A 70,991-nucleotide genomic window follows, 5' to 3' on the forward strand; every position below is an offset into this window, starting at 1 on the left:
GAGGAACGTGAGGAGTCGGAGACCCCAAGCATGAGTAAGGATCCAGTGCAGTGTCCTGAGAGCACCTCAGGCTTAGCCCTCTTTGCCTCACTTCTACATCTGCCCTTCTAAACACCAACCTCTTTTCAGACGCAGAGCTATAGCTCTAAACTTACTAAGAGTGATAGAGATCCCTGGAGCCAATTTCAAAAGGGTCCCAGCACCGACCCCAACGAGTCCTCATGCAGAGGATCCTCGGTACGATCCCGCGATAGGTGGCCTGTAAACCACCACCATCGCGGACTCCGCCGTTCCCTACTTTGTGAAGCCCTCCCCACCGGAACAGTCGAAACAATCACCGGAGTGCCTGGAACGACATCAGTACTCAATGCGTAAGGATTAAAGCAACGAACTGATGGATGGGTAAAAGGATGTCCGCATCCACTCATGTATTTGAAAAGATTGATCTAGCAGAGGAGTGTTGCAAAGGTTAGAATTTCCGCCCCTTTGGGCTGCAGGCGTAGCTGAGATGCTCTGAAGCAGCACAGATACAGGAACAATTATCTGGTTTGTTCAACTAGCATCCTTGAAGGAGGAAGAAACCATATGAGATTTGTCAAGGATGGCATTTATGTAACCCCTTAAAGCAGTTCATCTCTATCTAGACTCTACAAGGCCAGTGATTAAGAGAGTTACAGTTCATTACTTCATTCAGCAAGTGGAACCTTGAGCCAAAACGAATGACCTATGGGGGGGAAAAAAATCATAAGATTCAGAGCTCTCCATCCTTTACACAGATCAAGTCAAGCACAGAATGTATTTGATTTTTTTTCTCAAGGCTTTAATGCCCACGTTCCCCAAACTACCTCCCCTCCGAGGCCTCACCCCCTAGAGTACCTGCTCTACCTTTCTAAGACCCAGGGATTTCACTGGGGTGTCTGCCATCGGGCACACAGAGCTGGTGAAGTCAAGGCTGTCCGCTTGGCTCCCGCCCATCCAGCTCACAAAGCTGTCTTTCCTTTTTAAAGGCTTATAGCCCCGGACTGCCCGCAATCGATTCTGGGGGGGAAAATTCTGCGGGATGTGTTTACAGTTTACCTATTCGTCTCTCCGTTTATACTTTGCCAGGGTCTAGAAGGGAACCCGGGATTGGGCAGGAACCCTGCCTCTCAATGTAAGTGTTTCTCTTGCATTCGGGCTGCAGCACCAGCCTTTCCTCTGAGCGGCATCGTCCGTCAGTCACGCTACAGACGTCCTGGGCACCAAAGAAAGTCTCAGAGGCAGCATAGCTGGTGGACACCATGCACAGGTGAAGCGGGTCAGAGCATCGGGATTCAGGGGGGAGATACAGGGACGAAGACAAAACGGGCCAGGGAACAGGTCCTGCCACCTGAACATGGAGAGAGCAGAGGGAGGGAAGCATTACGAATGTAAACCAGCAAACTTTCTAAAACAGACTGAAACCAAGATGTAGGAGGAAACATCCTGGATGACAGGACAGATCTACACTTTAGCTGATGGAAAGCATCGGTGGCACCGTAAAGGTGGGAGAACAAGAGGCGGGAGGGGGTGGGGGGCAGGCTGCCTTACGGGGCCGCACAGTCAAGAACACGCTGGTCTGTCTCCTCAGCCACCGGTACGTAAGCACACAGCACAGAGGAGATGGCAAACACAGGACCCAGGTTAATGACAGGACAGAGCCCTGGATGGGGGAGTTCACGATGTGTGACACACAGCCTCATTTCTGCTGCGAAACCACCTAGATCTTTACATGGTGCCTCTACGGGCTTCAGCTTCCTGACATGTCACGTAAGGCAGGTGGATTAGATAGAGCAGACACTTCCTCAATATTCACTATGAGTCAGGGAATTGATTGTGACCATTTGGTGCTCACGTAACGGTTTCTGCCCTTATCACTGCCATTTCAGATGAAAGCCCGAGGCACGAAGACGTGATTTCCACGGAGTCACAAAGCCGGTCGGTGTCAGAGCCATGGTCTCAGCCTCACGGCCTAGCTCCTGCGTCTCTTTGCTTCTGTTCCAACCAATGGTCCCAGAACAACTGACAGAGAAGTAGACGTGCACGGTAATCAAAGCCTTCATAGCCACTCAGAGAAGCCTTTCAGGAGATAAATATGAAGCAGGGGGTGAGCGGCCGGGCTAAGTATTAACTGCGGGGGATAAAGGACGGTGGGAAAGGAAATGTGATGTTATTTGTAAAGACGGAGGGACAGAAGTTAGTGATGTGTGATGGCCGTGGACCAGCCAGCTTGTCTTACAGTTGAGGCCAGAAGTGTGATCTAATGCTCAGGACCAAAGCAGCTGAGATGACGATCCAGACAGAGAATTCCAGAAACGACGTCAGGAGAAATAATTGAGAGAACTAGGAGTGTTAGTCAAGAGAATAATAAGACCCGGAAGAGGATTATGATGGCTCTGCTGAAGTAACTAAAGGGCTATCCTTGATGAAAACTGATTAAGCCCCTTGCAAGTGTCTGCAGAGGACACATCCAGACCCACAGGTGGCTGAGTCAAGGAGGAATATCTGGTTCATCTATGAATCCGGAGGTTCTCGACAATTAAGGCGCCTAGCGAGAGAGCAGCCTGCACTGTGGCCGTGGGCTTCTTATAACTGGACCTTGACTGTAGTGACAGGACATGCTTCCCAGATTTCCACAAAACATTCACAGAATTGCGTGCAAATTGACCAAGGAGGTTCCTGAGCTTTTTTTTTTTTAATTTATTTTATATTTTTAGAGAGAGAGAGTGCACAAGTGGAGGAGAGGGGCAGTGGGAGAGAGAGAGAGAGAGAGAGAAATCTTAAGGAGGCTCCACGCTCAACACAGAGCCCAACTCAGGGCTCGATCTCACGACCCTGGGACCACGATCTGAGCCGAAATCAAGAGGCAGACAGACGCTCAACTGACTGAGCCCTCCCCCAGGTGCCCCCTGAGCTTTCTCTGACATAAAGATTGTCTGTCTGGTTGTCTCACGTTTCAGTACTATGTGCTCTTAGATCGAACGACAGGTCTATCCCCAAATAATGGTGAGAGTTGTTCTTAGAACATTCTGGAGGCAATAGAGACCAAGGCAGTGCTGGAGGAATGGAGGCTTCATCACCCTCTGTGCAGAGTATGAGCTGTATACTTAGGCTTTTAATCCCAAATTCCCATGCACTCATGACAAGGAAAACACCAGTATGTGGGATCATTCTAAGCCCATCCCAAAGGTTTCGCAGTTGATTATTTATCATCAATAAATCTCCACACTTCTAAATAAATAAGAAATATCGCATGTAAGCAAACAGTATTTGAGCTAAACATCTGAGGGACTGGACAGAACTGTTTTCATTGGTTTTTGGTTTTTTTCTGAATCAGGTTCTCATAAGATGATTCTTCAGGTAAGTGATTTTTTCAAAGGCTATTGCTCTCATGTGGGTTAAGTAAATGGCTTAATCTTTTCCAGCCTCGATTTCTTCTTCCATAAAATGACAGGATTAGGTGAGATGAGCTCTCAGTCATCACCTCTTGATTTAACACACTGTGTGTGAACCATCAGATGTCCTTGAAGTGGGACATCTTAGGTCACTTCTCCTCACACCTCCTGCTTTCCCCGACCCCATGATCAGTGTGATTAGGGTTTGTTACTCGTTTTTCCAAACTAGTGTTTTCAGCTTTGTGCAGAAACGCATCGTCTCTTTGGGGCATGTCTCTTTTGTTGGATTCTTTGTTTGCAATTTCAGGACGTCTGGATCAGATTCCCACTGACCAATGAAGAGACAGAACCAGAGCATGACCACCGAGTTCCTCCTCGTAGGCTTCTCAAATCAGGGGAATCTGCAGATCCTTCTCTTCTTCGTCTTCCTCCTGGTTTACCTGACCACTCTGATGGCCAATGCCACCATCATGATCGTCATTTGTCTGGACAGGACTCTGCACACCCCAATGTACTTCTTTCTCTTTGTCCTCTCCTGCTCTGAAACCTGCTACACCTTGGTCATTGTACCAAAAATGCTGACCAACCTGCTTTCCGCAAGCCAGACTATTTCTTTCTCCGGATGTGCTGCTCAGCTCTACTTCTTCGTGGGCTTTGCCTGTACCAACTGTTTTCTAATTGCTGTCATGGGCTATGATCGCTACGTTGCCATCTGCAACCCTCTCAACTACACACTCGTTGTCGGCCGAGCCACCTGCGTTCAGCTGGTCCTCGCCTCCGGCTTCTGTGGCTTCCTCATCTCTGCGGTGGTCAATGCCTTGGTGTTTAGCGTGACTTTCTGTGCCTCCCATCGGATCAACCACTTTTTCTGTGACATTTCCCCGGTCATAAAACTAGGCTGCACGGACACCAACCTAAAGGAGATGGTCATCTTCTTCCTCAGTATTCTGGTATTGCTGGTTCCCTCTGTGCTGATCTCCATCTCCTACGTCCTGATCGTCTCCACCATCCTCAAGATGGCCTCGGCTGAGGGCCGGAAGAAGACCTTTGCCACCTGCGCCTCCCACCTCACGGTGGTCGTCGTCCACTACGGCTGCGCCTCCTTTATCTACCTGAGGCCCACGTCCCTGTACTCCTCAGATAAGGACCGGCTCGTGGCAGTGACCTACACTGTGATCACCCCACTGCTCAATCCTCTTGTGTACACACTGAGAAATAAAGAAGTAAAGATGTCTCTGAGTAGAGTTCTCAGCAGGTACTCATTTCCCAAAACTGTATGAGTTGGTAAATCAGGAAAGTTATATCCGTGAAAGTGTCCTGGACAGAAATTTAACTTCATAAACAGATCCGTCACTCTCCTTGGTCAAACAAAACAAAACAGGAACAGATAAACCAAAAGACAAAAAAAGGAAGAAATGAAGACTTCAAGGTACTTTGATTCTTTATTGGAAAGTCCTTCTTCATGGTTAACCTCTATCCACTGTGGAGGTTATGCCAGTCGGTCCCCAGAAAGTTATGTGAATATGGAAACTCTTAAGCACTCAAGTCATGCAATTTTTGTGCACTGGAAATGTCGGTTTTCTTGGCTTTCACGACAAATGATACATTATCCTTCTGAGAATGCCCAGCCTTGTGATATTCTCCTCACACTGAAGGAACCAATGGCAAAGGTCTTTTAAGTTTCTGGATGCTTTTCTATATATTTTGGGGTTTACAAAGAAAAATTTATAGGTAAAAAGAAATGAATTCACTTATAGATAAATGAGAAAGGAATTCAAGTTCTAAAAGACCAATGGTAGAGTAGAAAACACAGCCTTTGGACTCACCAAATCCTGGATTTGAATCTTGATTTGGATAATTTTCCAGCTAAATGCCCTGAGGCAGGTTTAACCTTTCTTATGGTCGGTTATCCCCTGGGTAACATGAGACTCCTAGCACCTCTTCAGTGGGGCATTTTAAGAACTCAATAAATTAAAAATGCAAAGCAATCCCATGCTTGTCTGATAGAAGGCATGGGTATTCACATTTTTCCTTCCCTTTCACCTCTCCTTCCTTTTCCTTTCTTACTTCCATAAACTATGATAGTACTAAATGTCAGATACAGTGGGAATTTAAGTTGAACACTCAAAAGCTCTGTTGGGGCACCTGGGTGGCTCAGTCGGTTGAGTGTCCACTTCGGCTCAGGTCAGGTCACGGTCTTACGACTCGTGAGTTCAAGCCCCGCGTCGGGCTCTGTGCTGACAGCTCGGAGCCTGGAGCCTGCTTTGGGTTCTGTGTCTCCCTCTCTTTCTCTCTCTCTCTCTCTGCCCCTTCCCCACTCGCGCTCTGTCTCTTTGTCTCTCAAAAATGAAGAAACATTTAAAAAAATTTTTTTAAATGAAATGAAAGCTCTGTTGATGCACCTGCTACCATGTGCAAAGCAGTAAAGTGTTGTGGGCAAAGAGTGAGGTGCACCCTTCTTTCCTTCATGTCCTATTATAGGAAGTGACCAACTTTCAGTCACCTGTTTCGGTACCTCATACATATTCCACTGAATTTACTGTGGTTTTGGTTGAAGGCGAGTTTCAATAAAACAAGTGAATTTTAATAATTTCACAAATTTTCACTTCTCAGCCTTTCACTTGAGCACACACTAGGCTTTCAAAAATGTTTATTCAATTAATAAATGATAGTAAGAGGCAGGTTGTTGAGGTCTTCTAATTTACCTGTAAATATAAATAATCGCATCACTGAATGGATTTTTTTCTGGATCTTCAGTAGTACCTTTACTATTGATTTAATGAGATACTGAATAAAGATTTCATTATATACGATCGACCCAGAATGTGTTTTCTACTTTCATTCATTTATCAAACAATGAGTTATTTGGCATCTGCCACTCAATAGGCACAGTGAGGGTAATCAAGACAGAGAGGTGAGAAACATTGTAGACAAAAAAAAAGAGAATTACAGCGCAGTGCGATAATTACTTGGGATGCAGTGCCTGCATATGTGTGAAGATCTAACTCAATCTCGGAGAAATAAAAATACAAATAATAATAAGATCTAACTCAATCTTGGAGTAAGTACTATTGAAATTGAGGCCTGAAAAATAAGTAAAAACTAAGGAAATGAAGAGTAGCAGCGAGTGTTTTGGGCAGGTGCACAGACTCAGAGAAGGATTGTATAGCTTAGATGAGTACATTTATGTGTTCCGTGTGCCAGAAATAGACCTCCAAGGTGACAGACCGAGGTGACAAAAATAAGGCAGAAACGGAATCCTATTAGGAAGGACTTTGCAGATTAAATTAAGGCAGCCATATTGAACCCAATTATATGAACAAATGGGGTTTATCCAAAGGTTGCTTGACTTAACATAGTTTACATTTCAAAATGACGACATTCATACCAAAAAAGGACCTACAGAATGGTAGATTTATTGATTAAATTAGATAGGTATACAGAACAGATAGGAGTAGATACAGGATATAAATTGTATATATGTAATTTTTTGTGTTTGTCAAGGCAATTCTGTATATAATTTATTTTAAAATGTGATTTGCATATTTATGATATAATTGGATAGATGCAGAAAAATTCAATAACATTTAACACGTAATTATAAATAAAAATATATAAAACTAAAAACAGACTTTCTTGATCTGATAGAGTATGTTTAAAAATTGATAGCAAATTTCATTTTTAATGATGAAAGAGGAGGAAATGTGCCTTTGATTTCACAAATAAAACAACAATGTCCACTCTCTCTACTTCTATTCAATACTGTACTAGAGGTCTTTCCTAGTGTAAGGGAAACAAAATAATAGTAGTTTGAAATGAAGAAATTAAAGTGTGCGTCCAAAATATTCTTAGGAACATAGAAATTACATAAGAATATACAGATGAAAATGAGAATAAATGAACCTATTTACAAGGTTACCTGCTACCAAGTCAATCATACAAAAAAATAATAATTGTATTTCTCTGAATCAGCAGAAAAGAAAACCTCTATGTCTAGGAATATGAAATACAGAAATGCAAAAGAACAAAAAGTCGAAGCAATCGTTAAAAAGCACTGGTCTATGGGGCGCCTGGGTGGCGCAGTCGGTTAAGCGTCCAACTTCAGCCAGGTCACGATCTCGCGGTCTGTGAGTTCGAGCCCTGCGTCAGGCTCTGGGTTGATGGCTCCGAGCCTGGAGCCTGTTTCCGATTCTGTGTCTCCCTCTCTCTCTGCCCCTCCCCTGTTCATGCTCTGTCTCTCTCTGTCCCAAAAATAAATAAAAAACGTTGAAAAAAAAAAAAAAAAAAAAGCACTGGTCTAGAAGACTTACATTTCCAACGAACAAACCTATATAATAATGTTGCAGTGATAAAGATAGTCTAACGCTGGTGCAAAAACACATGCCTTGAACAATGGAAGAGAAAAGATCACTCAGAAATAAGCCAATATCTATATATTCATCCCATGATGGCAAGGGTGCTATGGCAAAAGTTCAAGTGCATCCTCTCATATCTGGAATGAAAGATGATCTTTGCGAAAATAGTGCAGGAGTGGTGGATAGCCGCAGAAAAAGAGAATCTAACAGTGTCGCGTATCGTACACAAAGTCAATTCCACATGCGTATTAGAAGTAAGTGTTTAAGGTTAAGAGGTACATTTTCTAGACTATTTAAAAATATATTTATATTTAAAAATATATTTATGATCTTGTGGGTGGGAGAGGGTGAACGGGATGAGCGAAAGGGGTGAAGCGGGGTGAGAGGTATGGCAGGGTCAAGAGAGGAAGCGGGCAGGGATGTTCCCTTTTGTCGTCCCTCACTCCCAGGCCCTGAATAGGTAGCTGAGTGTGAACTGCACAGGGCGAGGGTCTGGACAGTCTTAGTCCAGACTCGTGACCCAGGTGGGCTGAGGCGAAGAAAATACAGTTCCGCTTTTCATTTAGGCTCCAACTCTGAGGTTTTAGGTGTGATATGGTCGCATTGTTTTAAAGACCTTCTTCCATTCTGCTTAGATGTCCAGTAATTAATCATGGCTTTGTTAATATGATCAGTACCTCCATGTTGGAAACCACAGGGCTCATGTGTTTCATGTCTTGTGAATAACATGATGCTTAGTTATTTTCATCGTCTCTTGAGTGACCCAGTGTAAACTTTGGTGCTTAATTCTGAAACCAAACTTAGTACATATATGTGGCCTCAGTGTATACATTTCTGTGCCCTCCTTTCAAATGAGTCCTTAATGACTCCCTCTCGCCAATTCACTTTATTAATGTGTTATTATTTTACTCTTGCCCTAATTTCTTATATGTTAATATAGCTATGCCTGCCTGAATAGCACATACTTAAGTCATCTCAACTCCATCCGGGAATGTGACAAGGTCTTATAATTTAAGATCTTTGGGTTATAAATAAAAAGTAATCCAACTCAAACTAATATTAATGAAAAATGAACCTATTGGCTCAGGTAAGTTGAAAAGCCCGGTGTCGCAATGCTTTCGGGCACAGGCTGGCGCAGAGTTCCAGAAGGTCGTCCTCAAACTGTCTTCAAGATGTGTCTCAGAGCTCTGCTTCTTCAGACGTGGCTTCATTTTTAGCCTAAACTCAAGTCTCCCGACACTTCCAGCTCATAGTTCCCCACAGGAACTTTAAAATGAAGCAAATGAATGAAAGTGAGGCCAAAATTTGAAAAACTAAAGGTAGTAACAGTGGCCATTAAAATATCTTGTCTGGAGAAATGTCTATTCAGGTCCTTGACCCATTTTTTAATGAAGTTATTTGGCTTTTGGTTTTTTTTTGCTTTTGAGTTGTAGGAGTTCTTTATGCATTTTGATTAATCGCTTATCAGATACATTGTTTGCAAAAATTTTCTCCTACTCTGTAAATCGCCCTTTGGTGCTGTGGATTGTTTCTTTGCTGTGCAGAAGCTTTTTAGTTTGATATATCTGATTTTTGTTTTTGCTGCTTGTGCTTTTGGTGTCATACCCAAAAAATTATTGCCAAGATCAATACCAAGATAATATTCTCCCCGTTTTCTTTGAGAAGTTTAGAGTTTCAGGTTTTGTGTTTACGTTTTGAATCCATTTTGAGTTGGTCAACGTGTGTGGTGTTATATATGGGTTCAATTTCATTCTTTCATATATAGATAGCCAGTTTTTCTCAACACCATTTTTTTTAACGTTTATTTATTTTTGAGACAGAGAGAGACAGAGCATGAACAGGGGAGGGGCAGAGAGAGAGGGAGACACAGAATAGGAAGCAGGCTCCAGGCTCTGAGCCATCAGCCCAAAGCCCGACGCGGGGCTCGAACTCACAGACCGCTAGATCGTGACCTGAGCCGAAGTCGGACGCTCAACCGACTGAGCCACCCAGGCGCCCCTCAACACCATTTTTTAAAGTTTATTTATTTATTTGGAGGAGGGGGCAGAGAAAGGAGAGAAATAATCCCAAGCAGGCTAGGCACCATCAGTGTGGAGCCCAACATGAGGCTCAAACCCATGAACCGTGAAATCATGACCTGAGCCAAAGTTAAGAGTTAGATGCTTAACCGACTGAGCCACCCAGGGGCCCCTCCTAACACCATTTTTTGAAGAGACTATCCTTTTCCCATTTTGAAGATACACAAAAAAGTCAATAGGTGTATGAAAAATTGCTCAACATTACTAATCATCAGGGAAATGCAAATTAAAAGCATGATGAGATATCACCTCACACCTAAACTAAATGTCTAAAAGAATGAATTTTACCAAAAAGACAAAAGATAAGTATTGGCAAGGATGTGGAGAAAAAGGAACTCTGGTACACTGTTGGCAAGATGTTACTTGGTATAGCCATTGCAAAAAGCAGAATAGAGGTTCCTCAAAAAATTAAAAACAGAGCAATCCTATGGTCCAGCAATCCCGCTTCTGAGTATTTATCCAAAGGAATCAAACTCGGGATATCAAAGAGATACTGCCCTCCCATATGCATTGCAGCACTATTCATAAGAATCAAGATATGAAAACTAAAGGTCCACATGGAAGGAGGAATGGATAAAGCAAATATAGCATATATGTACAATGGAATATTATTCAGCCTTAAAAAGGAAGGAAATCCTGTCATTTGCAACAACCCAGATGGGCCTAGAGGACATTATGGTAAGCGAAATCAACCAGTCACGGAAGGACGAATGCCGTATAATTTCCTTATAAGGGAGCCTAAAGTAGTCAAACTCATAGAAGAGAGTAGAGAACGAACGGATGCTAGCCAGGGGCAAGGGGGAGGAGGAAAAGCGGAGATGTTGCCCAAAGGGTACAAAAGTTCAGTTATGCAAGATGAGTTCTGGATGTCTACCAAGCCACACAGTGCTACAACTCACAATACTATATTGATACTTAAAGCTGGCTCAGAGGCTAGACCTTACGTTAGCTGTTTTTACCACAAAATGATGATGACGACGACGACGACGATAATAATAGTGACGGGAGGAAATTCGGGAGCTGAAGGTCTACCGCCTTGGTGGTGGTGATGGTTTCACGGATGGGTACTTATCCCCAAAGTCATTGAGGTGTCCACATTAAATATATACAGCTTTTCACATGTCAATAATACGTTGATAAAGTAGTTTCTTCAAAGTCATGGAAATGTACAGTAAGGCATCGATAACCAAAAAAGTTCAGCATTCAAATTCAGAGATACTGAATTCCACTCTTCTTACTTCCTACTTCTTCCTGGGCATTATTTCTTGTTCCCAGCTATTTCTTGCCCTCCCTGTTGTCCTCCGTATCCTTATTTCCTCGTCTACCGGATACTCGATGGGTCCTGCTCTGTGCCGTGTCATTGTTTGGGGTTTCCAACATCCATCCACATGTGGTTGGAAAGTGAGGCTGAACTCACCCTCATTCCCAGCATGGCCACAAGGCTGCGGGAAACCAGAGATTTGGGAGATCAGAAAATACTTCTAGGTATGTTTGTGTAAACGGAGAAGTCGTTGTGTCATTGGGGTAGCACTTTCTGTGACCATCGGTTCACCCAACACTCAGCACATATTGCTTCAATATCCCCTACGTACAACAGTGCGCTATACCAGTTTCTGGGTCATGGAGGAGAGAGGCAGGAAATAGGAACGTGGTTGGAGGGGTGAGACGCATCTCCTCTCAGCTCACTCCCACCAGGGCCTTCACTATAAAAAGCAACATTGCTCAATCCACCCTCTCCGCCTGACAGGGAAAGACTTCCCTAATTTTAAGTACAAAAGCACATTTTAGGCAAAACAAACATGTTTTATAATGTACCTGTCATCATGGATTCTCTGCATAAATTTCCCCTTTGCCCTTTCAGTAATGTGTAAAATGGAGAAACCAACTTAAAATTAGTCAAATGTTCTAAAATGCTGCATGCTGCATCTGTGAGTGGCCGGGAGCCTCCTGTTCCCCAAGCCCTAATGCCTGGCCCCAATTTTGAGCAATTTGGCATTTAGTGACTTGCCTCTATTTTCCACAATCAGCTCATCCGTTAATTGAACCCAGTGCAACGTCGCCATGACAACGACTCTGGCGTCAGGAGACCCAGTGAAGAGCAACCCGCTGCCAATAAATACAATGAAAGAGCCAACTCTTCAGTGGCCACCGTTCGATGTGGGTGTGGACTTTGGTCAAGTGGCACAAATGGCGGGAGGAAACTGGTTACATTTGGTCGGGGTCTAAGTCGCCAGACCATCTTCCCATCCCTGCCCCTGAGTAGAGATCAGTAGCCTCGGCCCCATTTTGACCTTTCCTCTTTCTCCACTTCACTTGGGTTCTGTCGCTGGCAGGCTCTGTGCTTCTCTTCCTCTGAGGAAGAGGGAAGGCAGACGGGAGCCCATCAACAAATAACAGACATCCTCTTGGACAGAACACCCATCACGCTGAGAAACCGGGCAATGGACAGGAAGTGAGAGTAAGTGGGACCCATGGTTTTACATCTCAGGTAAGACACAGAGAAGGGCGATGGGCCCACGCTAGTGCAGTGCCAATAGAAACAGTCACTGTTGCAAGGAAGGATGTGAACTCCAAATAATGCTAACCAGGATGATTCAAGCCTTAAAATGAATTTCTGTAAAGCTATGCATGTACATTTTATAGATGTTCTAAATCGACTGACTCACTGGTGTTCCTAGATTTACACAGACACTGTCTTGGTGGTGATTTAATTCAGTAGGGCACTCAACAATATTTTAATCACACAATCTCTGTTCTTTACAGCAGGAACACTTAACAGGAGATCTACCCTCTTCATAAATGTTACAAAGTCAGAGCCAGTCAGAAACACGGACCACAGCACAAGCTCCTGGAGACCAGGCGGGTCAGGAACAGAACACGGAACTAACTCTTATACACACAGATACACAAAGAGCAAGTTAGTACCTACATAATAAGCATGTTGAGGAGGCTTCATAACACTGTGAGAATCACATTCTGAAAGGCAAAAGACCTCTCTTCTGCTGCTAACACAGCCACTCAGGTGCCTTCTGGTCTTGGGGACTTCGTAGCATTCTCTGAAGCTCAATTCCTTCATCTCTCAGATGAGACGGCTGGTAGGGAGCTTCAAGATCCCCAGGGACTATGACATTTATGACTCTGACTTTCTGCAGATGCTCCTGGGTAAGAGACAGGGTTAATGCAGCATGTCTTTCCCTCTCCCATGAAGGGAAACCATCTTTAGCTATTAAATCTTTTCTGATGCCGGCGGAGTGGTCCAGGCAGTTATCAAAGTCATGGTCTCAAAACCATCTGCCCCATTTTGATTCTAAACGATAATTACAGAATAAATATCTGCATAATACTTAGCCACTGCAACAGTATTTTCTCGCTCAGTTTGGAGAAACCTTGAAAGGTAAGTTGGCTGATTGTCAGAGTGAACCCCATACAAAGATGAGTAAATTGATTCAGACACATCAAAGTCTCAAACCTAATATATGGTGGGGTCAGGACTGGAGCCCACAGCAAAAGGGTAACAGAAATCCTGTCTTTAAGTACCTTCATATGGAAGGAGGGTGACACAATACTGGTCTCCTGTTCTCACCAGCCCATGTGCGGGTGCACACACACACACACACACACACACACACGTGTAATACCCCTACGCCAATCAGCAGATCTATAGCCTAGTGTTAGTTCTACTGGCTGTGTGAACTTGAGAGGTTTCCTCAAACTCTTTGCTTATCATTTATAACGGAGATGTTAAAAGTAATATCTACTCATGGGTTCCTTATGAATACCAAATAAGACTGCGTATATTTATATTATATATAAAACACTATTTGCACTCTAGAAGATGGGGAACATGTAAATGTTAGTTCATATTATATCGCTAAAAGATGGCTCTGAATTTTAGTTGATAAACTGTTACCCAAATTATGTTCTATTTTTTTCTGCCTGGAAATGTGAGAAGGAATACTGTTGACTAATGATTGGGATGACGGTCCGCCAAGGAACTAACTGAAGTAGACTTTGGGTGGGGTTCATTTGTGACCCCATGGTGAAATTTATGGTACAGAAACAGAAGAAAGGCAGTGTCTCTTGCTTCACAGACCTGTATACACATATGCATTTCCTTTGGAAACAGGAAGTCTGCATCTGTTTATACAACAGAATGGCACACGTTTGTTCAAAAATTCTAAAGGGCCAGTCAACATTAAGGGAAACATTCAGCTCAGTCACAGTGTTTACATGAGTAATGCCAGTAATGCCCATATTTTTATCAAAATGCTTACAGGTGATATTCAAATACAGTTTGTTCTTCAAAGCCTTCCAGAAACTGTTTTTTCCTCACTATTTTCAGGACATTTTGCTTGTACGTCTTTCATAATGTTTGTGATGATCTGTCTTGTAATATGCCTGCTGTGTGATTCTCTCTTCCCAGAGAAAGGAACAATGACTTCATTCATGTTTACATTAAAAAATATTTTTTTAAATGTTTATTTATTTTTGAGAGAGAGTGAGCAGGAGAGGGGCAGAGAGAGATGGAGACAGAGTCAGAAACAGGCCCCAGGCTCTGAGCTGTCAGCACAGAGCCCGGCGCTGGGCTCAAACTCGTGAACCGTGAGATCATGACCTGAGCCGAAGTCGGACGCTTAACTGACTGAGCCACCCAGGTGCGCCCCACATTCATATTTACATCTGCAGTGCTTAGGACATAATAGAAATCATGACATCATAAAACATGAGAATTATGGAACAATGTATTCCAGTCTTTAGGAGCTCAATAAATTGTTGACTTTAATACCTAGATACACAGTTATCTAAAAACGCGTATAAGATGTGCATTATTGATAATCATAAAACATCCATAAGGAGAAATTCCTGAGTTTATATTCATATGTGACAAAGATTAACTACAATTTATCTTCTAAGCTGGTCTCATACTGCCCCCCAACAAAATAGAAAATTTAGGAAACCTCCTTTGCTTTCTACTAGGCGTAAATAACCCGCATGGATGACTCTGGCTACAGAGCACCCAGACGCCGAAGGGCTGGCATCATCCTTCAAGGTCTAGCCCTGGCTTCCTCCAGCACAGGGCAGGACTGCGTAGAAAACCAAATTACCTTCAGTCAGGCTTGGGGAACCTCAGGGGAATGATAATCCCTCTTTAATCGTCCCTCCCTTGGAAAGTATAGAAAAAGCAATGTCACCAACTTGCCATGAGTTAAATGCTCACGATCTCACTGATGAAAATATTTCTGGTCCCAACCCCCATCAAACAACCCTAAAGTAATGAAAGGGAAGTATTTGTTGAGCATTCCTATCTACTAAATTAGACACTTTCATACACATAATTTCAATGAATGTTCACTGCAGCCCTGGGAGGCAGGAATCGCTTTTCTCACCGTACATGTGAGAAAATGAGACTTAGAGAATTTAAGATCTTGCCACTAGAATATGCCAGAGTCAGGATTAAAGTCCACAGCTGTTTAAGTTCCAAACACACTTTATTCCTACATTACTCAACTTTACATGTGCTTATAAGAGATCATACCCATGGAAATTCATTAGTAGCCCTGAGAATCGGGGATCCTGCAATTAGATAAGAGTATATTAGTAATAAATAAACCTTCTAATCAATAAGAACCCTTGTGTCAGGCATCGAACAAAGAACCAGGGGAATACGGTAGAGGAAGAGAAGGTCTGATGGGGGGGGGGGGGGGGAAGGGTTACTATGGAAACAGGAAACTTCAGGGCAGGTCGGAAAACTGTGCTTCCTCGAACTATTTGTACATCTGGACAAAAATGATAGAAACTCATGATACTTCTCCAAGAATGCTGTAGTTCAACATTTCTGTTACAGATATAAAGAAACCCAGAAATAAGCACAAAAAATATTCTTTTCCAAGGATGTACAAAAGATTTGTCCCCTCGGTGCTTTCAGTCACAGGGGCGTATCTGTCATTTCAATCACTACATCATTTTATAATAATCTCTTCTTCTGCAAACGTCTCACCCTGAACCATGAGGTCTTGGACTGGATCTCATTCATATGTGTGTCCCTGACACAGCATCTGGTCATAATCACATTGCTTAACACTTGTTGTATAGCACCTGAAATTCTTGATTTGGGAGTTCTTGGGTAAGGTAGGGTACACTGCCATTAATCTTTATCCTATTAGTATTAGCTAAGATAATAATTTTGAATGATATGCTTCTTTAAGTGGGATAAACACAAGTCTACCTTATAATTCCCCTCCCATTTATTTACATTCCAGTATGCTCTAGAGAGTAACAAATGTCCAAGGGATTGGGAATACATAGAATTCGAATGATGCTCTCTTCAGTACTATATTCCTATTGTAAACTGAGATTTCTCTTTTTGGCTTGAAAGATAAAACTTAGCTCCTGTAGCACAGAAATGCTTAGGCATTATTGGTCTTGTACAATCCTCATGCCCAGGGTGAAAGAATGGTGAGGATTCTTACTCTGCAAGTTCTAGGAAGGAAGGCTTTCTGACATCATGAGGTAAGTAACAACATGTCAAGTGAACTTTTTAATTTGTATGACTAGGAATTATTGAGAAGCTGTTAGGTACCTAATACAGTTCTAGATACTGAGGAGAATTCAGGTGAAAATACATACAATTTACATCATCCCCTCAAGGGTACAAAATCCAATGGAAAAGAGAGATGAGAAAAATGCAATACAATATTTCGAAAGTAAGTAAACAACAAATCAGATTGGCAATTAATGTCTTATATGAATTCTGAGACAGAAACATCTCCTTTATGGGGAGAGATCAAGAAAGTTCGTGATTTGGCTGGGGCTTCAGAGTAATGGTAAAACATTTCTAAATTTAAAAAATGGATAACAAGTTAATATCAGCAAGGAATAGAGGCAGAGAAGACGCAACACGTCTGTACGATAGTGAGGCATCACATACAGAACCATAGATGATCACAAAAACATTTTGGTTTCCAAAACAAGGGGTTGGAGTACAAAGCCATGAGTAAAATTTTGAGGAGGGGAGCAACATGATACCATTTATATTTCAGAAGTTGTACTGGGCATCAGGGGCAAGACGGACCGGAGAGATGTGGGGTGGGATGGGAAGGATGGGCTCAATGGGGTATCTGTAGGCATTAAGAGAAGTGATGGAAATGGACAAGAGTCCCGAGGAAGATGGCCGTTCTCTCTGCAGGAGGAAGGACTCTGAGGTGGGCGTTGGAGGATGCAGAGGTATATTCCATCCTGGAAAACTTGTTCCAGATTGGAGAACAGAATGAAGGCTTGGAAGCAAGAGTCCGAGTAATCAGAGTACAAGAAGGTGGAGGCAATGACCACACCAGAGAGTGTGGCCAACGGGGGGCGGGGAGAATGCAGGTGCAGGTCGTGGGGAGGTGGGAGCTAAATGTCAGAGTGTAAAGAGAATGCTAAGGGGAAGGTGCTGAGAGTCATAGACAGATTCACCTCTCCGCGTAGTGTGTTCAGATGATTCACTCTGCAACTGACGGTATGGGACAGGGTGGGGACAAGCAAGCCAATGGCAAGGTCTGTGGGATAAACAGAGCGCGGAGTTACGAATGTGCGTAACAGCCACAACCTGCAAGAGAAGACGGAGGGAGAGCTGGGTCTGAGAAATGTCAAGAATGGTTTGCCTATGCTGTTAGGATGACTCTGGACACTCACCTGGTTGCCCACGTGGCTGATTTTAGGCACCTTTTTGTCTTAAAATTAAACCGCATGGAGGGGGAATCATGAATTTAGAGCACGGATCTTAACACCTGCTCTGTCGTGGCCAATTTCTTGTGATTCTACTTGTTTTCAGAGGTCTCTCTTGACACTATCTCTGCCTCTCTTGGATTGTCTCTGAATGATGTACCTTCCATGGAGCAGGGCAACGGGACCGTGGTGACAGAGTTCGTCTTCCTCGGCTTCTCTTCTCTGGCCGGGCTGCAGCGGCTGCTCTTTGTTGCCTTCCTGCCCCTCTACCTGTTCACTCTGGGCACCAATGCCATCATCGTTTCCACCATCGTGCTAGACAGAGCCCTTCACGCCCCCATGTACTTCTTCCTCGCTGTCCTCTCCTGCTCTGAGACCTGCTACACCTTCGTCATCGTACCCAAGATGCTGGTTGACCTCCTGGCCCAGAAGAAGACCATCTCCTTCCTGGGCTGTGCCATCCAGATGTTCACCTTCCTCTTCCTCGGCTGCTCTCACTCCTTCCTGCTGGCGGCCATGGGGTATGACCGCTACGTGGCCATCTGTAACCCTCTGCGCTACACGGTGCTCATGGGACACGGGGTGTGTGTGGGACTCGTGGCTGCTGCCTGTGCCTGTGGCTTTACTATTGCACAGATTATCACCTCCGTGGTATTCCACCTGCCCTTCCGCGCCTCCAACCAGCTCCATCATTTCTTCTGTGACATCGCCCCTGTCCTCACGGTGGCATCTCATCATACCTACCTGAGTCAGATTGTCATCATCATGCTCTGTGCACTGGTCCTGGTTATCCCCCTGTCACTGATTTTGGTGTCCTATATTCACATCATCTCTGCCATACTCCAGTTTCCTTCCACATTGGGCAGGTACAAAGCCTTCTCCACCTGTGCGTCCCACCTCATTGTTGTCACCATCCATTATGGCTGTGCCTCCTTTATCTACTTACGGCTCAAGTCCAACTACTCCTCAAGCCGAGATGCTCTCATATCAGTCTCCTACACCATCCTGACTCCCTTGTTCAATCCGCTGATTTACAGCTTGAGAAATAAGGAGTTCAAGTCAGCTCTTCGTAGAGCTGCGGGAAAAACCATTTCCCTGCCACGATGTTAACCGAGCTCCTGCTCTTCCCAAGCCATTAAAGCACAAGGCATACCAGGAAAAATTCCCAGAGCAGAAATGATTGAGCAAGTGAGCACAGTTTTCAAGAGCAGAGATCATTTCCTTCATTTCCAAGTATAAAATTCAGAAAAACACATCTTCTTGCTGTGATCACATTAAATATTGCTCACTGAAGTTTTTTCAGCTGAGGGAAAAATAATAGATGGCGATTATAGGAAAACTTGGGTGTGTCCAGAACTCTAGGCTATGGCAAATACTGTCATTCAGTCTCAGCCAGATGAGAAGCCGACCTGAAAAATACTGCGTAGCCCTGGTTCTCTGTTTCAGGGACGCGGAAGTTCCTGTTTCCATATTTCTCCCTTTCTGGGTATTTCCTGAATTTCGGTTTTTCAATATCGGCAGACCACAATGTTTCAATGAGGTAATGTTTGCACAATGAGCGGGACCATGTTCAGCGCCTAAGATGCATCCAACTAAAGTTCAAGCAAGAAAATTCTGCAAGAAGTGATCTGTTTCTGTGTTTCTGATGTATTATGGGAGCTGACTTTTTTCTAATTTTCTATGCACTGACACAAGCGTAAACTTGGTTAATATCTCTTGAAGATACCGTCGGAAGCATGGGTTAAAGAGAACACCTAAAATGTCACAGCGTGGCCAACAAAAGGAGGCTAAGCTTCAACCTTTTTCACTAACTCTTCGGCAAATAGAAATCCCTGTGTAACGAGCAAACAGTTCCTGTTCTCCCCGAAGCTCAGGAGTCTGCATATGCAATGGAGACCAGAACTTGCCTGGGACATTTTGGTTTTCTCTCCTTTCTGCAGGAGTGAGAGCAAACCGGCTCTCGGCTCTGGGCAGAAAGCTGCCTTCTGGCTTTAGGTGTTGAGATGCACCTGTCAATAAAGGTCTTCTAACTGAGTTATCTGTTTCCGCATTTTTCCTTTTCCTTCCACCAGATGCTCATCCATGACATATCCCTGCCTGGGCTTGAAGCAGGAGGGAGGGGACCCGGAAGTCTCATTTGCAGTTCCCGGTTTGTTGCGGGATGGTGAGCTTGCCGGCAGGGCTGTTAAGTCAACTTCACTTCTTCCATTTCTTGAGGGTGGGGCCTGAAAAGCACAGAGACTAAAGCGAAGTTCATTTCTTTGGCCATCAGGGTCTCTCTCCCTTGGGTCTGTTGTGCAGCCAAGGCCCAGCCTATCAAGTGACTCGCGAAAAGGAAATAAACTGGTAACCCCCAGGAGTCAGCTTCGTGCATTAATTGTTCAAACCTGCAGGGTGCGCTGCTGTTTCAAGGTAGTTACTCGGTGTGCACTTGGGGCAGCCCAGAGGTCACGCGGTAGGATCTGTACTTCGTAGATAAGAAACCAGCTGTCGGAGAATTAAAACCGTCTGGCCCCCTGGTGAGTAGGGCCAATGCTGAGCCCCCGTCATCTGCCTCCTTTAATGGCTGGCCTTCAGTGCTCTCACGTGACCCCTGGCGAAGAAGGACCTTTTTAATTAGTGGCCGGTAAAATGCGTTGTATTCGTCTTCGGCAGCAGCAGACGACACCATGTGGCGTAAGACGACCTCTCACCGATGGGATAAATGGCCTGCACATCACACTGTGTGGCGAATCCCCTTCCTAAAACGGAAGGGGATTTGAGTATTGGTGGGGGGTGGGGGCGTGGCATAAGAAAACCTCCCCCGCTTTCCTCTGGTCTTGTCCAAGACTCGTGGACACTGAAACTTGGAGTCAGATAGCAGAACCCTGATAAGTGGGTAGAAAGGTCACGTGTGTCAGAATGACTCTTTTCCTGGGATAATTTGCTAGCACATTATCCCTATATAATCCTATATAATTTTTCGTCCTTACTCTTTTTTTATGTGACCAGAGAATTCATTTGACCTTGGGCCTGACCTCATGGGTTAGAACTGAACATCCTGCTCTCCTTCCTCCTCTTTCACACATATACTCACATGTGCACTCACACACACACACACACACACACACACACACACGTGCACACAGATGTATACACACACGTGCACACACGCACAGATGCCTGTGTGCACACTCATGTGCACACATATATACACGTGCACACGTGGGGTATAAACACATGCGCACGTGTGTCCAGTCACACACCCATGCACACACAGATAGATGCATGCACACACGTGCACACACTCATACACATGCACATATGCACACAGGGATGTATACGCGCACACACACACACAGACGCTCCTGGTTAATTGCAGCTCCTCTCTGTGGTCCTGTGTAACTTGCAGAAAAGTGGAAGATCTTCAGATCTGGGGTTGGCCTTAGTGAGAAACAAAGCTCCTTAGGCCTTCAGATTAAGCTGTTATTCGAGCTGAGCGCATGCATTCAGCCAGTAATAATAAATTCATGGGGTGTTTTTTTCCTATTCAGGATTGTCATCCATGAATACATCATGGGGAAGACTAAACCAAGGCAGAATTAGGGATCAGGGAATTTCTGTGACCTTGGCGGTAAGACAATATATAGCAATACGATTGGATTTGTGGCCTCTCGGCTGGCCTCGCATATTAAGACTGATTTTCTTTTTTAATTTTTCTGTTTTTTAAATCTTTGAGAGAGAGAAGGCGCAAGTGAGCGAGGGAGCAGAGAGAAGAGGAGAGAGAGACAACCCCACGAGGAGCAGAGAGGAGAGAGAGAGACAGACAACCCCACGAGGGGCAGAGAGGGAGGGAGAGAGAAGCGGCCTCACCCTAGCGGGACTCGAGCTCACAAACTGTGAGATCGTGACCTGAGCCAAAGTCCAATGCTTAACTGATTGAGCCACCCAGGCGCCCCAAGACTGATTGTTAAGACCCTGAGTGGCACTAAGCAGGCCAATCACAATTCAGTTCACAATTCAATTCACAACTCAAGAAAACATAACTTTAAGCATGTCAACCTAAAGCATTTACACATTAGAAAGAAAGATTAGAGGAGAGGGAATTACAGCTGGAGGCGAGACAGCGGTTAAACCCCCACCACAGAGGCATCCACACTGAGGAGGGTGAGTTAGCGTGAGCCCCGCCAACAAGATTCTCCCACCTCAAGGAGTTCTGTTCCATGTAAGTCAGTGAAAGATTATTTTTAAATGCGATTTCAGTTTTCCTACTCATTGATCTATAACAATATTAACATTCGCGAGGATCGAGAATTGATCAGATTGACTGGGTATTTACGCTCAGAGAAAAAATTCAACACTGAACTCCCGATCCTTTTCTCACCTCCCTTGATGATTTTAATGAGATATCGCAAGCACACACATTTTCAGAAAACCAGCCGTTGTGAAATCAAAGATGGAATTCTGCGTGGCCCAGGTCAGTTCTGCGCGTCTCCACAGGACATCTTTCCTTTGAGAAGACAATCGCTCAGAAAAGCGTCCTGCACACTCCCGTGCCGTGAGTCCCTCCTCCTGCTCTCCTGGCGATTAAAATGTGGCCATGGCCCAAGTGCACCGGTCTGAGTGAGGGGTTGAGCCCAGTGACCAGACACACAGGCAACATCTGTCTAACAGGACGAGAGAGACCAGCTCATGGCAAAAACAGGGTTCCAGAAATGCCCATCTCCTAGCACATTATCCCTATGCCTCGTGTACCTGCTCAACTTCTGTTTATTAATTCAAACTCGCTCGGCGCTCCATGACATGACTTCCTCTATCTTTTCCCCCCAAAAACGTCTGCACTTCCTGAGATGACTTTCCGCACTATTTCCTTGAACTATTCCACTTAATCTTGGCCTTGCCAAAAGGAAAACCTTTCGGAACATGATTTTGCTGTTTGCTTTTTCCCTCCAGTGTCTCCGTCAAGAAAGTTGCTCATTCCCCCGATGAATCTTTATTAGCAAGGTGGAAAGGACTTTGATGCAGGAATCTTTCCCAGGGGGTGTGATAGCACAACAACAGGGCAGACGTTGTGTCTGTTCTGGGCAAGAGACAGACGTCGCTGGCAGCTACCAGGGGAGAAGCCGCTCAGGATGAATTTATAGGAGGAGTAAACTCTGCAGAGGGGATACGCGGGGGTTGGGGGGCGGGGGAGAGTCGATGGCTGCACTGGGTGCGTCCACAGGGCTCTGAAGGGTGAAGAGCAAATCCTTAAACACCATGCATCCTGGAGACCAAGAGGAAAGGGTCATGTCTGGGATACATGTGTCCCTCTGGGGGCTCAAAACAGCTGTGTGAGAAGGTCAACAGGTGTTGGCAAAAAATGAGAACGATAAATTATTGATCTTACAAAACGTCTCGCAATATATTTAACAATGTCTAGTCGAGCTCTAGTAAAATAAAATTTTTATTTTATTAGAATATAAAGAAAGACTCTTTTCTGAGGGATACAGAATAAAACCTGTGTAAATATGTAACTTTGTACCAGGATAAGGTGTCTCAATTCTGTAGAGATACCAAGTAATCCTTTTTGCATCTTTAACTTCAAATCGATGCCAGTATCTATTTTTCGATAGTGTGATAAACACCCCTGCATCTCTAATGAAAGGCTAATGGCAGATGATGGTACAAACTGCCCTGCTGAAAGTAAAATGCACCATAAAATGACAATCATTAATTTAGTGTGACAGTAAAGCAAACTGGACCCACGGATCAAAGCACAGAACAGAAAATCCAAAAGTCATATTATTATGCAGCCAAATAATTGAGGAAGGGTTATCTTTAAAAGAAATGGAGCTATGCACATCATTTAATATTAAAAGAATGCCAATAAGATTTTATTTCACACGTTTTTATTCCAAAAATTGATCAGCTATCACAACATTTTACAATATGGTGAATTTAAAAGAAAACTTAAGTAAATACAGTCAATCTTGAGGAGCTCTCTAAACATGAAAACGGAAATAGTAAACAGGAAATTATTTTAACGTATAAATGATTTATACAATATCGCTTAGCTGTTAATTAAAATAAAGGATGGGGCACCTGGGTGGCTCAGCCAGTTAAGCATCCAACTCTTGGTTTCGGCTGAGGTCACGATCTTGGGGTTTCGTGAGTTCAAGCCCGGCATCGGGCTCTGTGCTAGCTGCTTGGGATTCTCTCTCTCTCTCTCTCCCTGTCTCTCCATCTCCCTGTCTCTCACTCATCCTGTCTCGGTCTGTCTCAAAAAAAATAATAAACTTGAAAAGATGTTTTGACATAAAATAAAGGGCCAGATGAGCAAAACTATTTAAGCACTTATAAAAGCGATCACTCATTCATAGCAATATAAATATAGAAAAAATTTAAAGGTCATAAACATAAAGCCAAACAATTCAAAAAATAAAATACATGAGTGAACAAGCAATTCAAAAAAAAGAAAACCTAGCACTCTGTGAAACCCATTTAGGAAGACGTGCAAGTGGGTAAGGAACTGAATGAGCACCGAGGACGGTCACGAGGATTACGTGAGACGACAAGGGCGAAGTTGTTCGTAATCTCCTGACCCATGGCAGCCAGCAGACGACAGCCGGTGTTCTGCACGCCCCGCACCCCCAGAGTGGCCGGGGTTCCTGCAGCCGGGCTGCGGAGTGCAGGAACAGGGTCATCGAGGTCTGAGGGAGCTGATGCCAGACTGACTCCAGAGAAGTGTCACCTGGCCCCACCCCCAGCAACACGCGAGAGTCAAGGCCGGAAGTGAAAAGTAGCAGCTGCTACTTTCGCCAGTAAAAGGCAGAAGATGTTTAGTCTATATCGTTGCTATTACTCATGTCCTGTTCTGCTGCTGGCCTTTTCCGCCTAGAGGTTGACTATTCTTGTGCTTGTTCGCAATCTTGCGCTGTCTCACTAGCTCATACTTTCCTTTTTCTTTGGTTTTCTTCTCGCGCGCGCGAAGGGGGAACAGTGCACTGGGTCAGGGCGTGGATTCGTAGCCTCACTGTGTCCAGCTCCTTCACTCGCGGCCGTGTGACCGTAGGCAAATTACTTCATCTTTCTGTTCATCGCCTTCCTCATCCGTTAAATTGTGACATGATATTATTTGTACGATCAACTACCGTGAGGATTATATTGCATTAATAAATGTAAGGTTATAACAATGCCTAAATATAGTGCATTCTGTATAAACGCTGTGGGAATTACTCTACGCATATTAACCATCTGCCCTACGCGTCACGGCATGAACCCACCTGTCACCCGCTGATAGGAAATAGGCTTGACTCAGGTGCTGTGTCCTCACGTGCACCGGGTCTGCCCTGCCTTCCTTTATGTAGCTCTTTCTCTAACGGCTCATGATGAGATTTCGTAATTGCCCCCTACAGAAGTCTGGCATATGAATTTTTTTAACTTATTTCTATGTTGAGGATTTTGTACATAGCATCTTTCTTTCTTTTTTTTTTTTTTTTTTTTCAAATCCCTTGTTGCAATGTTTGGAAATGCACGAGATCTGTAATGCAACGTTTTAAAGTTTAACAGAACTGCTAAATATTGTGATTACTTCAAATAAATTCTTGTAAATTCTTTTGGACTCCTACACACATAATAACATCATTTGCAAGTAAAGACAATTTGATTCTTCTTTCCCAATCTTTTTTTTTTTATCCTTTTGTTCTACTCCCTGGAGCCTCCTGTGAAACATTGAATAGAAGTGAGATGGATGGGCTATTGGTATTTATCTCAAAGGAACAACTTCCAACGTGTCGCTATTAAATTTGAAATTTTCTCTAGTTTCTTTGTGTATAAACTTTACCAGATTAAGAGATAGCTTTCTCTTTCTCATTTGATACAAGTTGTTTTTTTTTTTTTTTTGAATGATTATATTATTGTCCTTCTTTAATTGGTTAAAGTGGGAAATTTTATTACAATTTTCCTAATGTCAAAAAAGAGCCCCTTGCATTTTGGGGCTAAACTCAGTGGAGGTCATTTTGTTTTATCTTTTAAAACATGTGCTAATATTCATTATGTGCTCCTGTGTGTGTGTGTGCATGCATGTGTGTGTGCCTGTGCTGGTGAATGCATGCATGTATGTGCGTGTGCATCTATATACACAAAGTATGAATTTCCACTTCTCTTAGGAGTTCCATTTGGCATTGTATGATCTATCATTGAGTTTTTTTTTTTTTTTTAATTTTTTTCAACGTTTTTTATTTATTTTTGGGACAGAGAGAGACAGAGCATGAACGGGGGAGGGGCAGAGAGAGGGAGACACAGAATCGGAAACAGGCTCCAGGCTCCGAGCCATCAGCCCAGAGCCTGACGTGGGGCTCGAACTCACGGACCGTGAGATCGTGACCTGGCTGAAGTCGGACGCTTAACCGACTGCGCCACCCAGGTGCCCCTCATTGAGTTTTGATATCAAGATGACACTGGCCTCACAAAATGACTTGGGGAGTATTGTGTCTTCATGTGAGTCATTGAAATTGTGGAGGCCATCTGGGCCTGGATATTTCTTTATTGAATGGCTTATAAATGATTCAATTGTTTAATGTTTAAGTAAACACTCGTATCTTCCAGAATGGATCATGTGAAGGTTTATTTTCCTGAGACGTCATTGATTTTCATCTAACTTTTATAGATGTAGGTATCACACTCTCCCCAGTGTGCTTTTATGAACATATTATTCCCCACATCATCTGTGGTCATATCCCCTTTATCAATTCTAATAATGTGTATTGAATTTGTCTTTTTCTGATCAGGCTTACTGGAGATTTATCACATCGGTTTTGCTCAGAGGAACAATTTTTGACTTTGCTAATTGTCTATATATTAAGTTTCTCTTCTGTTTCACCTATTTCAATTCCTACTTTGACTGTAACCTTTCTTTCCTCTAATGTTTATTTTTAGATCTTTTCTCTAATACGTGATTTCAAGGCTGTGCAAGTAGCTTTCAGTCCTTCTTCCTTCCTGTTGTAGGTATTTATGGCTGTCGATTCCCTTCTAAGTGCTATGGTAGCTGAATCTCACAAGCTCTCAGATGCAATATTTTAAAAATATTTTCTCACTAGAGAATTCTTTAACTAGCAGTTATGTATACTACCTAAATTCCCAACATATGGGGGATTTTCTAGCTATACTTTGTATTTATTTGTTTATTCAGGAAATATTTATTGATTGCTATGTGCCATGCATGCTTCTAGGACCAGATATGGATCAGAAGCAAAGTGAAGAAACATCCCTGATCTTTGTGGGCTTTATGTTTTTGGCGTTGTTATTGATATGGGCACTGTAGGCTAAAAGTATGCTCTATGTAATGGGAACCCTCTTGCACTGTTGGTGGGAATGCAAACTGGTGCAGCCGCTCTGGAAAAGAGTGTGGAGGTTCCTCAAAAGATTAAAAATAGAACTACCCTATGACTCAGCAGTAGCACTACTAGGAATTTATCCAAAGGGTATAGGAGTGCTGATTTGAAGGGCAGCGCTTTCAGCAAAAGCCAAATTATGGAAGGAGCCCAAATGTCCATCAACTGCCGAATGGATAAAGAGGATCTGATTTATATATACAATGGAACACTACTCGGCAATGAGAAAGAATGAAATCATGCCACCTGCAGCAACGTGGATAGAACTGGAAGCTATTATGCTGGGTGACATAAGTCAGTCAGAGAAAGACAGATACCATATGTTTTCACTCCTATGTGGATACTGAGAAACTTAACAGAAGACCATGGGGAAAGGGAAGGGGAAAAAAATAGTTACAAACAGAGAGGGAGGGAGGCAAACCATAAGAGACGCTTAAATACAGAGAACAAACTGAGGGTTGATGGGGGACAGGGGAAAATGGGTGATGGGCATTGAGGAGGGCACTTGTTGGGATGAGCACTGGGTGTTGAATGTAAGGGCTGAACCACGGGAATCGAACCCCAAGACCAAGAGCACACTTTACACACTGTATGGTAGCCAATTTGATAATAAATTATATCTTAAAAAATAATAATAAATAAATAAATAAAAGCATGCTCTATGTGCTTTTAATCCTTTGATGTGAGTTGAAATTTTCTTTATTGTCCAGTGTGTAGATATACATTCTGCAATTGTTAGATGAAGGATTTTGCTATTTTTTCCTAAATAAAAAGCTTTAACATTGTTCAGTGTTTCTGTGTCCTTACTAATCTGTACTCTACTTTTTATATGACTTACCAAGAAAGGGGTATTAAACTCCCCACAATGACTGTGGATTTTCTGTTTCTTCCCTTAAGTCTATTAATATTTATATACATGTTACATAAATATTATAAATATGTATATATATTCAAATTATGGTAGCTTCCTAATAATGAATTAAACCATATTATATATATATATATATACATATATATGTGTGTGTGTATATATATATATATATATATATATATATATATATAAAATAAACCAAACTCCTTTATCATTGGTAATGTTTTTTGCCATAGAGCCTAAATATCACGTTTTAATACAACTAGCACTATATTTCTTTGTTTGGTCTTTGTAAGCCTTGAGTATTTCTTTTGCGTCATATTAGCCAAATTTTGCTAAGTTGTGCCGTAATAATAGACATTTCTAAATTCTAAGTGGTTGACAACTTCAAAGGTTTGTTTCTTGAGCCTGGTGTGTTTGGATACCAGGTGGTTCCACTTCTATATCAGGCTCTGTTTCCTCTTTTCTGCAATCCAGGCTGAAGAAATTGCCCTTATCTGTGGCCAGCCATTCCTGTTGTGGAAGGGAAAGAGGCAGGTAGATCTATGCCATAGTTCTTAAAGCTTCTGCTAAAATGTGGTCCACGCCAGCTTTTACGTTTCCTAGCTAAAGCAAGTCTCATGGTCAAGCTTGATGTCAATGAGACAGCTAAGTACACTTTCCCCACAGGGAGCACTGAGGATCCAATGGCTATGCACCGAGGCGTTTAATACTGTTACGTGGAAAGCAAAATCTGTGGTGAAGATAATGATCTGAAATTTTCTTTCGTTATATTTTCTTTTGTTATTCTTCCCCTTGTCAAGAACAGGAATTAATATCATGCTGATGTTCAAAATACACCCATTCACTCCAGATCTTTGACCCTGCCTTCTTCCCCAGAAAGCTGACTTATCAATTACAGTAATTGGATAAAAGTATGAAGGACATCAAAACTAGGATGCCGCTAATCCCAAGTAACTCCGTTGTCTATGCAATTCTCCTATGCTTCGAACTTCCTCAATTTTAATGTGCCATTAGTTTTCCGTTGGGACCTTGACTGATGCAGTGACTAGGAACGGAGATGACTAAAAAACATGGGTTTCCAGGATGAAGTTCCTTATCTATCTAAGAAGACACAGATAACCTCCTTACTAGTGTGAAAAGGGATGAGTTCATGCTCGGATAAGCATCAGTGTGGCACAGTTTGAATTGTGGAGGAAGACCACAGCATCAGGCAGTCATGTGCTTTGGCTCAGATGGCATGCCAGTCACAGTGACTATATTTTTAAGCTCCTGGTATTCTTACAATGATAGAGAGTGAGTGAACACAGACAAAGTTACGAGTAATGAATAGACAAGTTAAAAGACGTGGAAAATCAGAACGCCCTCTTAACAAATTTGAAGGAGGCCACATCATCTGGAGTCTTACAACAGCCATCACGGAGGGTGAAGTCCGCAGTCTGGATGTGTATTTAGCTTTTAAACATAAACCTGACGAGAGCTCTTATGCTAAAAGAGAGATGAGACGTGGGATGAATACATTTCAGATGACCTAAGTGAGGCCGAGGTCTTGATTCTCCAGTTCCCCTGAACCACCCTTGTCTGTTGAAGAAGATACCACCCCAACCCCCACACATCTAAGGGAATCAACCGTCCTCTGCATAAAAGACTCTGTGGTTGCACCTGGGCTAGTTGCCCCTTCACCTAACAGGCCCCCAACAGGATCAAGATCACAATGTGATCTGGATAGAAGGGTGGAAGGCCAGCTCTGAGGTAGCTTAAACAGAAAAAACAAAAACCTATCAGTCCTGCCAATTTGTATCAGTGGGGATGAGGAGGCCATGTCCCTATGCAAAAAAAGAACTATGAAGATCTTAGACCAAAGGGGAAGACACATCAATTTCAATCTTGTTACATTTGTCGATACAGGAGCACTCAACTGGGATTCAGAATTTAATAGGTGGACTCATGCCTCCAGAAAAGGCATTGTCTGCTAGAATAACTAATTGAAGCCTGAACTAAATATTGACATATGGTTAATACATTGGAAAGGGCACAGTTTTTGTAACACACCATAATGAATCCAAAAGCTCCGGGAAATGAATGTGTTGGGATAGAAACACTATAGAAAACTGCCATATACAACACTAACCACCAACACCCAGGGGACGTGGTTGCATTTACAGAATGCAGTAGTGAATATAAACATCCTTAAAGAGTTCTGTGGTGATTGCTATTATAGACTAGAGGTGATGGGTAATAGTGCTCTGGAGAGTGGAAGCCTGGGGGTCACACAAAACTGTCAGAGATACAATGTGGACAATGAACAATATAAACTGAAGCATGTGATGATGATTAATGTTATGAACTGCAAAGATCTGTGGAAACGGCCAGTTGACAATGGGATTTCTGACAATAAAATAGATGAGCAGCCAATCGATAAACTGTTTGATCGTAGTCTATGTCTGATGGATGGCTGTGCAAGTTACCAGTATGGTAATTCATAGCCTCTTACCTAAATTTCAGTACGACACCAATTCCCAAGCCTGAAACTCCTTGATTGTAAAAGAAGATGGATAATTTTGAGGAAAGACGCACAACATGGCCACAATTGTATCCTGAAAATCTTGACCCAGTAATTCCCAGAGAGATCTCCACCACTTACTAAAGTGCCTGTGCACTGGATAAAGGAAAACATTCAGACCTTGTGGAGGTTCTTAGATACTGTCCGTACGCTTAGGCACATCCCGAGAGACTCAGAATGCCACTATGATCTACTGGTCAGAGTAGAAACTAATGGAGGGCAGATATTAGGTGAAGTCTTGGTTCATTCAGGTCTGCCAGGATTTGAGGCTCTTTGAAACTGGACTCAGGCTCTGAGAAGGCTGGTGGTTTATTTCTTCTTTGCCTCATTCCTATTATGTTCCTCTTGTGGGTCTCAGCTGAAACGCTTGGGGAGTTCACCAGCTCACCACTCCATTGTGGTCTTTTGTCGTCCAACTCCATGAGTCTCAATCTCTTGACTTTTTGGTAGTCTCTTCCAAAACTGCCAGGTTCTCTGGCGAGTGGATGCTCCCCATGTACTAGAACAATCTCTCCAGGTTTCTTGCTTTTCCTGGATTCTGCTCCTTAGGGTCCTGACGTCTTCAAACCAATTTTTCTCCAATATTTTCTTGTAGCTTTTCTGGTTATTCCTGGTGGGTGGGTTGAGTCAAAATTTCCTCATCTATTATTCCCAAAAGAGGAACTCTTATTTTGCTTTTGTTAACTAAAGTAGATGTTTTAAAGCATAAAGTGCACAGATCAGAAGTTGTATAGTTTGAGGAGTTTTTATAAATTAAACACACCAGGGGCACCTGGGTGGCTCAGTCGGTTAAGTGTCCGACTTCAGCTCGGGTCATGATCTTACACTCCGTGAGTTCAAGCCCCGCATCAGGCTCTGTGCTGACAGCTCGGAGCCTGGAGCCTGCTTTGGATTCTGTGACTCCTTCTCTCTCTGCCCCTCCGCCTCTCACTCTGTCTCTCTTTCAAAAATAAACATTAAAAAAATGTTTTAATTAATTAATTAAACACACCAGATAAATAAATTATCGTGAGAACTTCATAAGGCTCCATTATGACTCTTCCCAGGCATTATCGCCCAAACCTAACCTTTACCCTGGCTTCTATCACCATAATTTTCACCCTTTTTTGGTCATTATACAATGAAATTATGTGTGTCTGGTTAATTTCTCCGGATATCATGTGTGAGAATTTGATGTTTTTATCTTTTCAGAGTATCTTTAGCTTTACAGAAAATAATGCATAAAAACACAGAGTTCCCGTCTGTACCCTCCCCAACCAATATACCCAGCATCCCCTATGACTAACATCTTGAAATACTGGACTACATTTGTCAAATTTAGGGTTTTTTTAATGTTTGGTTATTTTGAGAGAGAGAGAGGGAATCCCAGGCAGGCTCTTCACTGACAGCATGGAACCGTGAAATCATGACCCAAGCTGAAATCAAGAATCAGATGCTTGACTGACCGAGCCACCCAGGCAGCCCACATCTGTCGGATTTGTTGAACTAATATCAACACATTAGTATTAACTGAAGTCTATAGGTTAAATTGAGGTTCACACTTTGTATTGTATATAGGTTCTCTAGGTTTTCACAAATGCATAATGTCTCACATCCGCCATTGTAATACCACAGAGAACAGTTTCAGCCCCCTAAAAATCCCCAAGACTCCACCTTTTTATCCCTCTCTACCTTCCCTGAACCCCGGACAACCACTGATCTTTTCACTGTCTCTATAATTTGGTTTTACCCAGAGTGTCAGGTAATGGAAGTTACACAGTATGTAGCCTTTGCAGACTGGCTTTTTTCACTTAGCAATACGCATTTAAGGTTCTTCAATGTCTTTTCATGATAGGATAGCTTCTTTCTTTTTCTACTCATTTATTTCTTCACCAAGACCATGCCTTCTTGATTACTGTTACTTTATAGTAAGTCTTGAAGTCAGGTAGCATCAGTCCTCCAACTTGATTGCTCTCTTTTAACGTGTTTTAAAATGTAGATTCATTTTTATTCAGATAGACCAACAGATCAGGAGGTAATTGCCATTGAAAAGATAGTTTATTACAATTCCTATGATGGGGGTGGGGGTGGGGAGTTACACCATGCCATTCAGGTCAATACACCAAGGAACACTGAGTTGGGTCACAGGCAGAGAGAACAAGGGGAAATGAGAAAGATCTCACCTCCCGCCCCCCCCCCCACCTTTTTATTTGGTTTTCATGGGAAGGAAAGGGCAAGGCAGGGTAAGCAGGCTAAGCAGGTTTAGGACTGGACAGTTTGATAATTTCAGGGAGCTCCTGAGTGTGGGGCCATCCCTAGTTGTCTGAAACATGGCCTTGGGATAACCAGCAAAGGGAAATGATGTAAAGCCTGAAAAAGCAGACATTTTGAGAGTAAGGTGCCTAGACTCTTCAGTTTGCACATGAAAGGCATGCTCTAAGTAAAGTCATCTGTTATCTCCAGGAATTGGAAGCCTTTAACCCTAGGAGGGCAGTCTCTCCCTGGTCAAGGCCCCAAATGTTAAAACAACAGATATAGAAACTAGAAAGTGTACTTAACATGCAATACTGTGTTGGCTATCCTGGGTCTTTAGCCTTTCCATATAAACTTTATAGTCAGTTTCTTGATATACCTAAAATAAGTTGCTATGATTTTGATTGGGATTGCCTTGAATTTATAGATCAAGTTGGGGAGAGCTAACATCTTAACAATACTATGTCTTCCTATCCATGAACATGGACTCTTTTTCCATTGATTGAAATCTTCTATTTCTTTCATCAGTATTTTTATAATTTCATAAGACGGACTTTTGTGTATTAACTCTTTATCCTGCATCTTGCTTTAATCTCATCTGTTACTTTCAGGGGTTTTTGGATCTAATCTTTGGGATTTTCTATGTAGACCATCGTGCCACGTGTGAAGAGATGTTTTTCTTCTTGTTTTTATTTTTATACTTTCTATTTTGTTCTTATGTAGAAGCCAAGCAGGTTTCCTTTCTCCAGAGGTAATCTGTATTTCTGTCTGGCAGATCTTTAGAAGGACAACCAGTTTAGATCCACTGTAAATTAAATTCAGGGCTCAAATTTCTTAGACCAAGCAGAGATGCAAACTTGAACTGCAAATCAGAATGAAGGCCTACTGCTCACAACCTCTCTGAAATGGATTTATTTTCCCCCACCATGTCCCATGTCTTTGGTCAGCCTGGGGGCAACTTTGCCATTAGTGTCTCTGAACAGTGAGTTGAGGGGCAGGCTTAGTTGTGCTTCATGCTTATCCTAAGGCACCATCCTTCAGAGTCAGAGCTTAAAGTAGAAGATCTATTTTTTGACTCACATTTGGTGGGCACTGGACTTTAATTGCAAACATCTTCCTCCTCTGATTCCCTCAAATCAGCGTCGTGGGTTTGTCATTCCTTCCAGATAAGTCAATGTCTTCAGTGTGGAAGGAACTTCCAACATTCCACTCATCTTTCTAGATGCTTGCTTTGTTTCAGATTTTGATCTGAAAAGTTCCTGCTATGCTGTCAGCTTGTCAACATATTTATATATATGCTTTAAATATTCCCCCGGCATTTTAGTTGTTTTCGGAAGGATGATTTGCTGGAATATCCAGACTGGCTACTACCAGAAATAGGGGTGCTCAGCCTTCCTCCTCACTTGTTTTCCCTTGAACGTCCTGGCATGAGACATGCAGTAGTTTCCAGTTAGCTTTCCTACTCCCAGTGTTTTTGTTCATAAAGTCATGGGATGAATCTCAGCCCTGATTGTGTTCGTGGATCTTCACTGGGACCTTGTCATCTTTCTAGCCATCCTGATGTCCACTGGCACATGCTTTAGCATGCCTCTTGTTACGTTTGTATTAGTCTTCCTGCTAAATTAGAACGATCGGTGTGATCTATTTATCTTTGAATCACTGTGATGCCTAATGTTATGCCTTTCAAATCACCACACTCTATGAGTGGTTTGCTGAATAAAAGTCTTTCCCTTGCAATAATTCCCTGAAGGTCATTTAAAAACCCAGTTGTCTGACTTTTATTCAGGCTTTGAGTAGAGAAGGGAGATGGAGATTTTCCACATAATCACCAAACCCTGCCTTTACCTCTTACATGTTATCAAATCAGTCTTCATGGGGTTGGAAAACTTGCTTTCTCTTGACATCTCAGTGTTTTGTAACCTTTTTGTCAGAGAGTAACTAAACTCCCCCCATGCTAAAAGGATACTTATTTGCCATTTTAGTGCTTTACAGAGGGGGAACGTTTTTTGCAATCTGAATTATCCTCTTCTGTATTAGATAAAATGCCCTTGCGTAAGTTCAGCCATTTGTTTTCTTTCTCCCATTAGCTCCCCTTAAGACCTAGAGGACCCTAGTCCTTAGAATCCCAGAAGGTTGTGAATATTCTCCAACTTAATTATAGAATCTGAATTGACATATGAATATAGAATGGGCTATTTTCAACCTCTTATTTAAGACTCAAAAAGGTTTGGACATCTAAGTGTCTAGATTAACACTTTATGAAATGTTTCAGGGCATTTTTTTCCCAATTGCTTCTTCTTTCAGGACGGACATCATGGCTTTTACAAGTGACCTTCTACTGCTGCCTTTTTCAACATTCGAAAAACCTACAAGACTGTGAGCCATGAAACTCAAAGTCTTATGTCAACTTTCTTGATCACTTGAACATAAGTGGGTAAGTGGATCTTCTGTGTCAGTTACTGTCTGAAGAAGGAAACATTTTCCACCAAGGATTTCAAATTTGAATGGATTTGCACAATAATTTTTTATTATTATGGAAAAGATTCTGCACCCAAGTAAAACTTGATTTGCTTTTTTTCTTGAAATGAAGGAAGCATCCACTCTGATGGCGTGTGCATGCACACACACACAGAAACACATATGCACACATAGCACATTTCCCATCAAATTGAAATGCCGAGAAACGAAGCAAGACAAGTGACAGAGGCAGGGCAGGAAAGTGCATCAGCATAGATTTTGATTTTTTTTAAAAAAAAAGGTGACTTGGAGAATAGGTTATAATAGAAGAGCAGAGAGCACATTCTAGGGGAAATAAAATCACAGTCTGTGAGAAAGCTCAGAAACAAAAGGAGAATTAAGCCATGTCATCACTTATTAAGCTTTTGTTTGTAGAGCCTGTTGTGTGCCCTGTAGTGTGGTGGGTGCTACAGACCATTCAGAAGACATCGCCAAGGCCCCCGCCTCAAAGAAACAGCGTATAGAAGGTGTGTATGTGAAAGTGTGTGTTACTATAAACTATATATATTCTCTACTCTATGTGGTATTATGTACTATGTTCTATATACATCCTATGCTATATGTAGTTTTATACTATATTCTCTATATATTCTATACTATATATAAAATATAGTATAATGTACTATATAATATGTAGTATTTAGTCTAGAATATATGGTATATATAATAATCTATATGTATAGTATATAGTACTACTCGATAGATGATACATAGATAGATAGATAGAACTGCAAGATAATATCCAACTTATTCAACATACAAGTATGATTTCAAAATCTCTAAGTGTTATGAAGAGGAAAAGTATCTATGTGGATTCTAATAGGGAAGGTTTATTGGAGAATGTGAGACACGATAGGGATTTGAATGCAGAAAACAATAGGTTAGGGGCACCTGGGTGGCTCAGTCGGTTAAGCTTCCGACTTCGGCTCAGGTCATGATCTCGAGGTCTGTGAGTTCGAGCCCCGCATCGGGCTGTGTCAACAGCTCAGAGCCTGGAGCCTGCTCCAGATTCTGTGTCTCCCTCTCTCTCTGCCCCTCCCCTGCTTGCGCTCTCTCTCTCTCTCTCTGTCTCAAAAACAAATATATTTAAAAAAATAAATATATTTTATTTAAAATATAAAATATATATTTTAAAATAATATATATTATTTATAAAAAATAATATATATATTATTTATTAAAAATAATATATTTTATAAAAATATAAAATTTGATAATTGAAGAAAATTTGAAAATTACAATCAGATTATTCCAGAAAAGTCAGAAACGGCAAAAGGAGTTTTACTTGAGTGAGCAGCATGGGATCATGCTTGCTTTAGTCCCGTGGAAAAAGTGGGGGGGCAGATTCTGACATAAAATGGCAGTGGCATAAGATACAGAGAGGAGAAAGTCGATTAGAAGTTCAAAGACTTAAATTTTGCCACTGACCCTACTACTCGAGCATCTTATTTAGCTGTTTTCTATTCGATTCAGACAAAAAATGTTGAGCCTATGACACACACTTTATGCTAGGGATTCAGCTATTAATAAAGAAAGTCATCCCGGCCTGTAAACAGAAGCTAATAATCTATAGAGGGAGCCAAACATAGGAGATGAGTTCAATTTAACACCGGAAGTGCAAAGATGAGGATCCTTCTAGGTTACTCTGCTCGGGAGAAAGCACTTCGTGCACTCACGTGGCCTGTAACAAGGACACAAAGACACTCGTGCTGTCTCCCGGGTGGTGAGGCTTACGTGAAACCCTCTTGTTTTCTGCAAAGTGCCACACGAAGGGGAAGGGTCCTGACGGCAGGTGGGTGGAACCACCTAAGCGAAGGAGCCTCGGCAGAGATGATAAAGAATGAACCTGTACAAGTGCATCAGGTGAAGCCACTCCTTCCACGCACAGCCGTTGGAGAGGCCAACAAGCTGAGAGATGCCGAGGGGTACGCGTAAACCTGGTTTCTCCTGAATTTCTGAACTGGTTCTGAAAGTGGGATGATTGGGGCTCTGGATGTTACTGCAGTGTGAAATAGGGGCTGTCTTAACTCAACCATGCGCCGGTAGAAAGATCTCCAAGGATGTGATGTGGAGAGAGCACTGGAGAGATGGTCCGTCGCCTGAAGGAAACCAGGGCCTGTGAGGTCACTGCTCTGCCTCTGATAACGAAAGTGCCGTAAACAGCCGCGTTCAACGGGAACAGGGGAAATGCATTTCCTCATCACAGCAAGAGAAATCTGCCTTCCCCTCACCTCCCCACCCCCATTCCCAACTCCCCAAGGTGCCTTCTGATGGAGATCGAACGATGAGTTGGATTTTCAGACTCTTCTCCACCAGGAATTGCTCTTGAACTTAAAATAATAATAATAATGTTCACCTTTATCATTGCACCCATCTGCTGATTGTATTTGGTCACCGACATGCTTTCTTGCTTGCCCCCTTCCTAGCAGGCCATCTACGACGACTGCCTGTTGTCAGAGGACAGGCCATCCATTACGACGGCTACCAATAATCATGTGCACTGGCAGATGTTGTAAATTACATGCATAATTTAGATATGTAGATATTTCAAAAGCCATTTTTTTAATATTTATTTATTTTTGACAGAGAGAGAGAGAGACAGAGCATGAGTGGGCGAGGGGCAGAAAGAGAGGGAGACACAGAATCCCAAGCAGGCTCCAGGCTCTGAGCTGTCAGCACAGAGCCCGACGCGGGGCTTGAACTCACAGACCACAAGATCATGACCCGAGCCGAAGTCGGATGCTTAACCGACTGAGCCACCCAGGCGCCCCTAAAAGCCATTTTTTATTTAGGAAAAATAATAGCACCACATTCAGAAGTAGCAAATTATTCTTATTTCTGTTTGGACAGTAGCCAAAAAGAGGTGGAAATATTCTGGGCTACATAAAAGTGAAGTATATTTAGAATCATCAAGTTAAAATATGTTTCTCGTTAAATATTTGGAAAACATAAAAATAGAAAGCAAACCCAAATCACCTCTAATCTTATTATAAATATGGCTTCATATCTTGCTTTTTCTCTTACAGTAGGAGAATGTTCTCATAACCTCATATAGCCTTTGGAAATATCAAACTTGCTTCTGTGGTTGGTTCTTTTAACCGTTGTGTATTTCTCTAATATAATCATTCTCCCATTACTGGAGATTAAAAATTTCTTCTAAAAATTGTCAAAAGGAATATCTTTTTTTTGAGAGAGAGAGAGAGAGAGAGAGAGAGAGATCTATCAATATTCTGAGCCAGGAAATATGATACTGAAAGTGAAGGCACTGGGAGAATGTTCTTATTACACAGATGGTTATCATTTTGTCTCTCCCAAACTCATTCACAGAAGGAAGTCATCCAGACGCAAGGCTTCAACAGGACCACCGTGGTTACCCAGTTCACCCTGGTGGGCTTCTCTAGCCTGGGGGCTCTCCAACTGCTGCTGTCTGTCCTCTTTCTTCTGTATGTGACCATCCTGTTGGCCGATGCCACCACCATGGCTGTCATTCGCTGCAGCAAGACTCTACACCCTCCCATGTATGGGTTCCTGTTCATCCTTTCCTTCTCCAAATCCTGCGACACTCTTGGCATCATCCCTCAGCTGCTGGCCCACCTGCTCTCAGCCACCAAGGGCATCTCCTCTGTGGCCTGTGCCACGCAGCTCTTCTTCTTCCTTGGCTTTTCCTGCACCAATTGCTTTCTCATCGCTGCGATGGGGTACGATCGTTAGGTGGCGATTTGCCACCCTATGAGCCACACGCTCATCATGAACAAGAGGGTAGGGTTGGGGCTGGTTTCCCTGTCCGGAGTCACAGGCTTCTTCATTGCTTTGCTGGCCACCAAACTCATCTGTGACATGACTTTCTGTGGTCCCAACAGAGTCAACCGCTATTTCTGTGACATGGCGCCCGTCATTAAGTTGGCCTGTGCAGACACCCAGGTGAAAGAACCGGCTCCATTCAGCCGAAGCATTCTGGTGATCATGGCGCCTTTCCTGCTGATTCTGATCTCCTGTGGCTTCATCGTTAACACCATCCTGAAGATCCCCTCGGCTGAAGGGAAGGGAAGGCCTTTGCCACACGCATCTCCCACCTCGCGGTAGTCTTTGTGCACTACGGCTGTGCCTCCATCACTTACCTGAGGCCCAGATCCAAGTCTGCCTCAGACAAGGATCAGTTGGTGGCAGTGACCTACGCTGTGGTCACTCCCCTGCTCAATCCTCTGGTCTACAGTCTGAGGAATCAGGAGGTGAAGTCTGCCCCGAGAAGATTTTTGGGAAAGCCCTGGAGCCACCAAAGTGATCTAACAAAAAACCCTAAAATTAACGAGGGAAGTTACAGGAGAAATCAAAGGCGGGACGCTTTCTCTGTCTTTTTACCAATCCAGTCCTGACGTGGACAGTGTTTCCAAGGACCGGGACCACTATTCCCTGTTTCTTTGCTCCCATTCCAGAAAAAAAAACAAAAAATAAAACATGAGTGAATCTACAGGCTACATTGTCCAACACCTGGTTAAAAAATAATAATTAAAAAAAAAATTCACACTTGGCCAAAAGAAAAAAGCATAATTTTTTCTAAGGGCAGATAATACTCAAATTGAAAGATGGCCGCAGTTGGAAATGGCCCAGATCTTGCAGCTGGCCGACCCTGCAATGGTCATAACGTGAAACTTACATGAACCTAACACTTTATTTGTAATAATTGGACCTACAAATACTAAATAGAACTGATTTTAAAGCTATTATTTTATTTTATTATTTTAAATCTATTATTTCAAGCCATGTAATTTGCGATGGTATTTAAAACTCTTCAAACTGATGAGCCTTGGATTTTTTTTTTTCATCTGAACCACTGTTTGTTTGTTTGTTTGTTTTTCCCTATGTATATGTGAATTATCTAGTGAACACAGAGTTTGTCTTCTGATTGGGAGAGCTGATTACTGTTAATTAAACCTTTTTTTTCTGCCCAGTGACCCAACTCATACTAGAATAAAAATCTCCCAGGGGCACCTGGGTGGCTCAGTCAGTTGAGCATTCGACTTTGGCTCAGGTCATGGTCTTGCCATTCATGAGTTCAAGCCCCGCGTCGGGCTCTGTGCTCTCAGCTCTGACCCTGGAGCCTGCTTCGGATTCTGTGCCTCCCTCTCTCTCTCTGCCCCTGCCCTACTCATGCTCTCTCTCTCTCTCTCTCTCTCAAAAATAAATAAACATTAAAAAAATTTTTTAATCTCTTGATTTGTTCAAATTGTGTTTCATCACCCAAAGGAAAAACACTTATCATTAATCGTATGACTGTGCAAATTACATCATACAATTAAAACAGGGAACATGATTTTATGTTTTTATGTAACAAACATACTCTCTTCCCTGTGGAAAGTCCCCTGGCTCATTCCCTTAGTATAATAAACGCTTATGTCTGTTACGTTACTTTCCGGGGTGTGTGTATGTTTCAGCCCTTACAAGTGAAATTGTCTGTCCGTCCTAAAACCGTCTGTGATGGTTCTATTTGTTACTCCAAGTATTCTGCTTGTGGAATGTAATTTGCAGTAGAACCTGGTGAAGTATGACAGCAATAAAGTTTATTCATTTCTAATACACCTAGATGGAGTCTTCTGGAAAAATTGAGTATGAGCAAGAACATCATAGAAGAAAAGGAAATCATGAAAATCTACAAGTGTTATTTGCTCAGATTATTTTGCAAGTCTCTAAGTTCCTGTTCATCTGTAAATTCATGACAAGTTTTCTAATGAATTACGGGTGGACTTCTGCTACGTAGGCCCTAAAGGGGCCAATACTGAAAGTAACAGCCTTAACCCTAAATGAAAATATTTATAAATAGTGTGTATATTTAAGCATTTTGAGCTGACATAAAGCATTTCAACTATATCAGCATCATTTTTTTTCCCCACTTTTCTGCCCTGACACTTTTTTGAATTAATCAACCGTCTGACCCTATTGGGGTCGGGTGAGAGAGTTTCTCTTTTGTGTTTTCAATGATGTAAAGCCTTTTTTGCTTCTGGATGATACAGAGACATGATAAGCCAAAAAAGGGGGGGAGGGGCGCATCGTTGGTCAATTGTCCTTGAATGCTATTTAAGGCCATACAACCTTAGAAGTGCCCAGGTGTGTTTGTAGTTACAGCCCTTGTTTCCCCAAGTTGTAGCCCAAATTCACACATGCCTTGTTAGCCAGAAGTTCACCACTTCCTTCTTGAGGTTACTTAAGCTGGATTTTTCAGTAACCCAGGGACATTTAACAAGAGGGTCAGGGGGTGCCTGGGAGGCTCAGTCGATTGAGCATCTGACTCTTGATTCCAGCTCAGGTCATGGTCTGACGGTTGGTGGGTCGGGGCCCCGCGTTGGGTTCTGCGCTGACCGTGCGGAGCCTACTTGGGATTCTCTCTCTCCTCTCTCTGTCCTTCCCCTCCTCTCTCTGTCTTTCTTAAAATAAATAAACCTTAAATAGAAAAAAGTAGAAACTAAAAAGAGAGAGGGTCCGAATGGTCTCCAGACAAAGCGGAGCGCAGGCGGGTTCGCTGTGCTGCAGGTCCCCTGCCTGCACGGTGCCCTTCCCGAGCTGATGCGGCAGGACTGGGCAGGGCTGGTGCCCGCGCCACTGCAGAGGGCTTCCCGGGAGACGTGGCTCTCGGAAGGATGTTATTCCGCATCCCCCACATTAGTGGAGGCTCCCGACACGTGGACTCCCCGGGTCCTAGCCCTGTCCCTCTTTAATTCACAGTCACAACCCTGCCCCGTAACCGTTGGCATGACCCCCGCCAAGGTCCGGAGACGAGGGAACCAAGGCGCACAGACGGGGTTTCTTCCTCGTCCTAAAGCAAACTGGCTTTGGACCCAGAAGCGTGCGGCTTCACTTCTGGTTTGGGTTCGAGAGTGTGGCCAGGATTTACCTTCTCTCCTTGCTCTAGCTGAGCCCTCAACTCACACAGGAACCCCTGAAAACACGTCCTTGACTCCATCCCCGAGGGCGCAGACCCCCTTATCTTTCTCAAATGAAACCTTGTAGCTCATCCCGACCAAACACTCCTGCCCGGGTCAAAAAGTAAAATAAAACAGCCTCAAAGTGAGAAATGGGTGAAGTGGGTCACCCGCATGATCTGCCCGCAGCTTGCGAGGGGGAACCCCCGGGGGGATGTTGAAAATCAGAAGCTGCGTTCTTTCAGGACTCAGGGCGGCCCCGTTGTTTGCTTGCCTGTTAGCCAGCCTGTTACCCCATTTCCAGTTGAAGCGGCTTCTCTGTTTTTCTTCTTCTGACCTAGTGTCTGCACACCTGCACCTCAGATCATCCCCCTGCAGACTTTCTTGTAAGAAACCAAAACCAAAAACCCACTTGGCCACAGTATTTTCATGAACATTTGAAACAAAATTGCAACCACTCTGACTTTGTAAATATTCTGGTTCCCAAACTGGTCTCTCCTCCGGGGCCACAACATCCCTGAAACTCACACTCCTTAGGGTTTGAACCACTTGCTGACTTACTTGTTAGTGCATTAGTGAATTTTAACACATGCTTGAGATAAACAGGCACCTGGGTGGCTCAGTTGGCTGAGCTTTGGACTTTGACTCAGGTCATGATCTCAGTTTGTGGGTTTGGGGCCCGGGTCCAGCTCTGTGCTGATAGCCCGGAGCCTGCTTCGGATTTTGTGTCTCCCTCTCTCTCTCTGCCCCCCGCCCCTGTTTGTGGTCTGTCTCTCAAAAATGAATAAATGTAAAAACAGAATTTTTAAATGTTTCTGAGAGTTTTTTCAAGTATATTTCTCATGAGATCACATCCAAATAATGCAACATGACCCGCAAAGACCTTTGTTTCCAGTCTATTTTATGGCCAAGTGCTCCCTTACAATTCTACGACTGTGCTTTTCAATCTCTCTGAGGCAAAAGACTAATTTCCCCCCAAATTTATTATGTGCCGGCGACTTTGTAAAATACAATGAAAATGAATGACGTAAACTCGAAATCAAAAGGATGCACAAGAACTTTTCCTGTCTTAACTGTTAGATTAACACACGTAAAATTACTCAATTGAATTGTTGTAAAATTTTCTAGGAATTTGCTTTCAGTTTCTATGCTTCTTTTGTCAGAGATAAGTAACAATGTTTCTTGCTCTCATCTGGTTCCTTCCACCCCGCTTTGAATGGCATTGCTGGTATTTCCAAAATACTTGGAATCCCACAACATTCAAAACTGAAGTATTGCCCATCTGGGGGCCTGTAATTTTTCGGCTTGGAGTCCCCCCACGAGTCAGCCAGCTCTCAGTTTCGGTGAAATCTCTACCACGTCTCTCGTAATCCAGCCGGAAAAAATGCCACTCCCTCCCTCCTGCCCCCAGCACAGCCCACAGCACAGAGAACCTGCTTCTGCCCCGCAGCCCCAGCACTGGCTTCCAGCCCTCTGATCATACGGCTACCTCACTGCAGAGTATTTTCACAAGCATTTCAAATTTAAAAAAAAAATAAAAATAATTTTTTTTTTAAAATAAGGGGAGAGAGCAAATGGAGGAGGGGCGGAGAGAGAGGGAGACACAGAATCCCAAGCAGGCTCCAGGCTCCGAGCTGTCAGCCCTGAGCTAGACGCGGGGCTCGAACTCACAGACTGCGAGATCATGACCTAAGCCCAAGTCAGACGCTCAACCGACTGAGCCACCCAGGCGCCCCCCGGGCATTTCAAATTAAACATCCCAAACCAAATTCTCAGTCTGTACTCCAACTCCGTTCCTTTCCTATTCCTACCTCTCTTAGTTCATCGTAATTGCGACTAGGATTCCAGCTTCTCGGGACAAAAAAACCCAGAGTGATTCCTAAATGTGTTTTGAACACGCATGTTGCTACTTCCACCCTTGCCCCTGTTCCCACGTCTGTTTGCCACAAAACGGTCAGGATGATCCTCTGAAAAACAGTTCAGAGTCTGTCTCTCGTCAGGTCAAAGCCTCCCCGCGCTTCCCGTCCTCGTCAGGGAAGGGAATCCGCCTCGGAGTCACCTGCAGTACCTACCAACAGGTATCTGGAGGCTCCCTCTGGCCACTCTCAGAGCAGAGATCTGCAGGGGACAACAGGGGACAAGAGGAGACCACAGGGCATCGGGAAGGAAGGCTTCACATCTGATCCTCACCTGCTTCCTTGCCTAAGTTGGAATGTCAACCTGTTGATACGTGTACTCTTATTGTCCAGGGAGGTTCTTGTGTGTGGATGGAAAATCTCACTAAAATGCACACCGGCTTCAAGTCCGAATGGCTTGAAGCCCTCTTAGTGACAACAGAAATGCATCAAACTGTTTTCCCCAAACGTTAAACCCTCACAGTCTTTCTATATTTAAGCATTAAATACACAACTAATTATGGAGCAGAAAATATTTGGAATTAGTAAAATTAATGAAACCCTAGGAAGGCAAATCCAGGAGGAAAATTGCCTAGGAGTTTACATAAAGTTGTGCTTGTGTGTTTCTCCTTTAATAAAATGGTAGCACTTCGATTTTTTATTTATATTTTCTTCTGTAATAAAACTGGAGGAAGGAAATCACTAAGAATAGAAATATGAATAAGAACAAGGATTAAAGAAATGAAGACTCAGCTGAGTATACCCGAGAATAAAAATCTAATTATTTTACCAGGGGGGTTTCAAGTCTGTAACTGCCATACTGATTTTAATGTTTTTTTAATGAAATCATCATTCTTTAACTTGCGAGGAGCTATTACACTATCATTGTGGGGTATTTACTTAGTCTGTTAGCATTGGTTAAGTTTATACATTACAACATTCATGACAGTTATTATACAGAAGTTCCTAGTATTTAATATGACAGAAATTATAATTTAATAAAACATATTTAAAATAATATAATTAATATATTTCAGAGATATCTAAAATATGTCTCCAGGGATATGAAAACTGGGTTTGAAGAGTTACTTCTCCTTTTTAAAATTTTGACTCAATCATCTTGTTGGAACACACTTCCCAACTTTCTTAGTGCTTCGTTATTATGTGTGACCATCTACAATGATTAACCGTAGGACCCTTTTTCCACCTGGTTATTATGTGGCAATTATTATTGGTAAACAATCTTTCCTATATTTGATTTAGTGTATAGTTTTTCTGTGATAACCTGGCTTATTATGCCTTTTGTTCAGTCTTGCCTGTTTATGCGAATAGACGTGCGCACAAATGAAACTATAATTAGTAGATATACATGTATCTAACACTACCACTCATTAAAATCAATAAAAGGTTAAATATATACTATAATATTCAAACATATTTCGCTTTGTAACTAAACACATTTTTAAAATTTATTTATTTATTTTGAGAGAGAGAGAGAGCGTGCCCTAGCAGGGGAGGGGCAGAGAGAGAGAGGGAGAGGAGAATCCCAAGCCGACTCTGCATTGTCAACCCAGGGCCCAATGCGGGGCTCAAACTCACAAGCCCCCGGTATCGTGACCTGAGCAGAAACCAAGAGTCGGAGGCTTAACTAACTGAGCCCCCCAGGAGTCCCACTTTCATTTCACATTTTGAAAATCGTTGTTCTTCATTTAAAGAATATTGGTAGCCTACTTTTGTCTTGACACAGGAAATGGAAGCAACTACCTCTCCCATGGGAATTTCCTTTTTTTCCCCTTAAATGTAAAAATGGGTTCTGAGGCACATACGGCATCTCAGTGGTAAGCAAAGATGTCACTACTAATACATGGGCGACAGTTTTATTGTGATAGAGATTAAGAATACTTTCTACGTCTTCGAACGTACTGAGTTCACGCTGAGTTTATGTGAATCCCCCGTAACCTATACGATTTCCTTCGCTGCGATGATGCAACTAGCCAATTTGGAACTATCAGCTGAGACAAAGAACTGGGAGGGAGTCATCGCCCTTGCCTCCACGTGGAACACCCCTCTGTACAGGCACCGGACAACTGGTTGGAGGCATTGGGTACCAGCAGCAGTGGAAGTCCCGAAGCTGTTCCAAGCAACCCCGTGGGCCACAGACAGTTAGCCAATGGGGGGGCGTGAACTGGAGAGGGCAACTGGCTCGGTGCCACTTGGTAAGCAATGCTGAACAACGGTTTGTGAGCATGGGTGAGGCATACTTTCAATCAGGGCCATGCAGACAAGCCGACCAGGGTCACTGTGCTGTGAGTGGGCATGCAAGTGGGTGCCATTTTGTAGTCGTCCCTGTTGAGGCCACACACCACCTGTGCTTACCAGTTCATCTCCCTTTACCCAATAGCTGCTCTTCATTCATTCTGAACTCTCCGACGACTTTCAGTCCCGGTGGAGTGGCCTGCGAGGCCCCTTTATGACCTGACCCCAACTCACGGGCCTCACCTCCTGCCATGTTCCCCTATTTATTCCACCGTAGCCAGCCATGTGGGAGTTTCCAGAACACAGCCAGTACAACCCTGCTTTCGTCTCGTTCCTTTGCTTGGAATGCACGCGCCCCTCCCAGACACTGCGTGGCACGGTTCTTGTTCCTGTTTTAGGTCTTCTCCCCAAAGCCACCTTCTCAGAGCGGCCCATTCAGTCCACCATCTTTGCAAAGTAGCCCATTTTCCTCTTTGATTTCCTTCCCCAAATCAGTCTGGGATCCTACTAGATGTTGCTGTCTCCCATGAAGTATTTTGTTTGCTTACTGTCTGCCTCCCAGCCCTCCACTATCATGTATGTTCTATGTGTAAGTTGCTGCCTCACTGTTCAGGAACAATGACGAAGCAAAGAGAAGAAAGTTTAGATCTTAAGAACCAACAAACGACGGGCCCATTTACAGAAGAAAGTGAGAGAGGGGGAGGAGTCAACAAAGAAAAGATCATAAACTAATTTTAATTCCTTAGGGGCAAAGTCCAAGTCCCCAAAATCTATAGGCCCCTCCTGTGGGTAACCCGAAGAAGCCTTCAACATGGCCTCTCCCCCCGAACGCAGGCTCCAAAGCGGGTTGTGCACAAATACCTTTCTTCCCCCGCAGGGGATATTCTTGGAGACTGGATCTCTGTCCCACTTTACCTCACTCCACCTAATCAAGTGGTGCACATGCTGACCTTTCTCCGTGCATTAGGTGAAAGATGGAAGATGGGCATCCTTCCAGTCATGGTTGGCCAAGGGCATATGACTCCTGAGCTCCGCCAGGCCTGGCCCAGCATGTACCGATCCCTCCCGTCCTACTGAAGCTCCAACAATCGCTACCACTCCTGGAGAAGTCAGTAACAACCCAGAGTAGTGCCTTCATTTCTTTTTTCAAAAGATCACCTAGTGTTTCTACTGCATTTGTGTGCATAACAGAATACAGTAAGCTCTGGGTTTGTACCAACAGCAAAGCAGATTTCCTTCCTGGTTTCATAGCTCACGGGATGGAAAGTGTTATCCTGAACTGTTGAAAACACCACCCTGGCCCTTTATAGAAATAAGCTTATGTTCCAGGATTTCAGCCAGAATGACATGGTTAACAGTACTAGGTGACAATTCTCGTCTGGGGTGATTTAGTGGCACACTTTGGTCTTGGATACTAACCAGATCCTCACCCTGTAGCTTAAATTCTATTAAACTACCCAGCCCAAAGGTCTACACCACAGGGATGACACAGAGCTTTTCTGACAACCTCCTGAACCAATCCTTAAAACTTCCCTAATTCCTGGCATTTCTGGCCACGTGGTCATACACCCTCAGGGCTCTCTTTGAACCCACTTATGCCAATTTGGGGGAAGAGGATGCATGTGTATAGGTGGCCCAGATCCGTCTTCTTTGGGGGTATATGTTGTGCCTCACCCAAATATACACTCACTTCTCAACTACAGTATCTTGTGACAAGTAGAGCGAGGACATGTTAGGGTATCATGTTCAGGAACCCAGAGTTTCCTGAAAATTGCTGTGTTCCACAATCATCCTTCCCTAAGAGATTCCCTCAGCTTCACTACAATTCAGCAGCAGAGAAACCCAGAGCAAACCTTTGTGGTTAACGGGGGTCTTTGCCTACAGTATAAAGGACTCTGACCAGATTTACTGATATCTCCTCCCTCCTTCCTTCCTTTCTATCGGCATTTTAGGGTCTAGCCACTCTTATAAAGACAATAACCTGAAAGAAAGAGAGAGCTTCCAGTGACCATATTGCCACAATATGTAATATATCTTACCACGATATCAATTTGCACAATATCAATGATCAGTCTGCATCCTTCAGCGACACCAGCACAATGGAAACATGTCAGTTCCTGAAAACCTATGGCCGAAATAGGGAACTGGCTTCTCTAAGATGTTTCCTGGAAAGCCAAAGTTTATACCATTTGTTCACTCAACAAAAATAATTTTAGTCACCCACTATATGTCTAGCTACAATCTAGGCATTGTGACACACGTGTGATCAAGACAGATAATACACATGATGTCACAGCGCTCACATTTTAGATGGAAAGGACACTAAGACCTAAAAGCAAATGAGAGAATTGCAGCCAACTCCAGTATTCAAAACAAATAAAGAACGTTCAACTAGAATGTGATGGAGATAAAGTGGCCACCTTGACCACACTGACCGCAGAAGTCCTCTCCACGAAGGCAATGCTTGAGCTCAGAGCCAACAGCTGTCCCAAAATCATCCATAGGAGATCACGGTGAATGAAGAATGATCCGGGTGGAGGAAAGAGTAACTATAACGGCCTTGGGCTGAGAAAAAGCTCGGCTCAAGGGAAGGACAGAAAGAAGAAATGTGTCACGAAGGCACAACACACAGTTGGGTGAAGATTGGGTGAGCAGCCAGGCAAGTTAGCCCAAGGCATCGTAGGAGTTCAAGAACTATTGTGACCACAAAATTAAAGTAGTGGAGAGTAGTCCTCCCAGATAGGAAACATCGGAAATACAGTAAGACCTTGGTTTGAGAGCATAATATGTTCCAGAAACATGCTTGCAATCCAAAGCACTTGTATATCGAAGTGAATTTCAAGAACCAATGGCTCAGTTGTAATCATGTGACATTGTGGCGTCCTGTACTATTCATATTGCAAGACATCACTCTTTTATCAAGTTAAACTTTATCAGAAATGTTTGCTCACCTTGTGGAACAAGTCACTAGCAATCCAAGGTTTTACTGTATATTTATTTGCACCGTGCACATGAGCTAGAAACTGACAAGTCCTTACATGAGCCTCTTCATTTCAATAGAGGCCACCGCCTATGGCCTTCTGCCATGTGAGGGAACCTTGAAGTTCATCACAGAGGGCTCCAAACAGCCCTGTAAAATTCTGCCTTCCTCCCCAGACACTTGGTGTATAAGCCGTCTGAGCATGCGATGCAGAAGGTGATGGCCTGACCCTGAGACCTTGTTCATGGGTAAGAGTACAGCCTGGGCACAGGGTCACAGAACCCTGTCTCTTAACTTGAAATTGCCCCCATATAAAGAGAGACACGTGTCCACTAAGAAATCTGCACAATCTGCTCAATTACCTACGGGAAGGTGTCGGCCGGACATCTGCGTGAACTCAGTGCCTGAACAGCTTCCCGCATCCCAACGGGCTCGGCCACAGGGGTCTCAAAGTAAGTAGATAATTTTAAAATCCGTATTTTAAAAAGTGAGGGGAAAACTGTAAATAACAATGACAATAATTATAAGCCAAACTAATAAAGAAAACTAAACACGTAGTGTCTGATCACTCTCTTCCTTCTCTACCTTAGCTCTGCCCGTCCTCGGTCCCCATGTCCTCTTACTGACCGACCACTCAAAGTGGGAATTTCTTCCCTGGGTACATACAACACGAAGACACACGTAGTCACAACACAGTCTCCGAGAAATGGGAACCGCAGGCCAGCCCCGCCCTCATTCTGACGGGAGACATCTCCTGTGTTATTATTTTCTTGAAAAATCTCTGAAGACGCACAGACACCCCAATCACTGTGAAGTCTGGAGCCCTCGCCTGCCTCCCTCAGCTTTGGTGAGAGACACAGGGAGACAGAAGGAGTTTTAATAAGAACATGGCCAGGCGATGCAGTGATGTCAAAGGGGAATAGATTAAGAAAGCATCATTCAACTTGACAATGGATTCATTTCAATCAACATTTACTGACAAACATCTTGCTCTAAACCAACTACATAATTTGTGGGGCCAGTACAAAATGAAAATACAGTCTCTCCAAGTTTTACTAAGGATTTCAAGACTGCAACACCCACGGAACGGGCCCTGAATTTTGGTCACAGGTACCAGTACAAACACCTGTATCCTGGTTTCAAGCAACTGAGAAAAAAAAAAAAAAAAAAAAAACAGAAAAGCAAAAGCCTCAGTAATCACTTTTCAGAGCAGGAAGAGATGAACGTATTTGGGTCCATCTTTCCAATCCTGGAAGATCTTTCAATTGGGCAATCTAGGGAAACTTCCATGAGAAAGAAGCTTCTGAATTAGAGTTTGAAGAATCCAAAGCAATGAAGACACGGCCAATGCAGAAAAAGATATTGCTGGCAGACGGGAAAAAGCAAAACATAAAATAAAATAAAGATTTCTGAAGGGGTCAAGATGCCCGCCACAATAAGCCTTTTTTTAATCAAAATTATGCTTTGTTTATAGGTATGAAGCATGCATAAGAAGCAGCAGAAACGGGTTTTCTGTGGGAGGGAAAGCTAACGTCGCCAGAGTGGGTTTAGGCTTGCTTTCAGTTTCTTGAAAAGTCTGTTCTTGATCCAGGATTCCCGGGGCACGTGGAGCTGGCGTCCAGAAGTTCCGGGTCCCCGGGCGCTGGCCGCTGCAGCGGAGTCAGGACTGGGTGCACGGGGCGCCACGGCTTTCCCATTTGAGCTGTAGGACAGGAAGAGGGTATTGATCCCGATGAAGGGAAATCCGAGAGAAAGAGGGGAGGATGGGGGCAAGAAGAATGGGTTGACAAGAAGGGGACGAGACAGCAGGAGAAGAAGAGGTTCACCTGAGCTTTTTAAGCCGGGAGCACAGGACCAGCAGCAGGAGCAGGGTGACCAGCACGGCGAGACACATCAGCGTCAACGGGGACCATTCTCCACCTCGTTGGGGGTAAAACAAGGACGTCAGTCGCAGGCCTCGGGGTTCTCTATGCAGCGGCCACCGTGGATGCCACTCATTCCACGGGGCCGCGGGGGCGCGGTCCTTCCTGAAACTTCCCTCTGCATTTTCTGGAGCTCTCAACTCAGCTCCTCCTATGTTTGTGCCCCCATCGTCCTGCCACATCTCTTCCCCCAAATCGCCAGGTCCTTCTTTGTCTCTTGAGCGCCTCAAATTCTCTACTTCCATTTTGCTTGGAATTTAACAGCAGCCTTTCTCTGCCCGGTTTGGATCCATCCTCCTGCTTCTGTTCTCTTGTGTGTGGCATCCCCACCTGTCTCCCAAGCACCTCACTCAGCGGCCCCAGGACCCGGGGACGACTGTCACTTCCCAGCCAGGCCCCGGCTCCTTCTCACCCCAGTGGATGATTATGTCCTGGCCTCCTAGGCTGCTGTGTCTCACTCGGCAAGACAGGCCGGCCGCCTGCCCGGCCGCCACGTCCAGGGTCACCCGAAGATACCACGTGTTGTCAGCGTGGGGCAGGACGTCGCCTCGCCGGGTGCCCCGTTGCTCCTGGTCACCCCGCATCCACCTGACCCACACAGGCTTCGGGTGGAAGCCGGACACATGGCACACAAGGAGCAGACGGCCAGGACCGGGACTGGGGCCACTGGACAGCCAGGCCTCGGGCTTCACTAGAAAGAAGATAAGGAGACGTGGATCTTAGGGGGCACCTGGGACCCAGCTGAGCGACTCAGTGGTCGTAGCAGGTGGATTGATCACTTCCTTCTCTCGTCTGGGAAACAACCTGAAACCCACATAGCCCACTCTCTAGCCTCTTGTCATACGTTTCGAAGGGACGGTAAAGAGTGCAAAGTCCCATAGGAAGCTCTAAGCCCTGGGGATGCTCACCTTGTCGTCCCAGCTCGGACTTCCCTGCTTCAAGGATTCCTGCCAGAAACCGGGGGCAGGTGTGGCTGAGAAGGCTCAGCACGATCTCCTTAATATCTCGGTAGCGGTTGAGCACGGCACAGACCTTCTGAGCCCGACTCCCTGCTCCTGGAGATGGCTTCCAGGAGTTTCCTTGGAAACTCAGGAAGTCTGAGCCTTGATAGGCCCCGTTGAAGAAGCTTCCCGAGGGCTTCCCGGCGTGCCATGTACAGCCAGCTAACACCTGGAGCTCGAAGGGGTCTGGGGGTGGACAAGGAGGACAGAGTCTATGTGGAAAGCGTCCCAGGGAGGAAGCGTAAGCCGTCTAGAAGTAAAGGGATTCAAGGGAAGGGGAATCTGCTGGGGAATCACACGGCACACCGGAGCTGGGTCGGGGAAGGGAGGGCAGTTGTGGGAAGAAAACGCGAAGGTGAGAAGGTCTTGAGGAATGACGAACGTGCAGGTGCCTGATGGGAAGGTGCTGGAAGTTGGGGGCTGGGCTGGGAGGCCTCACTTGGAAGGGGTTAGATACACCCGGGCCTGGTGGACTCTCAGGCCAGAGAGAAAAGAGGGCAGAGTTCTGGCTGGGAAAGTCTTCTGAGGTTGGGGGGTGGGGGGTGGGGGGTGGGGACGGGAGGGGTGTAGGGCAGAAGATCACAAGGAGACAACCATCCAAGGAACCAGAACGCGAAGGTGTGTGCGGTGGTGGGACGGGCTGTGTCCTTGCAAGGCGTCAGGCGCATACGGTGGGGGGGCACAGAAGGGAGAGCATGATCCCCCCCCACCCCTGGGGGGAGGGGGCAGGGATAGGGAACAAGTCCGGAAGGTCGGAGGAGGTCAGAGCCCCTCTGCGAGGGGGCCGGAGCCTTGAGGCAAATCCCAGCTGGGAACCCTGAACTCACATTCAAACTGGAACTCGTGTGCAAAGGCCTGAACCTCAATGGTGAACCCGTGGAAGTAGAGCCGGAACAGGCTCTGGAGGTTGTTCAGCTCCTGGGTGCTGAAGTTCCCCCGCGACCAGGGCCACAGGAAGCGGATGGTGCCCAAGGCCGTGTCCCAGCCGTGCGTCTGCACGTCGCCCAGCCAGCCCGAGCCCTGCGAGTGTGCCCAGCTGTGGTTGGCAAACGAGGAGGCCTGGAGTACGTGGAAGGACAGCGGCTCCTCTGCGGCCGGACCAGGGGGACACGGGGCCTGGGATGCTGGGGATGGGGATGGGGATGGGGGGGAGGGACGGAGACCGTTGCACGGATGGCACGCACTCCCTTACCCCAGCCGCTCTCGGGCCAGCCAGCCCTCCCCAAAACCAGAAGGAGAGAGCGAGGTGGGGCAAGAGAAGGTGTCAGGAGCCAGCCTGGCGCGCGGACGCCCAGGGTATCTTGCAGGAGCACAGGCCCCACCCGCAAGGCCCCCCAGAAGGTCACCCTGCAGCCCCTGGCCCCTGGGGTCTTCCCAGGGCCCTTCCTACCCCCAGTGCCTGCTGCATGGTGGAGAAGAAGTCCCTGGAAAGTCAGGAGCAGCGGGAGCAGCATTGCGGCGCGGCAGGAGAAGGATGCCTCAGCAGGACCCGGATGGCACTGCCCTCCAGGCCCTCCCGCCTTCATCTGACTTCCCCTGCCGCCCGCACAGGCAACCCTCACCCTCTGCCCACTTCCCTGTCAGAGAAACCCTCCCGCCTCCTCACTGTGGGCCCACGGGGCTCTCATTTCCCCTCCCTCTCTGCCACTCTCTGGCTTCCAGATTTTTCTCCCCGAGTTCCCCACCCCTGGGCACAGCCACCGTCACAGGACTCCAGGCTGCAGCCTGTGGTCCCGCTGGAGAACGTAGACCTTTCTGGCCTTGCAGAAACCCAGTCCACACTTGGGCTCTCTGTGTCCCCCCTCCCCGCCCACCCCCGTGGAGAGAGGGCATGGCAGGTGATCTGAGCGGCCGTGGCCTTCAGCCCCTTGTCCTGCGGCTGCAGCTTCTCCCTCTTCATGACCCCCGACCCCCATCTTCTATTAACCCTGGTTTCCCCTCTCCAGTCTGCTCTCGCCTCTCTTGCTGCCCTGCTTGCTCTCCCTTTCTGTCTCCACCTTCCGCTCTTCTCAAGCCACTGTCAGAAGACACAGGGCACCTCGGGTGCAGCTGTACCACCACCATGAAGAGGGGCATCAGTGCCAATGCAGGCGACCCAATAACCTAAGAGAAGTCCCTCGTGCTCGGCTTCCGCCATCAGACCATCGGTGGCTGTTGGCGGGGGTCTGAGGGTGGGCTTGCCCTGGCACTGGGGAGTGAGTGGGTCTGGAGGGAACACACAGGGGCCTTGGAGCCCTCCCACACTCCAGATTAGTCTACAGGTCTGTGGCAAGCCTCACTCTGGGTGTGAAGGGCTCTCAGCTCATGGCCTGGGAGCACTGGTGATCCCTGGGAGGAGTCTGACGAGAGCAGGGAAGGAACGCTAGGGGCCTGGCGTGTTACTGGGAGAATTGACTACTGTGTGCGGTCTCTATTTTTGTTGCTTGCATTGATGCTTGCTGGGGCAGCCTGGAGGCAGTTGGAATTCTGTTCCTTTGTTTGGTTTTCCTATATTCGCCAACTGACTTTGTGTCAGAGCCCAGCTGGGGCCAAGAAATGTGCCAGGCACAAAGATGTTGGAGATAGAAGTCCTTTGGAGGAAACAAAACAAACCCAACCTAAAAGCTCTACTTTTCTTGTAGAGAGGACCAGAGAATAGTCTCCAGTTATTGGAAAAGACCCCCCCACACACCCCCCTTTCATCCTGGTATTATTTCTGAATTCTAAGGGTGAAGAAAAATCTGGCAAAGTTTCAGACAAAATGCTCGCTACTTTCATAGAAGAATCGTCCTGGCTTCAGATACGTCACACGCAAGGCCACGGGGAAATACTTCAGAACTCTGAGGTAATAAGGTCACCCAAAAGTTTTTTTTACTCAGGTAAATTACCATTCTCTGACAAGGCCAAAACTAACCCATATTTCAACACTCAAAAACACAAAAAATATGCCACATACTCCTTTCATAAAACCAGTTGTCTGAGTAAAACCAAAATCAACCTGAATGGAAAACCCAAAAAATCATGCAAGACATACCAGTGTCAAAGTGTGTTAAAAATATATACTGAACTTTAAATAATTGCTTAAAACGTAATTGCAAAACTTAACACCTCCGTGGAATATTTCAGAAAAAAAGTTGGTAATAATCAAAGGATCAAGTTCCATATTACCCCACCAAAACCGGGACAGGGAGATGAAAAGAAAGAGAGAAACAGGCTTATTTCAAATCATATCTTATTGGCCAGGAGCACAATGCAAAATGGAGTCAGAAAAGTTGGGGAAATCATGACATTTATGGGAAACTAGATTGCGTCGAGTGGCAGGGAGCACGAACTCTTAGCTCCTAGTCCCGAGACACTTAAAATGTTGAAAAAATGTATGTAAGGAGAAGACACATAAACCCATTCCCATGCTGGAAAATGGTGAAAGGCCCAGCTTCCGAAGAGAAACTTGAAAGTCCTTCGAAAAAGAAAGCAAGAGAAAAGGGTTCAACGTGCCAAGCCCAAGACACACACGGAAGAAACACAACACACCCGGAAGAACGTGTCTGCAAAATGTGGTAACAAACACAGGACTTGATCGTACTTGACAGAGAATTACTAACACCAGCCTTCTTGAACCTTCCTGCTGGAGAAGCACTTGGTCGTAGGACAGTGACCCAAGACCTGCTGTCTTAGCGGAGCCACGTGTCCGCCCGGGGAGGCGCAGGGGCACCGCACAAGCCCGTCGGGGACAAGGGTAACTAGACCCCCCCATCAGCAGCTCCTTTGTTCTTTCAAGAACCCTGAAGATCTGTTGCATCACAAACGCAGCAAAGTGGAAATTGGTGGGGTGTAATCTGAGTAGCAGCCTCCTCGTTCTACGGAAAGTCAGGTGGATCTGACAAGTTTATTTTAAATTTTATCATAGGGGCGTCTGGGTGGCTTCGCCGGGTAAGTGTCCCACCCTTGCTTTCGGCTCAGGTCGTGATCTGACGGTTGGTGAGTTTGAGTCCCGCACTAGGATTCTCTTTCTCTCACTCTCTGCCCCTCTGTCTCCCCCACCCCCCCACCACCCCACCAAAATAAATAGACATTAAACAAATTTTAATACATTTTATTTTAAAAAATAAAAATGTAAGATCCTACGGGCGCCTGGGTGGCTCAATCGATTAAACAGCCAACTTCGGCTCAGGTCATGATCTCACAGTTTGTGAGTTCAAGCCCCATGTCAGGCTCTGTGCTGACAGCTCGGAGCCCGGAGCCTGCTTCAGATTCTGTGTCTCCCTCTCTCTCTGACCCTCCCCCACTCACACTCTGTGTGTGTGTGTCTCTCTCTCTCAAAAATAAAATAAACATTAAGAAAAAATTTTTTAAGTGTAAGAGCCTACATATTTCTGCTAAATAGTAATGAAGAGCGTATTTGCCTTACCACACAGTAGCACATACTAGAAAGTTAGTGTCAACACAGATGTATAGAAATGTGTTCCATGAGACAGGTGGGTACTAACAGCTTGAGCACCAAAGGGCAAAAGGAGCCAAGCCAGCAGTCGTTGGTTGGTAAGCCCCTATGACGTGTGCCTCACTGAAGATCTGTCTCGTTTCTCCAGCAAGGGAAGGATTTCGAATGCGACAGGGATGTGGTTGAATGACATTTAGGAAAATTCCCTAAACCCCAATGAGAGTCACAGGAGAGTGTATCAGGGCCTGAGGCCACCACGATGGCAGAGGATGTCAGTGACCTGAACACAGGCAGGAAGAGTGAGTATGGAGAGGCGTGGGGACAATAGAGATAGCCTGGGGGTGACAGGATTACCCAAACCGGGGATGTGATCGGGAAGAGGGAGATAGTGCCATTCACGAAGGCAGACGACGCAGGTGTGACGGACCGTGTGGAGGTGCACAGTTGAGTCTGGGGCATGTGGAGACTGAGGCTCGGGACGCAGGTGCTGGGGTGGCTCACAGCGTGTGCCTTGTTGCACGGGGCGGTTTCGGACCTCACAAAACCTGCCGACCATGTGCCGCCATCCAAAGAGGTGTAGATGTCTAGAAATCTGTCCCTCTTTCAAATTATATCTTGAAGTTAAATTTAATGAGTGTTATTATCTGTGTCTTAGAAGATCTTTTAAGTCTCGGGGCGCCTGGGTGGCTCAATCGGTCAAGCGGCCGACTTTGGCTCAGGTCAAGATCTCACACTTCCTGGGTTCGAGCCCCGCATCGAGCTCTATGCTGACAGCTCGGAGCCTGGAGCCCGCTTCAGATTCTGTGTCTCGCCCTCTCTGCCACTCCCCTGCTCATTCTCTACACCCCCCCTCTGGAGCCCACTTCAGATTCTGTGTCTCCCCCTCTCTCTGCCACTCCCCTGCTCACTCTCTCTCCCTCTCTCTCTCTCTCTCTCTTTCTCTCAAAAGTAAACATTAAAAAAAAAATTAAAAACAAAAAAAAGAGCAGGAAAGCAAGTTATCACCTCCTTGTCCTGGTAGAGTTTAGTGTGAATAAAAAGACTCATACAAATAAATCTACTTCTGAGAGATTAGAATGACATGCCAACTACCCATGTTATGAGAAACTGTACTAATTTGAGGGATTTTAGGATCACTTACAAAGTAAAATGAAGCAAAAATAAGTTAGAGATAAAGCAATTGCAATATCCCACTGGAACTCACAGTTATGATGAGGGAGCATAAGGCAAGCTGAGGGCCAAGCACAAGCTAGCCGCCCCCCCCCCACCCCCAGGAGGGATTTGTGACATTCCTCAGGCTCTCCCAGCTGCCCAAGAACAAAGGAAAGGGGGGAAAATGGTTAGCTGACAGAGGTCACAGTCATGGGGGACAGGAGTCTCCAACAGTTCACAAATATCTTAGTAAATTACAAGAAAAAGGCGATCGTATCAATAGCCAAATCTCCAAGAACTTATAGACTCAGTTCCCTGGAGCCCCAACATCACCCTCCCCTCCATAGTGTTGTGGGGAACAAAGGCAAGAAGGAAATGGCAGGCGAAATTAAATTTCTTTAGGACCTGCAGCCCATTGACAAATGAGGCAAATACAGAGTATAACATTTCTCCAGGAACCCCCTCTGGTCTTAATGTTAATGCCTCCCTAGAGGGAAACCAACCTTAGCTTGACCACAGCAAGGCCCCGGGCATCGTAAGAGTCCTCTTTAGCAGATGAAGGTCCTTCTGGAGGCCTCCCTTTGGCCTTTCTTTCCCCCAACTCCATAGTAGGTAACTACTCACTCCTCACAACCCCAGTGCAGCCCTTCCCGCCCAGGGGTCCTGTCCCCATACTTTAATAAAATCACCTTTTTTGCACCACGGACATCTCAGGAATTCTTTGTCGGCCCTCAGCTCGGGGCCCCACCACCACTCCAGAACCTCATCAATTACATGGGTGAAAATAACCACAAACCAGTCTGCAATTTGAGGGTTACCAAATCCACAAGTCACAGCAATGGACCGAGCATAGCAGAAGTAAATTCCTGATAGCAATCCAACAACAGTTAACAAAACGATCAAGGAGATTTCCTCTAAACTGAAATCATGCAGGAGATAAGTTCCGCAGGAAAAATATCTAACATTAATTTTATTTGGGGGCTACATAAAATGGTATAATTATTTCCTCCTCGCTTGACAAAATTTCCTTAGTGTGTAACCACAGTTTTTGACTAAAAACACTTACTGTTTGTGGCCAGGTCCCTTTTAAGAAGAAATTTCCCCTCCTACACTTCTGTCTGTCCCTCAAACTCCCAGATCCCTTTTGTTAACCTTCTTGCCCAAACTGAAACATTCCCTTGAAGCCATAAGATGTGGCTCTAGACAAATTAATCTTCCTAAGTAAGAAATTGGTTGGAGGGCAGCAGCGGGAATCACCTAGAACTGATTTAAAATAGTATTTGGGAATACATTTGTGGAAATGTTAAATCTACTCTGGAAACTCTGCCAACATCTGATGACCTTCCTGTTTTTCCTGCAAAGAAGTCTGATTTACAACTTCAGTGATTTTGGAATCAACAATGCAAACTTAAGAAAACGTTGACAGAAAGTATAAAATAACATCAATTCTTACTGATGTCTGTCGCCACCCACAGTTTTGTGTAACAAAATCTCATCTTTCCATCCTGAGGGGCTGCCTTTCCGTCCCAGCTACAAGAGGAAGGTGGACCAGGGTGCAGACTGCCCTAGATGGTCACTTAGCTAAGCCTTTCCTGAGCCTTCTTTACCTATAAGGTATCAGCAAACGCTTAATCTTCTAGCTGCCCACACAGCCAGCTCCTTCCGATGGCTAATTTCCAGGAGGTTTATAGCTTACAGCTCTTTTCCTCCCTAATCTAATTCTAAAGCCCAGGGACATTTTCTCTCTGAGTCTGCTTCTTTTTCAAAGAGAGTCCCCTAGATAGCAATTCCATTCACATGAACCGAGGAAGCCGACATTGTCTCAGGTAACCGCAGTTAAAAGGACACGAAAAGGACCCTGGCCGTATTCATCCACATGGCTCAGATCCCTGCCCTTACCTCTTGGTGCTGTGCCTTCAGGTCTCCCAAAAGCATGGTGGTGATTTTCTGTGAGCTCACCAATGTGTCCGTGTAGCCCCCACATTTTGAAAACCTGGGCGCAAGCTCCTCAGCCCCGTCATGTGCCAAGACAGTGGAGGCCGTTGACACGAACTGGGCTCACATGCTCCAAAGGACAGTACACCGTGAGGCCCCCCAAGTGCTCACTTCAAATGGAAATCTGTCTTTCTCCGCACTTTCAGTTGCATTCTACTGATGCATCTTAAGAAGTCTTAGGTTATGCCAAGCACATCTTACAGCAGTGGTCTCTAATAGAACTACCTTCACAATGGCCGTGTTCTGCTCTGTGCTATCTAGGACGCCACGTTATCCGATTTCACTCTGGCAAGTGCAGCTTTAGGGTCTAAAGTACAAAATAAGACTTTGCAGTTTTTATCCACATCGCTATGGCTTTCAGTGATTCCAAGGTGTCCAGCTCACAGAACAACCAGACCTTCCCCTCACATCTGAATCCTGGATCCTGCCACTGTTCAGCCCAAACTGGAGCCCCCTGAAGACAGGCATGGGAACTGATGAGGGACCATAAGGCAGGCTGAAGGCAAAGCACGAGCTAGCACACCCTCCCCGTCAGGTGGGATACACATGACATTCCTCGGGCACTCCCAGCTGCCCAAGAACAAAGGAGAGCAAAGAAAACAAATGGTTAACTGACAGAGATCACAGTCATGCAGGAGACTCCATCAGTTTGCAAATGTCTTGGTAAATGACAAGAAAAAGGCAATCTTATCAATAGCCTAATCTCCTGGAACTTATAGACTCGGTTTCCTAGAGCCCCAACATCACCCTCCCCTCCACAGTGATGTGGGAACAAAGGCTAGAAGGAAATGGCAGGTGAAGTTAAATTTCCTTCTGACCTGCAGCCCATTGACAAATACTTGTGGCAAATGCAGAGCATAACATTTCTCCAGGAAGCCCTTACTGTCGTAATGTTAATGCCTTCCTAGAGGGAAAACAACCTTAGCCTGATAATAGAAAGGCCCCTGGCATCCTATGAGTCCTCTTTAGCAGAAGAAAGTCCTTCTGGAGGCTTCCCTTTGACCTCTCCCTCCCCCAGCTCCACAGTATATAACCAGTCACTCTTACAACCCCAGTGCAGCTCTTTCTGCCCAAGGGTCCTGTCCCTGTACTTTAATAAAATCACCCTTCTGCTCCAAAGACGTCTTCAAGAATTCTTTCTTGGCTGTTGGCTGCAGACACCCCCCCCCCCCCACATCACCCCCAAACTTAACCAGTAACCACAGTGCTTCATTTAAGGAGTCTGGAAGATTCATCACCACAACCTCCTATATTCCTCCATCCCCACCACCAAGGTCATGATATCTCATACTCTATAGCTAACGGTGACTGTTTCTTCACCCCCTGCACAGTTAGTCAAGTAGAGTAGAAGACAGAGTGACCATTGCATAAAGCTGGTTTTTCGTGACCCTGCTTTCGTTCCTGCTTCTCTGACCATCTCCAGCCAGGACAACCGATACTTCTCAGTAGGCTCGTGAACACTTCCAATGACAAAATTTCATTCATTTATTTATTCTTATTTTTTTAATTTTTATTGTTTTAGTGCTATTTTATTTTATTTTACATTTATTTATTTTTTTGAAAGACATAGAGAGACAGAGGACAAGTTGGGGAGGGGCAGAGAGAGAGGGAGACACAATCTGAAGCAGGCTCCAGGCCCCCGAGCCATCAGCACAGAGCCCGACGCGGGGCTCAAACTCACAAACCATGAGATCACGACCTGAGCCAAAGTTGGACGCTTAACCGACTGAGCCACCCAGGGGTCCCTGTTTTAGTGGGGTTTTTTTTTAATGTTTTTTCACTTTTGAGAGCAAGAGAGAGCAGGGGAAGGGTAGAGAGAGAGGGCAACAGAGGATCCGCAGTGGGCTCTGCACTGAGAGCCCTATGCGGGGCTCAAACTCACAATCCACAAGATCGTGATCTGAGCAGAAGTTAGATGCTTGACCAGTTGAGCCACCCAGGTGCCCCTATTTATTTATATTTTAGAGAGAAAGAGAAAGAGAGCATGTTAGTGGGGGGCAAGGACAGAGAGAGATAATCTTAGGTTTCACACTCAGCACAAAGCCTGATGCAGGGCTTGATCTCACGACTGTGAGAGCATGACATAAACCAAAATCAAGAGTTGGACACTCAACTGACTGAGCCACTCGGGCACCCCTCCAATGACAAAATACTTGAATAACAGGTTTAATACTGAATTTCAACTTGTGTGGTTTTTGTTCCAATTAATTCAATGAGTTGTCCATCTATTTCTAATTTGAATTTTTCTTTTTACTGGTCATGCTTGAGGAAATTTTTTTTTCAGTTGTTCTTAGTTTTTATAACCCAGAGTATATACCCTCTCCAAGCAAGTGCTATTTCATGAGACACTTACACTTACCCTTGTGTAAGACATCTTATCAGTGAATGTACTTTAGGAACTGAACTCTGGATTTCTCAGGGCTTTCCTAAGACTGTACTAGAACTTTCTTTAATGTTTTATTTCAGAATAATTTCAGATTTAATGAAAAGGTGTAAAGATCATATGGAGTGTCCCTATATATTTTTTACCTGTTTTCCTCTAAAATGAGCATCTTACGTAACCGTGGTAAATTTGCCTAAACTAAGAAATTAACCTAATTAATTTCCCAATTAATAAAGGACAGATTTACTCAGATTTCACCAAGTTTCCCACTAATTTCTATTTTCTGTTCAAAGTTTCAATCCAGGGAGCCACACTGCATTCAATGTCACATCTCCTTAGTCTTCTCAGACTGGTCTTGTTTTCACGACTTTGATGATTTTGAAAAGTACTGGTCAGATTTTGTAGAATTTCCCTCACTTTGGGAATATTGGATGTTTTTCTCGTGACCAGTTTGGGTTTGTGGGTTTGAAGGAAGACTACCACAGAGGCGGCATGCCCTTGTCTTCACGTGATCTTAGAGGAATGTGCTATCAACATGACTTGTGACTGGTAATGTTCACGTTGATCACTTGACTAAGGTCATCTGCCGGGTTTTTCCACTGTAAAGTTACTCTTTTACCTGTCCACACTCTGTCCATTGGAAGTGAGTCCAGCCCACGTTCCAGGGCAGGGAATCAAGCCCCACCTTCTGGAAAGGAAATATCTACATAGAAAATTTGGAATTCTTCTGGAAGGAAGATGCATCCCTTTTCTCCCATTTAAAATTTTATTCATAACTTGTTATGTTTCTGGGCCTTGTGCATATTTATTTTGCACTTTGGGTTTCACCAGGAATTTTTCAATGTTTATTTGTTTATTTTTAGAGACAGAGCCTGAGTGGGGAGGGGCAGAGAGAGAGAGAGAAAGACAATCCCAAACAGACTCCATGCTGCCAGTGCAGAGTCCAAAGTAGGGCTCAAATTCATGAACCATGAGATCATGGCCTGAGCTGAAACCAAGAGTTGGATGCTTGACTGACTGAGCCACCCAGACACCCTGGGTTTCACTAGGATTTTTAAGACCTATTATCACCTCTTCTCCTACCCATGTCAGTGACCACTCCTGTCTCTGTTATCCATTTCCATACTTTTCCTTGTAAACCACCTTCCCAAATTGAGAGTGATTAAAGCTCTAGAACCATCTCTATCCTTATTCCAATCCTACATTAAACATGTTGGAAGTTCATCTTTTCCCCAAGAGTTATTAAAAAAAAGAATTGAAATAAGAGAATTATTAGGCCATCTTGCTCTGTGTGGATGTAACGTGAACAAATTGCACAATTCCGTGAATTACAGCATCCACACGTGAAATGAGAACAATTACATTACTGCCCTCATAGGGCTATTGTAAGGATTAAATGAGGAATGTGGGGGGCAAAAAGCACACATGAAACAATAAAAATTATCAGGACCATCTTGATCATGATCATGATCATCACCATCACCGCCATCACCACCGTCACCATCATCACCATCATCATCATCGTCATCACCATCACCATTATCATCATCATCACCATCGTCACCATCATCATCACGATCACCATCATCATCACCATCATCATCATCACCACCATCGCCATCATCACTATCATCATCATCATCACCATCAACATCACCATCATTATCATCATGATCACCAACATCATCATCATCACCATCACCATCACCACCATCACCATCACTGTCACCATCACCATCATCATCATCGCCATCATCATCATCGCCATCATCGCCATCATCACTATCATCATCATCATCACCATCAACATCACCATCATTATCATCATGATCACCAACATCATCACCATCGCCATCACCATCACCACCATCACCATCATTGTCACCATCATCATCACCATCATCATCATCACCATCATCATCACCACCATCGCCATCATCACCATCATCATCATCATCATCAACATCACCATCATTATCATCATGATCACCATCATCATCATCACCATTGCCATCATCACCATCATCATCATCATCACCATCGCCATCATCACCATCATCATCATTATCACCATCGCCATCACCATCACCACCATCACCATCACTGTCACCATCACCATCATCATCATCACCATCATCATCATCACCACCATTGCCATCATCACCATCATCATCATCATCACCATCGCCATCATCACCATCATCATCATCATCACCATTGCCATCACCATCACCACCATCACCATCACTGTCACCATCACCATCATCATCACCATCATCATCATCACCACCATCACCATCATCACCACCATCACCATCATCACCATCAACATCACCATCATTATCATCATGATCACCATCATCATCATCACCATCGCCATCATCACCACCATCATCATCATCACCATCGCCATCACCATCACCACCATCACCATCACTGTCACCACACCATCATCATCATCACCATCATCATCATCACCACCATCGCCATCATCACCATCACCATCACCATCATCATCGCCATCACCATCACAATCATCATCAACGATGATCTCTGCAGCTTGAGAAAACAATAATGTCTCCCCCAAATGTGCTCATGTCATGAATCAATCAGTTTCCATTTGCCTCCCTGATTACTAAATCTTTATTCTTTCAAGGTCAATCCTAACCAATTTTATTGACTTCTAGAATAACACTGGCAATGATGAGTTATATTGTTTGGGGAAAATTACCCTGCTCATAAGAACAGCTCATAAGACAGATTTTGAAAAATATAATCTATTTAAAGACATCTGAGAACTCTCAAGACAGTGAGGCATGGAAAGACTATGATCCATGAAAGGAAAGAAGTCCTGGGAGGTAAACCCAGCATTCGGGACCATTGTCTTCTCCTACAGGTGTCATACCCAGAGGGAGGTCAATCTGCAGGCACAGCTGATCTGGTCTTTGGCCCTGTTTTCATTGCTCAGTTTTATTTGTGAACTTCAACCCTGGGCCAGCCTAACTTTGGGAAGAAAACTCCATTGCAACCTTGAGCTTTGCAGGCAACGTACCATCCAGACAAAGAGAGAGCCCCTCTTCACTCAACCACCAAACAGAAACTCAGGCTTCAGTTGGATTGGATGAGATTAGGTCACATACACACTATGAACCAATTATTCTAACTAAGCAGGGGGATGAAATTGTATTCATTATCTTAGACCTCGGTTCTCATCTATAGTCAGTTTTGCCCCATAGGAGTCATTTGGCAATGTCTGAAGATGCATTTGGTCATTAAAACTGGGGATTTTTTACTGGCATCTACCCAGTAGAGGCCAGAGATGGTAGTAAAAGTCCCACCGTACACAGGACAACCCTCCATAACAAAGAATTATCTGGCCCAAAATGTCAATAGTGCAAAGGTTGAGAAACCTTTAGAGAAGGATTTTTCAAACTTAAATATATACACCAGAATAACCAGAAAGGCTTGTTGAAAATACAGATAATCTGGTTCCCATTCCTGGCTTTGCTGATTCAATAGATTTAGGGTGGGTCTGAGAACCTCTTTTGCCTAACAAGCTTATAGGCACTATTCCTGCTGCTGATTCACAGTCCACACCAAAAACACATGCATTAGGGCCCTGGGTGATAGCTGAAGGTGCCTCTGCTCTAAGGTGAGGTAAGGTTTAATGCATTCTGGAGAAGTAACCAGTTGTGCTAAAGGAGAGGAGAGAAAGCTATATACCTCAGCCATTTCCTATCCTTGCTCAATCCTAAAGTTCGTATTGTCCTAACATTTCCATATGGGAGAATTGCTTCCAGTACCTTCCACTTGGCCAAGGTCTCTGCTTGCTCTGACCTCCCCTCCCAAAGTCCTAAATATATATATATATATATATATATATATATATATATATACACACACTTGGGGCACCTGGGTGGCCCAACCTGTTGAGCATCTGACTCTTGATTTTAGCTCAGGTCATGATTTTGCAGTTCATGAGATCGAGCCTCATGTGGGGCTCTGCACTGACAGCTCAGAGCCTGCTTGAAATTCTCTCTCTCTCCCTCTCCACCCACCCCACTCACGCCCTCTATCTCAAAATAAATCAATAAATAAACATTTTTTTTAAATATCCTCGGGGTACCTGGGTGGCTCAGTCAGTTGAGTGTCTGACTTCAGCTCAGGTCACACTCTCACAGTTCATGCATTGGAGCCCTGCATCTGGCTTGTGCTTTGACTCCTCTGTCCCTCTATCTCTGCCCCTTCCCTGCTCATGCTCTCTCTCTCTCTCTCTCTCAAGAAAAAATAAACATTTAAAAAATAAATAAACATGATAAAATAAAAATATCCTCAAAATCTCCCCCTCCTCCTCCTGCTGTTTTAATCAAAATGAGTTTAATCTTTTTCTTAATGGAGTTTCTTGAAAACTATGGAATAAGCAAAAGAATGAGTCAGTATAAAAGTGAATAGAAATATGACTAAATTGCGACAGCGCAGGTATTTTTAAAAAGCCCTCTTGATCGTTTTGCATGAATATTTAACAGCCCCTCTGTGCTATTACCCTCCCCCCATCCTGCCTAATCATTCTCACTGGAAAATCGAGGAGCAGGATCCTGTCCAGATGAAGCTTTGCCAGTGGGTTATAGTCACAGCAAGGGAGCAAGGGGTTTTCTCTAGAAGGCTTCGGCGCAGATGAGAGGATTGCTCAGTGAGAAATATCTTAGAAAGAGGGAAATCTAGAATATTAACTAAGGGGTTGGGGACAAGCATGGGGAAAAGACCATCAACGTGGCAGTTATATCCACTTAGACCATTCTTACTGAGCAAATGCGTAGGCACAGAAGAGATCGTGCCAGAGATCCATCTGGAGAAAGCTCTTCTCCCAAAGAACTCACAAGTAAAGGGGGAAGAAAACCAAAAATAACTCAATGTTGTGGGTACAGAGTGAAGTAAGTCACTGCATGACACCGGACAAGGGAGGGTCATTTCCACTCCACCGCTAAGGAAAGCTTCCTAGAGGAAGAGACATCCCAGCTGGACCTCGAGGGTTAGAAAGTCATCCAGGCGGAGACAGAGAAACCGTGTTAAACATGCTCAACATCTCTGCAAATACGATGATCCCAGCATAATTGTAGTTAGCTTCCTTTGGCAAATGACATTTCAGCAGAAGCAGAAAAAAAGTTTTATAATAGGAAACCAAAGGGACGTCACCAGTAAGGGGTATACCACGTGTCATTTATTCTGAAACACATTCTTTCCCACGTCTCACACGTAGGAGATCAGGGTGAATCGTACTATTGACACCATCTCATAATAAATTTGTGGTTTTCTATTATTTGTCTGCCAGTTATGAATAGTGATTTATCTCGCATCGTACGGGAAGTCTGGTGTGACCAACCAAGAGGATTATTTGATGAAATATGACGCGATCATCTCCCAGGCTGACAACGTGAGCTTCTGGGCTTCTGAGCGTTTATTCCAAATGGAAGAGGAGTCCATTAGATACTCTGATACGACCTATGAAGAACACAACCAAAACTTAGCTCTACGTGAGAGGTACTCACACTCCCATGTGCATAGCCACATTGTTCACCAGTAGCCAGAACGTGACATCAACCCCCGTGTCTGTCGACAGATGAATGACAAACAGAATGTGTCCTGTTCGTGCCCCAGAACATCATTCCTCAGCCTTGAAGAGGAAGGAAATTCTGACGCGTGCAACCACACGCATGAACCGTGAGGGTGTTGTGTTGAGAGAAAGAAGCCAGTTACAAAAGAACAACGACTAATGACTTCACTTAGGTGAGGTCCCCAGAGTCACCAAATTCATAGAGACACAGCACAAAATGGTGTTTGCCCGGGCCTGGGGAGCAGGCGCTGAGAAGGGCTTGTTCATTGGGTAGAGGTTTCATTTTTCAAGGTGAAAAGAGCTCTAGAAATTGCTTGCACAAAAATGCGAGCACACTTCACACATTCTAAGCTGTGCATTTGAAGACCATGAAGAAGGCAGATTTTTTTTAAAAAATTTTTTTTTTAATGTTTATTTATTTTTAAGAGAGAGAGAGAGAGAGTGCAAGTAGGGGAGGGGCAGAGAGAGAGGAAGACACAGAATCGGAAGCAGGCTCCAGGCTCCGAGCTGTCGGCACAGAGCCCTACGCGGGGCTCGAACCCAAGACCTGTGGGATCCTGACCTGAGCCGCAGTCGGACGCCAACTCACTGACCACACCCTCCCCCCCCCCACCACCGGCGTCCCGAGAAGGCAGGTTTTGTGTCGTGCACATTTCACCACAACTTAAACAATGGATTTACATAAAGGAGATGGGACTGGGGAGAAAGGGGAGGGTCTGGTGGAAAAGAACTGAGGCTAATGTGTAAATCAATAAATTGGGAGGATGGACAGATGCACAGAAAAGAAAGACTAAAAGTAAACACTCACCGGCGCCTCAAAAACCACAATGTAGGAACTGTCAAAAGGATGAACAAGGGCACTATTATCGCCAAAGATATCAAGCCGATGGAGACGGGGTTTCCTGAAAATGGGGGAAGGACACAGGACGTCCCTTGAAAACCCATTCTCTGATTCTCCTGACCTTCCTTTGCCTACTTGATGGTCACGTGCTCCTGATGTTCAAGCCCTCCATGCCTCCCCCGCCGTGTCCCTCCTTCCCTCTCCCTCCTGGTCATGGATCAAGCCCCACCCCCGGCCAGTGCCTCCCTCTATGCCTGAGGACCCTCTTCTCCGGGCCCTGCGGGGCACCAGCCCTTTCTCACCCCAGTAGAGGACCATGTCCCGGCCTCCTAGACTGCTGTGTCTCACTCGGCAAGACAGGCCGGCCGCCTCCCCGGCCGCCACGTCCAGGGTCACCCGAAGATACCACGTCTCGTCAGCGTGGGGCAGGACGTCGCCGCGCCGGGTGCCCGGCTGCTCCTGCTCACCCCGCATCCACGTCACCCACACTGGCTTTGGGTAGAAGCCGGACACGTGGCACACAAGGAGCAGACGCCCAGGACCGGGACTGGGGCCACTGGACAGCCAGGCCTCGGGCTTCACTGGGGCAGGAGGGAACAGGGAGAGCAACGGATTATGACTCTAGTCTAGAGGGATTTGGAAACTCAAGTTTGGACGGTGGCCCTTTCTCCTCCTTTGGAAACCAAATAATTTATTAAGCCCTCTCTTGGGTACATCCTACTCCTGAACTTAAAGAAAGTGGTGGCAGGTGAAACAGAAAAGCCTCAGTGGGGGGGACAGGACTAACCTTGTCTCTGCAGTTCTGCCTTCCCCACATCAAGGACACCCAGGAGATACTGAGGGCAGGTTTCAAAGAGGAGCTTCCCCGCGATGTCCCGGATGCCCGCGTACTGATGGATGAGCGCGCAGATGCGCTGTGCCCGGCTTCCACCCTCCGGGGCGGGCACACAGGAGTAATTCTTGATGCTCAGAAAGTCCACTCCTCCTAACGCTCCCCGCAGGAAGCTCACCGTGCCCCCACCGGAATGCAGACTACAGCCTGCTATCCCCTGGATCTCAAAGGGATCTGGAGAGAAGGAAAACAGAGAAGAACCTGGGATTTGCGATTCGGGTGGGGCAAAAGGTGTGAGGCGTAAAAGGATGAGCCAGGGTCTCGGAGAGCTTAGGACCAGGGAGAGGCACACGTGTCACCAACGGTGGAGAGGCAGTTGTGATGGTGTGTGTGTGAACAGGGAAAGGGGGGCAGCTGGGCAGAGTGAACGGGAAGAGTGCCAGGGAGGAGGCAGGAGGCTCGAGGAGAGGGATTGCAGGTAGAGATGTCTCAAGCATCAGGGCAGGGAAGTGGGGCTTCTTGCTTGGGGTGTGAGAAACGCAAGTTATACCCAAGCCGACCAGGAGATGTTGCAAAGGGGACCTTCACCCATCAGCAGAGCGTGTGAACGCTCTGTGGGGTGTGGAATCTGAGGCTGTGGCTACTCCAGGCCAGCTTGTGGGTGCAGCTGGGCACCGAGGGAAGGAGGGGCAAGGTCAGAGGCAGTAGTGGCCTACAACAGGAGAGAGACAAGTCGTTGAGAACCTCCCTCGACGAGAGCCCCGGACTCACATTCCATCTGGAACTCATGGGCATGGTCCTGTACTTCCAGGATGAACCCGTTGAGGTAGACCTGGAACACCTCCTCCAGCCTGGTCACCTCCTCCTCACTGAAGTTGCCCTTGGACCAGGGCTTCAGGAAAACCGCCCTGCCTGCGTCGCTGTCCCAGCTTTGAAGCTGTAAGTCACCCAGCCATCCTGAGCCTTGGTTCTGCGCCCAGCTGCTGTTGGCAAAGGACGAGATCTGGATGACGTGGTAAGAGGTGGGCCCTTGAAAGGCTGTGGGTGACGGAAGGTTAAGAAAAGTGAGCAGAACGGCAGAAGCCGGGGATAACGAAAGAATGAAACTTGGAAAGATCCGGAGAAAAGGAACCCAGAGTCTGAGGAGCGATACAGAGCCCGAGACCTTTGCCCCCAAGGCCTTGGGCGCCCACCCTACCTCCGGATGGGGGGAGCAGTGGTGCTAGGATCACCCGACCCTCCGGGGCTTTATCCACAGCCCCTCCTGGTGCTGGCCAGTCGCCCACCTGCCTCGCCGCCGCCCCCCGGGCAGAGGACCGCAAGCCACAGGAGCCACGGAAGCAGCATCTCCCCGGGGACCCAGCTGCTGCTCTTCTGGCTCTGGCTCAGCAGTTTCGCTCAGAGGTGACTTCCTCTGTCTCCCAGCTGGCAGATCTCTTCCTGGTCCAGGCTGCCCAGCAGAGAAGAGCCGCCCCTCCCGCAGCCCCGGGCCTCCCACTCACCGCTCGTTTTCACCCCAGCCGATCTGACGTCTGGTTTCTTGTCTCCTTGGCCCCCGGGGGCCAGTTCCCTTTCTGCTTCCTACCTCGGAAGACCCCCACCCCCATGTGGTTCTGAAGGGCCGTTTCACCTCCCCACGCAGGTCCTTCCACGGCATTAAATAAGGGGGAAATGGTGGACAACTCCTCCGGCTCGCCTGGATC

At 45.0% G+C, this 70,991-nt stretch overlaps 5 protein-coding genes across 5 annotated transcripts; 3 read left to right on the forward strand and 2 right to left on the reverse strand.

Annotated features, from left to right (window-relative positions):
* Positions 1 to 2,003: 2,003 nt before the first annotated feature.
* LOC122211806 (olfactory receptor 10T2-like) lies at positions 2,004 to 4,693 on the forward strand. The gene is made up of 2 exons (XM_042925225.1): positions 2,004 to 2,064; positions 3,721 to 4,693. Exon 2 carries the CDS (start codon positions 3,749 to 3,751, stop codon positions 4,691 to 4,693), a length of 945 nt encoding a protein of 314 aa, XP_042781159.1. The 5' UTR covers positions 2,004 to 2,064; positions 3,721 to 3,748.
* Positions 4,694 to 17,366: 12,673 nt separating this feature from the next.
* Positions 17,367 to 18,663, forward strand: LOC122211807 (olfactory receptor 10K2-like). Its single transcript, XM_042925226.1, has one exon. The coding sequence runs from the start codon at positions 17,719 to 17,721 to the stop codon at positions 18,661 to 18,663; it is 945 nt and encodes a 314-aa protein (XP_042781160.1). The 5' UTR covers positions 17,367 to 17,718.
* Positions 18,664 to 24,118: 5,455 nt separating this feature from the next.
* Positions 24,119 to 39,462, forward strand: LOC122211565 (olfactory receptor 10T2-like). The gene is given in 6 exon segments (XM_042924798.1): positions 24,119 to 24,306; positions 29,999 to 30,247; positions 34,877 to 34,948; positions 35,486 to 35,570; positions 38,417 to 39,133; positions 39,136 to 39,462. Coding segments are annotated over 6 exon segments (1,638 nt in total).
* An 11,137-nt stretch (positions 39,463 to 50,599) lies between these two features.
* Positions 50,600 to 53,583, reverse strand: LOC122212032 (T-cell surface glycoprotein CD1e, membrane-associated-like). Its single transcript, XM_042925684.1, has 6 exons — positions 53,448 to 53,583; positions 52,885 to 53,181; positions 51,965 to 52,243; positions 51,469 to 51,747; positions 50,961 to 51,054; positions 50,600 to 50,836 (listed from the first exon to the last, which is right to left on the reverse strand). Exons 1-6 carry the CDS (start codon positions 53,581 to 53,583, stop codon positions 50,662 to 50,664), a joined length of 1,260 nt encoding a protein of 419 aa, XP_042781618.1. The 3' UTR covers positions 50,600 to 50,661.
* Positions 53,584 to 67,209: 13,626 nt separating this feature from the next.
* LOC122212030 (T-cell surface glycoprotein CD1b-like) lies at positions 67,210 to 70,698 on the reverse strand. Its single transcript, XM_042925682.1, has 6 exons — positions 70,575 to 70,698; positions 70,060 to 70,326; positions 69,244 to 69,522; positions 68,759 to 69,037; positions 68,424 to 68,517; positions 67,210 to 67,503 (listed from the first exon to the last, which is right to left on the reverse strand). The coding sequence occupies exons 1-6, from the start codon at positions 70,633 to 70,635 to the stop codon at positions 67,485 to 67,487; spliced, it is 999 nt and encodes a 332-aa protein (XP_042781616.1). The 5' UTR covers positions 70,636 to 70,698; the 3' UTR covers positions 67,210 to 67,484.
* Between the last annotated feature and the right edge of the window lie 293 nt (positions 70,699 to 70,991).

Source organism: Panthera leo, chromosome F3 (genome assembly GCF_018350215.1).
Source record: "Panthera leo isolate Ple1 chromosome F3, P.leo_Ple1_pat1.1, whole genome shotgun sequence".
Lineage (NCBI taxonomy): Eukaryota > Metazoa > Chordata > Mammalia > Carnivora > Felidae > Panthera > Panthera leo.

What these genes read in the sequence shown, in the direction of transcription:
- LOC122211806 (XM_042925225.1), top strand. Translation starts at nt 3,749, where the DNA reads ATGAAGAGACAGAACCAGAGCATGACCACCGAGTTCCTCCTCGTAGGC.
- LOC122211807 (XM_042925226.1), top strand. Translation starts at nt 17,719, where the DNA reads ATGGAGCAGGGCAACGGGACCGTGGTGACAGAGTTCGTCTTCCTCGGC.
- LOC122212032 (XM_042925684.1), bottom strand. Translation starts at nt 53,583, where the DNA reads ATGAAGGCGGGAGGGCCTGGAGGGCAGTGCCATCCGGGTCCTGCTGAG. An exon ending in GTCCGAGCTGGGACGACAAG is followed by an intron (nt 51,748 to 51,964) that starts GTGAGCATCCCC and finishes TCTTCTTTCTAG; the next exon opens with TGAAGCCCGAGGCCTGGCTG. An exon ending in TCCCGGCTTAAAAAGCTCAG is followed by an intron (nt 50,837 to 50,960) that starts GTGAACCTCTTC and finishes CCTGTCCTACAG; the next exon opens with CTCAAATGGGAAAGCCGTGG.
- LOC122212030 (XM_042925682.1), bottom strand. Translation starts at nt 70,635, where the DNA reads ATGCTGCTTCCGTGGCTCCTGTGGCTTGCGGTCCTCTGCCCGGGGGGC. An exon ending in GGGGGGCGGCGGCGAGGCAG is followed by an intron (nt 70,327 to 70,574) that starts GTGGGCGACTGG and finishes CGTCACCCACAG; the next exon opens with CCTTTCAAGGGCCCACCTCT. An exon ending in GGCAGAACTGCAGAGACAAG is followed by an intron (nt 69,038 to 69,243) that starts GTTAGTCCTGTC and finishes CTCCTGCCCCAG; the next exon opens with TGAAGCCCGAGGCCTGGCTG.